Source organism: Dromiciops gliroides, chromosome 4, assembly GCF_019393635.1.
Source record: "Dromiciops gliroides isolate mDroGli1 chromosome 4, mDroGli1.pri, whole genome shotgun sequence".
Taxonomy (NCBI): Eukaryota; Metazoa; Chordata; class Mammalia; order Microbiotheria; family Microbiotheriidae; genus Dromiciops; species Dromiciops gliroides.
In genome coordinates, this window is record NC_057864.1 from 38952392 (window position 1) to 39013339 (window position 60948).

Below are 60948 nucleotides of genomic sequence, written 5' to 3' on the forward strand. Positions count from 1 at the left end.
TCAGGACAGACATACCCAAAGGAGTAAGGGGAGATAACATTCTATAGCAGGAAAGTCAATTAGGCTCTGAGCTAGGAAACAGAGATAAACCCAAAGGTCAGAACCATCATTTATTTTTTAAAAATCCCCCTCTACTCTCAGGAATATGATAAGCACCCCAACCCAAAAGGGAACTTTCTAGTTTTCAAGTGGACACCCCATCTATCCTCTATAAAAGCTTTTGCCTTTCCTCTGTTCTAGGAGGAGAATGTTTCTAAGCCCTCCTCTCCAAAGGGGTAAAGTCTTTGACTTCATGCTGGGTCACTTTCCTTAGCACCAAATAAAAGACCATTTTAATTCTAATTGGACTGTGTGCTGCAGTGTAATTCTTTATTGAGGAATACCTAAGGACCACCACAAATCCCCATGACACTAAATCTCCACTTTCAGGCCCTTTATCTCAATTTAGGACACAGCTTCAAAAAAAATCTTTATTTTAAAATCCGTTTTCCCCTTTTAATCACAGCTCTCTGGCCATCTTTTTCTCATCTCTCTTAGGTAACACCCTCCCCTCCACCCCCATAGAACTCTCAGATCACCCCAACTCCCTTCTCAGAAGCTCATTCTTTTACATCACAAAAACCCTAGTAGAAATTGTTTATTAGTCCAACCACTTGTCGACTGCCTCACAAACTGCCCTGAGCTCCCAGAAACCCCAAATGGTGTCAAGGCTGGGTCCTCCTAGCTAATTCCTAGGGTGCACCCACCCTCTTCCTTCAGGCCTGCCCATTCTTCCTCATTCACCCCTTCCCTTCCCTCTCTTCCCTCATTTTATTCCCCAGACTAGATCCCTTCTTTTCATATTAAGCCGAAAGGCCCTCCCTCCTCAAACTGTGCTGTGCCCCACCCCAGTCCTCCAAGCACTCTAATACTACCCTTCCTTCCAAGTCAACCCCCACCCCAAGAGACCCTACCAACTTCCTCCCCCTTCCACTAGCCAACCCAAGACTCTGGTCAATGCCTACCCTGCCCCAGTCTGTTTGCCTCATAGCCAAAGCCCAGTCTTTCCTGATCTCAGACAACAGGAAGCTGTTTACTAAATGTTTCCTCTGTTCTGGCCCATGTGCTAAACCCTGGGCAGAAACAAAGGCAGAAACGAAGTCCCGAACCTCAAGGAGCTCATGCAAATAACCATGTACAAACGCGCTACAGATAGCACAAACTGGAGAAAACCAACCCAGGGAAGGTACTGACATTAACGGACTGGGAGGGTTTCGGGGAAATGGTGGAAGGAAACCAGAAGGTAGAGATGAAGAGGAGCATCCCTGGCATGGGGTGGGGGAAGGGGGGGCAGCCAGAGAATATGCCCAGAGTCCGGAGACGGAGCGTTTTCTGCAACTGGCAGCCAGGAGGCCACGGACGAAGGGTCTGCGGAGGAGTGGCTAAAGGTGGAGGGCTGAGGGCAGAGGGAAGGAAGGGCTCTGAGTGCCTAATAAGGACTTTATATTTGATCCCAGAGGCGATAGTAGGGGAGGCGGGGATGACGTGGTCAGACCCTCCCTTGAGATCACTTTGGCAGCTGAGAAGGGGCAGGGGGATCATCCAAGAGGCTGCTGTGACCTGCACCACATGAAATGCTAAGCACAGTAGGACCTGGCACACATTGGGTGCTTAATAAATATGCCCGTCCCTTTTCTCTGCACCGCGGTGTCACATAAGATCTGCAAAGACATTTACAAATATCTCATTCTGTTCCCGTCTTTTACGGATGAGGAAAGAGAGGCAGAGGTTCAGTGACCTGCCCGGTATCACACAGCTCAGGGGTATCTGAGGATAGAGCTGAACTCAGGTCTTCCTGACTAGAGCCAGCGCTCTCTTCACTGCACCACCCAGCCTCCTCGCGGGGCGGAGAGAGAAGGGGGCGTATTTGGGGGAACGTGGCAGGGATGAGATGGACAGGCCTCGGCGGCAGCTGGGAACAAGGAGAGGGAGGGAGATAAGGGAGACTCCTACGTCAAGAGCCAGAGGGACTGGGAGCAGGCGGAGACGGTGGAGGGGGAAACTTCCGTGAGGAGAACCGTACAGCAACCCTTCTGCAGGAGCCAAGGCCCGCCTCTGTTTAAGTCTTACTCAAATTGGAGCCTCATACCTTCCAAGCACCTTCCCCCTCCTCAGACACCGCCTCGGTCCCGTCGCCTTCAGATTGGTCCCCTCTGCTCAGGCCACACCCCTTCCGCCGCAGTACCTGCCTCCTCCACTCAGACCTCGTCCTCCCCTGGGTCCCGCCCCTTCCGCAGACCGTGCCCCGCCCTGTCGGTCTCTCCCTCTCTTCTAGTCCCTCCCCAACCTTCCCAGTCTTTCCCCTCATTAGGCCCCGCCCCTCCGCGGACTAGCCTCCCCCTCCCTCGCTAAAGCCCCGCCCCTTCTCCAGACCAGCTCCCTCCCTTCATCCTTTTCACGTGAGCATCCCCGGACTTGCTCCGACGTCCTTCCCCGAACCCTGCAGGGCCTGCGGATACCCAGACCGCGCCCCCTCCCTTCATTCTCCTCACACGAGGCCCTGCCCCCCTCGGACCGCGCCCCCTCCCTTCATTCTCCTCACACGAGGCCCCGCCCCCTCCCCAGACCGCGCCCCCTCCCTTCATTCTCCTCACACGAGGCCCTGCCCCCCTCGGACCGCGCCTCCTCCCTTCATTCTCCCCACACGAGGCCCCGCCCCTCCTCAGAAATTCGAGGTTGGGCAGCTTAGGAGGCGTTGGAGTCGTTGGTGGCCGCAGCAGTGAGTCCCCCCCATGGGGCATGACGAGCGACCCAAGGGGAGGGGTCAAAGAAGGCCTCCGCCTGGGGTTCAGAGATGCCCCCCTCCCAGACAGGCTGGGGGCGCTCCTCCGCCCACCTCTGGCTGAGCTGCGGTGCTGCTAACCCGGGTCCTGCGAGACCCCTGACCCCCTTCTACTGCGACCTCCAGAAAAGGGTCTCTCCTTTTTAAGCGGAGGGAGTCTCGAGGATTTGACCTCCCTGCACCTCAGTTTACTCGTCTGTAAAATGGGAGGGGTGGGGGATGGATGTGACACTAGCCGGGCTCCGAGGGCTCTCACGACTCCCCAGATCCTCTTTCCCCTGAGCCTGGGTCTTGCTGACCCTCGAGTCCAAGCCCCGCCGCGCCCCAGGCTGGGAAGCTGCGGCTGGAGGCACACCCTCTGCGTGACCCCCGGAGCTGCCCGCTGTTCCCCGGACGCCACCGGTGCCAGTCCAGGCTCTGCTGATTTAGTCCAAGGTCAACGTAGCTGGAGTCCGGAGAGGCCCAGGACCTCGGGGAGGGGCCCTCAGGCCTCCCCCTCGGCCCGAGCGAGGCAGGGCTTGTGAGAGCGGCGCTGGTCGCTTACCACTAGCAGTAATGGCCGGGGTTTCTGCAGCGCAGAGCCCGGGAGGGGGGACCGGTCCTGGCCAGCTGGCCGCGCGTTAGCGGTCCCCGATTGTTTGGGGGCGCCCGTCTGTGAACGAGCCCCGCACTGGTCCGCCTGAGGCCCCTCTTTCCTTCCCGGAGCCCGTCACGGGGCGGCGGCTCAACCTGCCCGAAAATGGGAAAAAAGTGAGGCAGAGCTGCGCAAAGTCGTCAGCCTCTCTCTCCTCCAGGGTCATCCGAGTCCAGGGGCAAGACAAAAGTCAGGAGGACTGGGGATGGCCCAGGAGACAGCGGGTGACCTTTTCCAAATTAAGGTCTTTCCCAGGTCTCAGCTTTCCTGAGGCAAGGCCCCTTCAATGAGTAAGGGCGAGCTGAGAGTGAGGAGGGAGGAAGGGGAGAGGTCTGCCATTGGGTGACACACTAAGCTCTAGGTGGTGTAGGTCTGAGACGTCTACCTTACCTGAAGCAGGTTCACATGTTGATTTATGGTTTTCTAAGTCAGTATGCCCCTTGCAGGATCTGTTTCTATGTGAGTTTGACTCCACTGGGCAACTCTCTAAAGCAGACGTGCATACCTGCATTGTTAGAGGGAGTATTCTCCTGCTGGAGATCCCTCTACCAACAATATTCAACTTCCAATCCTATAAGAAGGGGACTAGAGGAGGATCCTAATAATTGCTTTTTGATTGAGTTTAATTTATTTAACTTATTTGACCAGGTATGATGCTAGACACTGGGCATAGGAAATTGAAGAATGATCTCTCCCATGATAGTCATCAACAGTATAGATTCTCCTAAGGGAATAAGAGGTGCACAGATAGGTCAATTCACAGTATATATGAAGGCAAATTTGAAGACTGAGAGGAACACGACAAGTGATTCAGATGTAAATATTACCTCTTTGGGGCACAGTATTTATACTTGGGATATATATATATATAGGGGGGCAGGGCAATGAGGGTTAAGTGACTTGCCCAGGGTCACACAGCTAGTGTCAGGTGTCTGAGGTCAAATTTAACTCAGGTCCTCCTGAATCTAGGGCCGGTACTTTATTCACTTTGCTTTCTAACTGCCCCTTGGGGCATAGTATTTAAACAAATCCAGGCAACACTGGTGGCACAGTGGACAGAGCATCAGACCTGGAGTCAAGAACACTCATTTTCCTGAGTTCAATTCTAGCCTCATACACTTTGTAGCTGTATGACACCAGACAAGTCATTTCACCCTGCTTGCCTCCTTTTCTTCATCTGTAAAATGAACTGGAGAAGGACATGACAAATCACTCCAGTATCTTTGCCAAGAAACCCCCAAATGGGGTCACGAAGAGTCAGATACAACTAAACAAAATTTAGCCAAATGAATGGTAATTTTATTGTGCCAAGCTCTTATGAGATTGAAGGAAGACTGCCCCATTTGGAGTCAGGCAGGCCCCACTATGTCACTGAGTAACCATTGCAAAGTAATTTAACCCCTCTGAGGCCCAGCTTGCTCATTTGTAATGTATTTGTTTGTTTGTTTGTTTGTTTGTTTTTTTACTAACTGACTTCTAAGGTCCATCCCAACTCTAAATCTGTGATCCTGTGTCTACCTACAATCTGGGCATAGTTTGACCTTTCTAATTTTTCTAAGTATTTTCTTATATCCATTCACTTTATATAATTCCCACTGCCTAGCATTTATACATTATACCTAATGACTGCTTCCTTCTCAGTCTCCTTTGCAGGAGGGCAGCTAGATGGCATAGTAGAGCTAGTAGAGCACTAGCCCTAAAGTTGGGAGATCTGAGTTCAAATCTCACCTCAGACATTTATAAGCTGTGTGACCCTGGGTAAGTCACTTAGCCCCAATTGTCTTGAACACCTGGGGCCATCTCCAGTCAACCTTATAACACATCTTGTCACTGAAGCCAGATGGCTGTGGAGGAGAGAATGAGGTTGGTGACTTTGCCCAGGCCTTCCTCACTTAAATCCACTTCATTGCAAGTCATGACACCTGTCATGGTCCTCTTTGAGAATGAAGGGCAATCTCTGCAGGTTCATAAGTGCCCCATCCTCTAACTCTGGGGGTACTCCAAGCCACAGTTAGTTGTCTTCTCTCTCTGCAACCTCTCATCCATTGGTTTCATCAGCTTCCATGAGTAGACACATCCTTTCTGGGCAGATGACTCCTAGCTCTATATATTCCTACTTTCTTTCCAGTATTCTAGTCCCCATATGACCAACTACTTCCCTTTTGGTTGTTTCCTATCAGATGTCCCAGAGATATATTTAACATGTTCAAAAGAGCTCATTATCTAATGAGTTGCAAAGTCTCATCAGTTGTTCCTCCACACAATTTCTTACATCACTCTTGCATCACTTTGTGTCTTAAAGCACCAGGTGGTTTCCTGAAGCCAATTCAGTCAATTTTCAATTTTCTATTCAATTCTAAGGCCCTATTAATTATCTATACAGAGTATCTCCCAGTGTATATAACATTGGCTCTAACTGGCTGTCTTTCTAACTGCCTATCATAGTCTGAACAAATAGACCTTTATTCACTTGATTTTACCTGTGTATATATGAAAGGTGGAACTCTTGTATGTTTATGTGTTATGCAATATCAACTGGACTTTTTCCAGAACTGGTCTCTAACATATGTGTGGCTGGTACAAAATAGGCCAGAGACAGGTCTCGGGAGTTAGAGAGAAAGTTTATTTTCATTGAGGAAACAGGCTTGTAAGCAAGGTGGAGCTATAGACACATGTGCCAGGGTCCCACCCCTAGTGGGGGGAACTTGGGGTATCTTGGGGAGACCTCAATACTTATACTAGTGACTGCTCAGTGAATTATAGCCCTAATAATGAGGGGGCAGCAAGCATGTGACAATTTTGATTCACTGCAGGACATTCTGACTTTGTCCAGTGTTTGTCTTTGACCACAAAACACCTGGTGAATAATGTGACTAGCCCAGGGGGTGAGATCATCCAGAGGGTGATAGCAAAGGATTGTCTTCCTGCCAAGCTCAAGAAGTAGTTTGCTTGCTGGGCCTTAGCTCTGGAAACAAGGAGTCTAAATTTTACTTTGTCAGCAGCTAATTAGCTAATTGGGTCTACACTCAGGAAGACCGGAGTTCAAATCCAAACTCAAAGCAGTTGTATTGTGACCCTGGGCAAGTCACTTAAGTTCTGTTTGTCTCAGTTTCCTCAACTGAAAAATGAGGATGATAGTAACAACTTCCTCCCAGGGATATTGTGAGAATAAAATTAAATCATTTTTGTAAAGGTCATATAGCATGTTGCTTTGATAAATGTTTGTTCCCTTCTCCTTTCTCTGACCTTCCCCTTTGAAGTCTCCCCCGCCACATACACACACACACACACACACACACACAAACCCCCTCAATTTCTAATTCTTTGTGACCAGAAAAGAAGTGCTATACATATTGTTGTACATACTTTTCCTTTTCCTTTTCCTTTTTGTTTTTTATCTCTAGTGGTATTGCTGGGTCAAAGGGTATTCATGGTTTTATAGCCCTTTGGGGATAGTTCAAAATTTGGATCAGTTCACATCTCCACCAACAGTGCTTTAGTGTCCCAATTTTCTCATATCCCCTCCAAGATTTGTCATTTTCCTTTTCTGTCTTGTTATTCGATCTGATAGGTATGAGGTAGTACCTCAGAGTTGTTTTAATTTGCATTTCTCTAATCCATAGTGATTTAAAGCATTTTTTCATATGATTATAGTTAGCTTTGATAACTTCATCAGACAACTGCATGTTTATATCCTTTGACCATTTCTTAATTGGGGAATGGCTTATTTTTATAAATTTGACTTAGTTCTCTATATATTTGAGAAATGTGGCCTTTATCAAAGACACTTGCTATAAAAAAATTTCACAGTTCTGATTACTAATTGTATTTTCCTCCATCCTATTACTCCCCTGTTTATTCTACTCTTTCTCTCCTTTCACCTTTTCCATCCTCAAGTTCTTATAAGTTACAAGTATCAATTTTCCATGTAAGAATGTAAACAGTTTAACCTTATTGAATCCCTTATTATTTCTTTCCTGTTTACCTTTTTATGCTTCCTTTCTATTCAGTTGTGTTTTTTTCATCAGAATGTTTGAAAATCCTCTATTTTGTTGAATATCCCTTTTCCCCCTGAAGAATTATATTCAGTTTTGCTGAGTAGGTGGTGGTTGGTTGGAATCCTAGCTCCTTTGCCCTCTGTAGTATCATGTTCCAAGTTCTGTGCTCCATTAATGTAAAAGATGCTAAATCTTGTGTTAACCTGACCATGGCTCCATGATACTTGAATTGTTTCTTTCTGTTTGCTTGCAATATTTTCTCCTTGGGGGGCAGCTAGGTGGTGAAGTGGATAAAGCACCAGCCCTGGAATCAGAAGGACCTGAGTTCAAATCCAGCCTCAGACACTTGGCACTTACTAGCTGTGTGACCCTAGGCAAGTCACTTAACCCCAATTGCCTCACACACACACATATATATGTGTGTGTGTGTGTGTGTGTATTTTCTCCTTAACCCGGGAGCTCTGCAATTTGGCTATAATATTCCCAGGAGTTTTCATTTGGGGCTGTCTTTCAGGAGGTAATTAGTAGATTCTATTTCTATTTTACCCTCTAATTCTAGAATAGCAGGGCAGTTTTCTTTGATAATTTCTTGAAAAATGATGTCTAGACTCCTTTTGAATTATGGCTTTCAGGTAATACAATAATTCTTAAATTATCTTTCCTCAATCTATTTTCTAGGTCAGTTGTTTTTTCAGTGAGATATTTCACATTCCTATTTTTTCTTTCTTTTGGTTTTCATTGCTTCTTTTTTTTTTTTAGAATAGAATTTTATTTTCCAAAATATATGTAAAAACAAATTTTAACATCAATTAAAAAAAAAATTGTTCCAACTTCTCTTCCTCCTCTATTCCCACCCCCACCCACTAGAACTCAAGCATTTCAAAATAAATTATACATGAGTAGTCATGGAAAACATTCCCACATTAGCTAGGTTGTGAGGAAAAAACAGTCAAAAAACTCCCAAAACTTCAGACTGAGGAATTGTCAAAGAGAAAAAACATTTTTTTAAAAAATGTGTTTCCAGGGGCAGCTAGGTGGTGCAGCGGACAGAGCACCGGCCCTGGAACCAGGAGCACCCAAGCCCAAATCCAGCCCCACACACCCAACACCCACCAGCCACATGACCCTGGGCAAGCCACCCAACCCCAATTGCCTCACCAAAAAAGAAAAAAAAAAAGAGAAAAGAAAAAAAAATGTGTTTCCAACTATTTCAGATACTATCACTTCTTTCTCTGTAGATGGGTTGCCATTTTCATAGTCCTTCAGGGTTATATTGGACCATTGCCTTGCTGAAAATAACCACATGCTTCCCAGCAGATCATTTTACACTATTGCTGTTATTTTGTATACAGTGCATTTCACTCTGCTTCAGTTCATGTAGGTCTTTCCAGGTTTTTCTAATAGTATCCTGTTCATCATACCCTAAATAATGTACCTTAAACTTGACAAATAATTTTCTTCGTATTAGCCCAGCAAAGTCATCATAACTATTTCCCTCCATCCTATTCCCTTCCCATGATATTTACTCTATTTTCCATCTTCTTTTAAACTATTCCTCCTCAAAAGTATTTTACTTCTGACTGTCCCCTCCCCTACTCTACCCTCCCTTTTTTTCCACCCTTCCTTCCTTATCCTCTTCCCCTCATACTTTCCTGTAAGGTTAAATAGATTACTCCTCCCAACTGGGTGTGAATGTTATTCCCTCCATGAGCCAACTCTGATGAGTTTAAGGTCTTTGAGCTAATTCTATGTTCCAAATTTTCTTCCTCCCTCTCTCCTCAACCCTCCCTATGAAATCAAGCAATTCAGTATTTCATACTTGTGCCGTTATGCAGAACATCTTCACCTTCCTTGAAAGTATTTTGCTTTTTACTACTCTCTCCCAGAATCTGCCCTTCCCTCCTTCCCCTCCCCCCCCTTATCTCCCTCCCCTCCCTCAGGGCAAAATATATTACTATACCCACTTGAGTATGTATGTTAGTCCTTCTTTGAGTCAATTCTGATGATATTAAGGTTCAATCACTCCTGAATTCCTTCCCCCTCTTCCTCTCCCCTCCATAAGCTTTTTTCTTGTTTCCTTCAAATGAACAACCTCTCCCCAGACCATCTCTCCCCTTCTGCCTCCCCCAGTCTATTTCTCCTACACCTCAACCCTATTTTAAGGATGTCATTATGGGTTAGTTAGGTGGCACAGTGGACAATGCACCAGCCCTGGACCCAGGAGGCCCCAAGCCCAAATCCGACCCCATACATAAGACACCCCACAAAGAACAAAACATAACTTCCCTTCGTATTCAGTTCAGACCTGTGTCCTCTGTATTATCTTCCCATATAGGAATGTTAACAGTTTGATCTTTTAATATCCCTCATGAAGTCTTTTTCCTGTTTATCTTTTTATGCTTCTCCAGGGTGTTGTATTTGAAAGTCAAATTTTCTATTCAGTTCAGGTCTTTTCATAACAAATGCCTGAAAGTCTTCTTTCTCCTTGAAGTTCCATGTTTGCCTCTGAAAGAGGATGCTTAGTTTTGCTGGGTACGTGATTTTTGGCTGTAGTCCCAGTTCCTTTGCCCTCTGGAATATCATATTCCATGCCCTCCGGTCCTTTAATGTAGAAGCTGCTAGATCTTGCTTTATCCTTATTGGAGCTCCACAGTATTTAAATTCCTTTTTTCTAGCTGCTTGCAATATTTTCTCCTTGACCTGGGAGTTCTGGAATTTGGCTATAATATTCCTGGAGGTTTTCCTTTTGGGATCTCTTTCAGGAGGTGATCGGTGGATTTTTTCAATTTCTATTTTAGCTTCTGCTTCAAGAATATCAGGGCAATTTTCCCTCACAATCTCTTGGAGGATGGTGTCTAAACTCTTGTTTTGGTCATGGTTTTCAGGTAGTCCAATGATTTTCAAATTATCTCTCCTAGATTTATTTTCTAGGTCAGCTGTTTTTCCAAGGAGATATTTCACATTGCCTTCTATTTTTTCATTCAATTGGATTTGCTTTACTATGTCTTGGTTTCTCATAAGCTCACTAGCTTCCATTTGTTCAATCCTAATTCTTAGGCAATTATTTTCAGCAGACAGTTTTTTAATCTCCTTTTCCATTTGGCTTTTCAAACTGTTGACTTTTTTCTCATGACTCTCCTGCATTGCTCTCATTTCTCTTTCCATTCCTTCCTCTCTTTCTCTACATCTTCGTTCTATCTCTCCTACTTTCTCTTCAAAGTCCCTTTTGAGAGCTTCCATGGCCTGAGACCAGTTCATATTTTTCTTGGAAGCTTTGGATGTTGGAGCTTTGACCCTATTATTATCTTCTTCTTCTGAGGATGTATTGTGGTCTACCTTTCCCCCAAAGAAGTTTTCGATGGTCTTCTGCTTTCTCTGCCTACTCATCCTGGCTTACTGTTTCTTGGCTTTTTACTCCTTAAAGTGTAGCGCTGCTTCCCGGACACACCGTTCGTGCTACAGCGTGGCCCAGGGGGTGATTGGGCTTCTTCTCAGCCTGCCTGGCTTGTGAGTAATCACAGCCACTTTCTCTTTGACCCGGAAACAGAAGTCTGATTGAACTCTGATTCTCTATGATCGGAAGCTTGGCGTGCTTTTACCCCTCCCCCACTGGGCCACCACCACTCGATTCAGCCCACTGGTTCAGACCCAGGTCGCTTTGCCCCAACTCCAGTAGACACTGCCTCCACTTCACCCCGGCCTACCTCCGAACCCCCTCACCAGTCTGTGATCGGAGCCTCAGAAGCTGCTGGTGCTGAAGACTTTGACGTGTTGGAAGCACTGTCCCTGGCTGGGTCCGGACCGCGCGCTGAGCTGTTCAGCCTGATCAGTAGGTGATCAGAATTGCCCTCTTTTGCGGAGAAACAGTCTCACTCTGTTCTTATGTGCATTAGGCTGTTCTGGGTTTTGATTTTTACCGCATTATTTGGGCGTGAATGGACGGGTTTATCTGGAGCTTGTGGGAGTCACAGCCTCTCCTCCGCCATCTTGGCTCCGCCCCCTATCGGTTTTCATTGCTTCTTGATGTCTCATAGAGTCATTAACTTCTACATGCCCAGTTGTAATTTTTAAGAAATTATTTTCTTCATTGTGCTTTTGTACCTCCTTTTCCATTTGGCCAATTCTGCTTTTTAAGTTCTTCTCTTCAGTGAATTTTTGTGCCTCTTTTATCATTTGGCCTATTATGTTTTTTAAGGTATTATTTTCTTCAGTATTTTCCTGTGCCTTCTTTACCAAACTTGACTTTTTCATGATTTCCTTGGATCACACATTTCTTTTCCCAGTTTTTCCTCTACCACTCTTGCTTGATTTTTAAAATCTTTTTTGAGTTCTTCCATAGCCTGAGACCAATTCACATTTTTCTTGGAGGCTTTGGATGTAGCAGTTTTGGCTTTGTTGTCTTCTGAGTTTGTGTTTTGATCTTCCCTATCACAATAGTAACTTTCTATGATCAGGATCGTTTTTGTTGCTTGCTCATTTTTCCACCTTATTTCTTTTTTTAAATAATAAACTTTTTTTTTTTTTTTTTTTGCGGGGCAATGGGAGTTAAGTGACTTGCCCGGGGTCACACAGCTAGTAAGTGTCAAGTGTCTGAGGCCGGATTTGAACTCATGTACTCCTGAATCCAGGGCTGGTGCTTTATCCACTGTGCCACCTAGCCACCCCCAACATTTTTATTTAAAGTTTTGAGTTCCAAATTCTATTCCTCTTCCTCTCTCTTTCCTCCCCTCTCCCTTGGTTGGTAAGCAATCAAATATTGGTTATACATATGTGACTATGTAGAACATTACCATATTAGTCCTTTTGTACTTGAATAAAAGGAAAAAATGAAAGAAATAAAGTGAAAAAATAGCATGCTTTAGTCTGTGTTCAGTCAGTATCAGTTCTTTCTTTGGAGGTAGACTAATCATTAGTCCTTTGGAATTGTCTTGGATCATTTTATTGCTAAAAGCAGTTAAGTCATTCACAGTTCTTCATCAAACAACATTGCTGTCACTGTATGCAGTGTTCTCCTGGTTCTGCTCACTTCACTGTACATCAGTGCATATGTCTTTCTAGGCCTTTCTGAAATCATCCTGCTTATCATTTCTTATAGCACAATAATATTCCATTACAATCACTTTGTTTAGCCATTCCCCAATTGATGGGCATTCCTTTAATTTCCAATTCTTAGCCACCACAAAAAGAACTGCTATAAATATTTTTGTACAAACAGGTCTTTTTCTCTTTTGGGGGATGTCTTTGGGATATAAACCCAGCAGTAGTATTTGTTAGATCAAAGGGTATGCACAGTTTTATAACCCTTTGGACATAGTTCCAAATTGCTCTCCAGAATGTTTAGATCATTTCACAACTCCATCAGCAGTAGATTAACACATCCCAGTTTTCTCATATACCCTCCAACATCCAACATTTTTCTTTTTTCTTATATTTGTCACTCTAATAGGTATAAGGGGGTACCTCAGAGTTGTTTTCATTTGCATTTCTCTGATCAATAGTGAGTTAGAACATTTTATCACATAACTATAGATAGCTTTGATTTCTTTGTTTGAAAACTGCTTGTGTCATCAGTTGGGGAATGACTTGTACTTTTATAAATTTGACTCAGTTCTCTATGATTTTGAGAAATGAGGCCTTTATCAGTGATACTTGTTGCAAAAATTCTTTCCCAGTTTTATGCTTTTCTCATAATTTTAGTTACATTGGACTTCTTTGTGCAAAAGCTTTTTAATTTTATATAGTCAAAATGATCTGTTTTATATTTTGTAATGCTCTCTATGTCCTCTTTTGTCCTCAATTCTTCTCCTGTCCATAAATCTGACAGATAAACTATTCCATGCTCTCTTAATTTGCTTATGGTATCACACTTTATGTGTAAATCATGTACCCATTTTGACTTTATGTTAGTATACAGTGTGAAATGTTGGTCTATACCTAGTTTCTGCCATACTGTTTTCCAGTTTTCCCAGCAGTTTTTGTCAAATAATGTGTTTTTGTTCCAAAAGCTTGGATCTTTGGGTTTATCACATACTAGATAACTATAATCATTTACTATAGTAAAATTCATACCTATTCTATTCCACTGATACACTACTCTATTTCTGTTTTGTGTTTTTGTTTTGTTTTGTTTTTGCAGGATGATGGGGGTTAAGTGACTTGCCCAGGGTCACACAGCTAGTGAGTATGTCAAGTGTCTGAGGCCAGATTTGAACTCAGGTCCTCCTGAATCCAGGGCCTGTGCTTTATACACCATGCCACCTAGTTGCCCCCTACTACTCTATTTCTTAGTCACTATGAGATTGTTTTGATAATTACTGCTTTATAATAGAATTTGAGTTCTGGTACTGCTATACTACCTTTCATATTTTTCCATTGATTCCCTTGATGTCCTTTAGCTTTTGTTCTTTCAGATGAATTTTGTTAATGAGGCTTGAAAGATAGGTTGGAGTAAGGTTGTAAAAGGTTTTAAAAACACAAATAGTTTTATGTTATCCTAGAGGCAATAGGGAACCACTGGAGTCTGTTGAGGAAGGGAATGACAACATTAGATTTGTGCTTAAGGAAAATCACTTTGACAGCTGTGTGGCAGGATGGACTGGAGTGGGGAGAGATTTGAGACAGTAAGACCAAGTAGAAGGCTACTGTTGTAGTCCAAGGTGATGAGGGCCTGTGAACTAAGATAGAATTGAATGTAAATCATTTTTCAAAGTATCTCAAGAGTAGAAATTAGCTTACTGGTAATTAATCCAACTCATACATGAATAAGAATCTTTGCAAAAACTTTTATTTTGTAAATGGTAAATCATTCTAGTATCTTTTCCAAGAAAACCCCAAATGGGCTCACAAGAGTTCAGACACAACTGAAATGACTGAACAACAACAAATAACAGCACTAGTATTTTGAGTTTATTTTGGAGTGCCCAATTATTTTTTCTGTCATTCATGTTTCAGTCCTGGAAATCCATGGAATATAATTCTCAGATGCACCAGGCCATCTGATTGAGAGTTCAACGTTGTCAGATTTATACTTGATGGAAAGTCTTTTTTGTGAGCACATAGCCAGGAATTCAAGTTTCCTTCTTCTAAGTGGACAAAGAAATTATGCAACTTTATATTGCTCTTGTTTCTAGCGATTATAATCATGCCTGATCATGCTCACCTCACAACTAGAAAGCAAGTTCAACACTCATTTATATTTTGTAGCCAGGCTATCCTTTGAAATGACCTGATTTTTGTGGGTTTGTTTAAAGGAGACCACCAACTTTTTCCATATATGTTTCTGAATAGCCATTGGTTTGTAATACTTATGGACTGCATTTGAAACAAGGACTGATGTATAAATGCCTCTTTGCATTGAGTAGTGCCTTGATTAAAATATCCTGGGTTTTACCCAGGTTAGAAAAAAGAAATTTTATTTTTGATAATTTAATATTGTCAGATATTTAGTATTGCCTTTTTGAGCTATGGATTAAAAATACTCATATGGGGACAGCTAGGTGGCACAGTGGATAAAGCACCAGCCCTGGATTCAGGAAGACCTGAGTTCAAATCCAACCTCAGACACTTGATACTTACTAGCTGTGTGACCCTGGGCAAGTCATTTAATCCTCATTGCCTCCCCCCCCAAAAAAAAACCCCCTCATATATATGTTTGTGGCTTTAAGGTAAAAGAAATTTACCAGGATAATTCCAGCATAGAGAGATTATACATGGAGACTCAGTTTCCAAAATGTCAAACCTGTTGTATAAAATATAAGGTTATAGTCTGTTATCCATCACAAAGGTAGCTCTTTCTCATATTGGTGACATTACTTTTTCTCTTTTTCCTTCTTTCTGAATTATCCTGCAGAAATGTTTTTAATTCGGAGGTGTCTCTGCTCCCTCGGCAATAAGGGTGAACTACAGAAGATCACTTGTACTTCACGATGCTTTCCTTTTTCTACTTCCGCTGTATGTATCATTGATCACTTAGAAATTACATAGTTTGTGCATATTCCAGCTTAGCAAGAAAAGATGCAGCCATGTGCAGACGATGCATGTGAATATTCTGTTGGGGTGTTTTAAATATATAAAAACAGTGAGAGCACATCAATGCAGGACTTCATTATAGGAAAACAATAAGAGAAGGCAGTTTTGCTATGTGAACCATGGAACAGCCACTGTATTGAAGAGTAAATTCTATTTTTCTTTTGCATTTGAATTGAATTTTTGATGACAAATGTTGCACTGACAGCTTATCCATTCAGCAGATAACTGAGTGCTCTTTATGCACAAAGCACTACAGTGGTGTCTGTGAGGAATATGAAAATGAATGCCTCAGGGAGGCATTCCTGACTCTAATATTCACCAGCCCTGGGACTTTTGTGAAGTCCCTCGAACTCCTTAGGCTTCAATTTCTTTATAAGATGAGGGGTTGGGTAGATCGCCTCTGAGCTCCTTTCTGACTGTGGACCAGTGGTGTCAAACTTAAATAGAAACAGGAGCCATTAAATGGTTCTCAAGGATCCTTGCAGGGCGCATATCAATTTTGAAAACCACATACGAACATTATCTTCTATTATATTTGTATTGAATCTTTTAGTGTTTCCCAATTACATTTTTAATCTTGTTCAGGCTGAACTCTAGAGTGTGGCAAGATGCATTGGGCTATGTCTTTGACCCCTCTGCTGTAGACCTAGGATTCTATAAGACCTGGTCCCTGCCTGTTGCAGCTTAAATTCAGGTAGAAGAGATAAAACAGGCACAGAAATTCTGATAATGCCAGGTAGAGTGCAATACACATCATAAAAGAGCTAGAAACAAAATGCTGTCAAAATTCAGAGTCAAGCTTGACCACTTCTGTCTGAGATGATCAAGGAAGACTTCATTGAAGGGGGCTCCCTGGGGCTGGGCCTTGATAAATGGGTAGAATTTTGGGAAGCCAAGATTGTGAGGAAGACTCTCCAGGTTGGGGGAGCAACCTGAGCAAAGGTAGCAGGATTATGTACCTAGAGTTGGAAGGGACCTCAGAGGTCCCGTTGTGGAGCCCCTTCATTTTACAGATGAAGAAAATGGAACACAGAGATAAAGGACCTGCCTGCTGCCCCGCAGGGAGCACCTGGTAGAGCCGCTGAGATGTGACCCAAGGGCCTCTGGCTCCATGTCCCACACACTGCAGCATGAAAGTGTTGGGTATGTGAAAGTAATTTAATGGTGAGCTGTCTGCCCTAGCTTATTGGAGTATGGATAAGGTGAAAAGCCAGGTTGGAACCAGATCATGGGAGGATTTGAATCCCCAGGCGGAAGAGTCTGGAAACCACCAAGTAATGATGAACTTTTTTTTTTTTTTTGGATTGTAACTGTTTGATCTCTTTGGTATAGGGAACTCCCAATTTGGAAACTCCCTCCACTAATACAAATCAGCAGCCTTTCTGCCTCCTTCTTTCCCCAGGCAGAAAACTTGCTCCTGCAAAATTGTGAGACTCCAGAAAGGAGATGTCTTACCAGACAACTGACCAATTAGACCTTAATTTAGTTACAGATTTGGGAATTAGTTGCATAAAGGAATAGTCAAAGTTTTAGACCCAGAGGATATGACTAAAGGAAAGCATGAACAGAACATTAGGGGAGACAAAGGAAGACCTCTGCCCCTAAATGACACTGTGTCACAAGAGCCAGAGGAGATAACAGGGTCAGTAGCCACAGATAGTTCAAAGGGTCTGAGTGCTGTTTTCCTGCATCTCCATCACCAAATATGTAGTTACTCAAACTCTAAAATATATTCTGGCAGAAGAGTTAATAAATGACATAGAAAAGTCAGCTTTTGGGAGCAGCTAGGTGGCGCAGTGGATGGAGCACTGGCCCTGGATTCAGGAGTACCTGAGTTCAAATCCAGCCTCAGACACTTGACACTTGCTAGCTGTGTGACCCTGGGCAAGTCACTTAACCCACATTGCCCCGCAAAAAAAAAAAGTCAGCTTTTGTAGTCCCTGTACAGACAGCTCTCATACCTCAAAAGAGGAAACATCTGTATGTGCTCTACCTCCTGGAGACAGGAAGGCAGACCCAGAGTCCATCCCTGAAGACCACTAAGGATGTGCACATCTGGCCAGAAGCTGCCACCCAAAGGCTCCCAACCACAAAGGGGCCATTATACGTCATCAACACACTTTTAAACAGTTGTATTGAGGCCATCATTGGCATTTGCTCGGTACAGTTTAGGGATGTGTCCTGAATATGTGTGGATGCTTCCATGTTTTATATGTATGTGGTCATGTGTAAGTGTAAATATGCATGTTTGTACATATATCTGTGTGTGTACACACATTTATATTTAACACATACATGTTGTGTGGGCACTACTGTCACTTAATTTAGCCTGTCATACATATACTATATTTGATGATAACCCAAGTGAAGAGCTATTTTTAGCTGCTGTTAAATAAACCTCAGGAACGATAAGGAGTAGTGGATAGAAAGCCATCCTTGGAGTCAGAAAAACCTGGATTCGAATCCTTCTGATGGGAGTCAAACTTTGTGCCTTTGGGCAAGTTGGTTGACCAGACTCTACTCCAGGCAACCCCCCCAAAACGATAGAAGCTGCTGAAAACTATTGATTCACATCAAGAGAGTTTCTTCATTGTGATTTCCCTCACCAACAAAAGGACAGGTCCAGTTTTTAAAAATCACAAAAGGAAAACCAATGCCACAATTCATATATAATAAAAATAATTGAGTCCAAACATAGAATTTTAAGTCAAATGAGATTTTTACCTATGGCACATTTTAACTGGCTTTTAAGAGGTGGGAAAGAGCTTTTAAAGACCATCTGTTCTAACCTATGCTTCTTCACCTTGTTTGTGTCCTGGCCCCCTGGCAGTAGTCTGGGAAAGCCTTTGGACCCCTCTCAGAATGTGCTTAAATGTATAAAATTTAAAAAATAAACATTATTGTCGAGGAAACCAATTATATTATATTTCAATATATCTATGTATCTATCTATACATACATGTTTATTAAACAACTTCACAAACCCTAGGTTAAGCATCCTTGATCTAGTTAAACCCCTTCATCTAAGGTCACTTTTGTTATTTTACCTTATGTTCCTTAAAGTCTTTGGAATTTTTAATTTCTAATGGGATTGCAAAAAAGGTCTTTGTAAAAATGCTTTCAGTTATCTTTCATGCTATGGCCTTTTAGTTTAAATAATAAGTAATGCCTAGAATTACATCTTTATACGGGTGGGGATTTAATAGCAAATGTAATTCTGAAGGAAAAATAGTCTTCAGAAGAACATTTATGGGGCAGCTAGGTGGCGCAGTGGATAGAGCACCGACCCTGGATTCAGGAGGACCCAGGTTCAAATCCAGCCTCGGATACTTAACAATTACTAGCTGTGTGACCCTGGGCAAGTCACTTAACCCCAATTGCCTCACCAAAAAAAAAAAAAAAAACCAAAACAAAACCAGAAGAGCATTTTAGAAGAGCATGATTTATTTCACAAGACTTTGTATTTAGTAGGCACTTAGTGAATTTGTTGCACTAAAATATGGGTTTCCAAGCCTGGAAAGACTTACATGAACTGAAACAAAGTGACATGAGCAGAACCACGAGAACATTCTATACAGTCACATTAATACTGTATGACAATCAACTGAATGACAGCTCTTCTCAGCAGAGCAATGATTCAAAACAATTCTGAAAGACTATGATGAAAATCTCCATCTGCAAGGAAAGAACTGATGGAGTCAGGATGTAGATCAGAGCATACTTTTTCTTTATTTTTCTTGGTTATTATTGGGGGGAAGGAGTTGTGTTTTCTTTCAAAACATAACTAGTATGGAAATGTTATGCATGACTTGCACATGAATTGCTTGCCTTCTCAATGAAGAGAGAAATGGGAGCAGGAAAAGAATTTGGAACTCGAATTTTAAAACATGTTAAACTGTTTTTACATGTAAGTTGTGAAAATATTTAATTACAAAAATTTAATTGGGAAGTATTTAACAAAATAAATTTAAAATACAATAAAACAAATCAAAACAAAAAAGAAATACTGGATTCCCAGGCTCTATTCCTCATCCTATTCTAATCACCATTTTGAATCCTTTGTCTAGCAGTCATGAGAATAGAGATAGGTGGATTTTTTTCCATAAAGGATTCCCATTTTTGGAATTAAGCTAATATTATTGAAGTAACTAGTTCAAGATTGGCTTAAGATCTATTTTTTTCAGCTGTCATTTGATTTAAAGTTATAATAATCATTGTTGCTTTCTTTTTAGCTCTCTACTATTTTAACTGCTTGGATTTTTCCTTTGTGTTGTTATCCAAAGACTATTTTATGATAAAGGATTTAATTCTTTAATGGAATGAATGATTTCAATAACAAGGCTATAGTAATATCTAATTTATTCAGCATTGTCACTGAATGGAGTTTTCCAATATAAATGAATTTTCCAGATCACTAAAGTTTCCCCCTTCCTCCCCCTCTTAAAAGTCTGTGATTATATTGATTCAGGCTAGAAGCAGTCACACAGATGGTAATTTGCAGGGTCAGGATTTGAATCTAAGTTCTCTAACTCCAAATAAGGAACTGGTCCCCAGGAACAATATGCAAAGTATTCTGAAATTTAGCCCTACCTACAATATTTAGGATCAAATATTTAATTTTAAGAAAATTTAGAGATCATCCAGTCAAAACCTTCATTCTGCAGATGAGGAAATTGGCAACTTACCCAAAGTCACAGAGTTCAGCAGAACCATATTTTAAGATACTTAATAAATGTTTGTTGTCATTGGAGGCCAACAGAATCATGGAAGATGAAGCAATCCAATTAGGGCAACAGTCAAGAAGCATTTATCAAATACTTTCTATGTGCCAGGGACTGTGCTAAATGCTGAGGGTACAAAGAAAGGCCTTACACACAGGAGTGTTCTGGTAAATATTTATCAATGGCAGGGGGCTCTGCAGGAAAAGACAAAACATATACACTCCGTTATTAAAACTTTCTAAAATTTAGACAATCAACAAACAATAAATCAAGCCCTGATTGCAAGTTTCTGAGGTTTAAATGCTCACACAACATTTAACAGTCATCTCTGTCTACGACACAACCCTGCTTACACAGTTCCATCATTCATGAAGGACGTCTCTTATAGCACAATCTAGCACTTGGTGTTTATAATAGGGACACTGAGTCATGAAGAAAGGGTTAATTTGTATTTGGCATACTCTGTTTACTAAGGCTGGGAAGTCTGTCCTATGGTAGAGAGCTTCATCTAAAATAACCAGAATTTAAAGTTTAATACTTAAAAGGGATAATCTTTAGTTAAGTAGAAAATTCACTTGTGTAAGTGACATTTATACAATGTTTTAAGGGTTGCAAAGTGATTTGTGTATATTATCTCATTTGATCCTCACAAAACCCTGTGTGGGAAGTGGTTTTATTATCCCCATTTTATGGATGAGGAAGCTGAGACTGAGAGGCTGTGACTTGCCCACAGCCACACAGCAGTATGAATGAAGCCAAGTACACTTGACTTCAAGCCCAAAGCTCTAGCCACCCCTCCACCTAGCAACCTTGTCTGGGTAAAGCCGAGCTTCCATATTGGGATGATTCATTCAGTTTAGAAGCTGTATTGGCTCACTTAACCCTTATTGCCCCATAATAATAATAATAATAATAATAATAATAATAATAATAATAATAATAATAATAATAAAGCTGTATTGGTACACTAAAAGGAAACTGAATAATTGAGGCAACTACTGAAATAATGGAAGCAAAGACAAAGTAAATTCACTATCCAGATGTTTCATACAAATTTTTTTTTTAATTGTGTCCATTTCCTGCTTCACTTTGCATGTATAAATGTCATATCCATTGACTTTTTCATAACTTATTTAAAAAATAACCATGGTCGGGGCAGCTAGGTGGCGCAGTGGATAGAGCACTGGCCCTGGAGTCAGGAGTACCTGAGTTCAAATCAGGCCTCAGACACTTAACACTTACTAGCTGTGTGACCCTGGGCAAGTCACTTAACCCTTATTCCCCCCCCCCAAAAAAAAATTAAGGGCTAAAAAAAACCCTCCAGAGGCCTCTAAAGAGTTCTGGATTGAATTATAGAGGCATGGCAGATTATAGTATCTGTAGAAACTAGGCCCTTTTAAAAAATTTTGTTTTACTTGTGATAGACTTGGCTCTTCTCAGTAGTGCAATAATCCAAGACAATTCCAAATGATTCATTATAGAAAATGTTCTCCACATCCAGAAAAAAGAACTGTGGATTCTGAATGCAGATTGAACCATACTGTTTCTACTTTTTTGTTGGTTATTTTTTTTTTTTGAAGTTTTCCCCTTGTGTTCTGATTCTTCTTTCACGACATGACTAATGCAGAAATATGTTTAATGTGATTGTACATATATAACCTATATCATATTGCTTTCTGTCTTGGGGAGGGGGGAGGGGAGGGGGAGGGAGATGGGAGGGAGGGAGAAAAATTTGGAACTAAAAATCATATGAAAACAAATGTTGAAAACTATCTTTACATGTAAATGGAAAATAATAAAATACTTTTATGAAAAAAATTGTTTTAATTACAAGAATTTGAACCTAAGTAACTATCTGATGGTTATCTGATTTATCTGATAGATACCTATTAGAAAGAGAAAATGTTAATTTTTTTATTATAAAAGGGACCCATTGTGTGCTTACATCTTTTAGAAAATGTCTGAAAAGTTCAAAAATGCAAGACGAATTGAAGGACTTGGTCGTAATGTGTGGTGAGTATCTAACAATCTACAAAATTTTACCATTTATTTGCCCATCTTTTTTCAAGGTTTTTATCTTATTTGGAGTTTGTTACATATCTGTGTGTGTGTTCTAACTTATGAAATATAAGGAAAGCAGAAATACTTAAAGACTAAAAAGATGCTGCATAAGAAGTTTGGCTTTAGCTTAGGTCAGTTTCCATAGCATTAATGAGTTAAAATGAAAGCTAATATGACTTAAAATGTTTATATATATATATATATAAACATTTTTATTTACTGACCAACAAGAGTAGTTCTAAAACCATAGCTTCTGGAAGAACCACTTGTTTTTGCCTGTCTCGTACCTCTTTTCAAACTTGACTTTGGACTCGCTTCTTGCCTTAAGTTTCAGTGCAGGGTCATGGAACACATCCTTATTGACAATTTTTTTGTCCATTGGGGTAGCCACAGAGTATCTGGTGGGCATGAGGTTGTAGTTATAAACTTTCACGAAGGACTTGATTTTCGATCTCTTGACAATCTTTTCGCCCATTGCTGCGGTCACCTTTCGAGGGTAGCAGTTGATGCCTGTCACCAAGGCACGGCTGTAAAGCCTGTCGAATGTCCCATCATCAATGTTCTTGATGATGACAGCTGTGCGCCCAGAGTACTGCCCGGCCAGGACCAGCACCACTTTCCCGGGTTTCATGAACTTGCCCATTTCGACACGAAGTAGGACACTCCTACAGCCAAAAGGAAGACGGCACACTTCTGCTGACCCTTCATGCCGGTCGGATGAGGTCACTCAAAATGTTTATGTTTTTTATACTAAGGAGGTCATATCTGCCTGATGATTTAAAGGATATAAAGTGGACTCAAAGAGAATTCAAGAAGCACTGCTTTTTGTTGTCTTTTAAAAAATTCTTCAGGAAATTTTTACCTGCAACTGAACACTAAAGTGTTTTCATTGCAGGCATAAACTTGTGCTCTTAGCTTGATGATATGTTGACTTTCCTATACAAAGATGGCACTGCTGCCCATCATCAGCATATACTTTGGGTTGTTTTTTCCTTTCGTAATACATTTGAGTATATCTAACCACCCTTATTAGCCAGTCTTTTTTGCAACAAAAGTTAGAGATTTTTAAGACTCTTAGTCAGTGGCACAATTTACCTATGGAGGTATCTTGCACTTAACCTTGTTTTTATGAGTATATGTGGTAACCAATTGAGCTAGTTATGGATAGCTATAACATGAATTGTTCAGAAGAAGAGAGTATTAGTAAAGTTCAGTACAACTGTCTACTTTGTGAGCTAATAAATGCTCTCCCCCTCTTTCTCTTCTCTGTCTCCCCCTTTTCTCCCTTCTCTACCCTCTCCTCTTTTTCCTTCTCTTCGCCTCTCCTTTTGAATTACAAATCAATTAAAACGTGTTTTTGGTTTAGTACTCATAACATGAAACATTGCCTAAACTTTATAATTTTGACTAATACTTTATTTTCCATCTTAGGGTTGAATTTGCTAAGCTGTCTGCACACCCCTCTATTGTGAATCTTGGCCAAGGCCAACCAGATATACCCCCTCCTATATATGTTAAAGAAGAGTTAGCAAAGGTATCAGCGATTGATATAATGAATCAGTATACACGAGGCTTTGTAAGTATATAAAAATATTTTAAGAAAGCTCTCAAACAAAAGAATTTAATTGCAATGTTAGGGTCTAGGAACGAGGAACATAAACATTCCCTTTATAAAATGTCCATGTTATAGCAAGATATTCTGCTAAGTATATGGGGCACTGGATCTGATTGATAGTTTTATTGTCTTTTACAGTTTTTAAATTATTTTTTTCCTCTTTTATCATAGTGATAGCTTGTTGGAAAGGTTGCATATGTCAGCCACTGTTGTCCATATTTCTTTAGTGACAGACAGCTCAGGTATAGTGGAGATTGTATAATGGAAAGAATACTTAGTGTTGGAGTAAGATCACCTGAGCTCAAACTCAGACCCAGCACTTAACTTTCCTTGTCTCTGAGGCAGGAGTAATAATCCTCAAGCTGCTGTATAGCTGTTAGGGAAGAGCCTTCTGAACCTTATGTCTGCTTAAACGTGAGTATTCAGGGGCCGGAGAGCTCCACTTGGAGTTAGGAGACCCAAATTCAAATTCTACCTCAGACATATACTGTTGTTGTTTAGTCATTCAGCTGTGTCTGACTCTTCAGCACCCCATGGACCGCAGCATGCCAGTACTATCTGTGGAGTTTTCTTGTCAAGGATACTGGCGTGGTTTGCCCTTTTCTTCTCCAGTGAATTAAGGCAAACAGAGGTTAAGTGACTTGCTCAGAATCACACATCTAGTAAGTGTCTAAGGCTAGATTTGAACTCAGGTCTTCCTGACTCCAGGCTCAGAGCTCTATCCACTGAGCCACCTGGCTGCCTCCCAGGGGATAATAGAAAAATCATTTAACCTCTAAGAGACTCAGTTTTATCATATGTAAAATAGGGCTAATGATCACTGCCCTCAATACCTCATAGCCAGAGAGTTGACGGATATGTGTCATCATCACATTGGAGAAAGGGAAAAAAACGATTTCCCTTTTAAGGCCAAGCTTGGCTCAAGAATAACATCCTCTGGTAACAGCAGCTTGGCAAAAGTTGACTTTTTTATTCATTTTGAATGTGAATACAAAAAGAAAAAAAGTATTTCCTTGTACACAACTCAACACAAGAAGAGTATTCAGTATGAAACCATGAATCTCCATGTCATGGTTTACTTTTTTTGAAAAACTATGTAATAAGAACTACGCATCATTTTCAAAACTACCCTGATTTTCTGTGCTTCCTTCTGAGTTTTGTGCTCTTCTGTGAACTTTTTATTTAATTTTTTTTCTCCCTCCCCACTCTGCACTAGAGAAGGTCACTATTTGACACAGATATGTGTGTATATGTGTATGTATGTGTGTATATGTGTATGTGTATGTGTATATGTATATATATGTGTGTGTGTATAACTACATATGTGTATATGTATAACCATACTATATGCATACTTCTATTGATCAGTTCTTTCTTTGGAGATGAATAACATGTTCCTTTGTAGTTAATTTGAGTATTTGTAATACTCAAAATAACTTAGCTGTTCACAGTTCTTCAAATAATATTGTTGTTACTGTATACAGCGTTCTTTTGGTTCAGTTATTTCATTTTTCTTTATTTCATACAAGTTTTTCTATGTTTTTCTAAAATCAACCTCATAATTTCTTATAGCATATATTCTTATAGTATAAAATATGCTATATTCTATCACTATCATATACCACAATTTGTTTAGCCATTCCCTAATTGATGGGCATCCCCTCAATTTCCAGTTCTTTGCCACCACAAAGAGAGGTGCTATAAATATTTTAAAAGAAATAGGTTCTTTTCCTTTTTTCCCTGCTGGGAAACAGACCTAATAGTGGTATATTATTGGGTATACAGTTTTATACCTTTTTGGACATAATTCCAGATTGCTCTCCAGAATGGTTGGATCAATTCAATTCCATCAACAGTATATTAGTGTTCCAATTTTTCCATATCCCTTCCAACATTTATCATTCTCCCTTTCTATCATTTTAGCCAATCTGATATGTGTGAGATATCCCAAAGTTGTTTTAATTTGCATTTCTCTAATATTCTCGATAATTTAGAGCATTTTTTCATATAACTGTATATAGTTTTGATTTCTTCATCAAAAAACTCTCTGTTCATATAATTTGACCATTTATCAATTGTGGAATGACACATTCTTATAAATTTGACAAAGTTCTCTATGTATTTGAAACATGAAACTTTCATCTGAGAAATTGTCTATAAAAAGTTTTCCCAGTTTTCTGCTTTCCTTCTAGTCTTGGCTACCTTGGCTTTATTTGCACAAAACCTTTTTAATTTAATTTAACTGAAATTATCCATTTTTGTACCTCATGATACTTTTTATCTCATGTTTATTCATAAATTATTCTCCTATCCATAAGTCTAATAGGTGTATGTTCCATGTTCTTCTAATTTTCTTACGATATCTCCCTTTATATCTAGGTCATGTATCCATTTTTACCTTAGTTTAGTAAGTGGTGTAAGATATGTTCTATGCTAGACTGCTTTTGAGTTTTTCTGACAATTTTTACCACATAGTGAATTCTTATGCCAAAAGCTTAAATCTTTAAATTTATCAAACACAAGATTACTATAATCACTTACTATTAGGTATTATATGTCTACTCTGTTCTACTCATCTATTTCTTAGCTCATACTAGATCATTTTGATAATTACTGCCTTATAATATAGTTTAAGATCTGGTACTGCTAAACCTCCTTCCTTTACGTCTTTTCCCTCTAATTGCTTTGATATTCTTGACCTTTTGTTCTTCCAAATGAATGTTATTATTTTTCTAGCTCAATAAAATATTTTTAGTAATTTAATTGGGATGGTATTCAATAAGTAGGTTAGCTTAGGTTAGAATTGTCATTTTTATTATACTGGCTCTATCCACCCATGAACAATTAATATTTCTCCAATTATCTAAACCTGACTTTATTTGTATAAAAATGTTTATAATTATGTTCATGTAGTCCTTAGATTTGTCTTTGCAGGTATGATTCCAGATATTTTATATTGCCTACAATTAGTTTAAATGGGATATCTCTTCTTGCAGGGTTTTGTTAGTGATATATAGAAACGCTGATGACTTATGTGGGTTTATTTTATATCCTGCTGCTTTGCTAAACTTATTGTTTTAGCTAACTTTTTAGTTGAATCTCTAGGATACCAACTATATCATCATATCATCTGTAAAAAGAGATAGTTTATTACCTTATTGCCCATTCTGATTCCTTCCATTTTTCTTCTCTTATTTCTATTTCTAGCATTTCTAATACAATATTGAATAATATTGGTGATAATGGACATCCTTGTTTCACTCCTGATTTTATTGGGAAGGCTTCTAGCTTATTATCCCCATAACAAATGATGCTTGCTGATGGTTTTAGATAGATGCTTCTTAACATTTTAAGGAAAAATCCATTTATACATCTGCTTTCAAGTGTTTTAGTAGGAATAAGTGTTGTATTTTCTCTACACCTTTTTCTGCATCTCTGATATAATCATGTGATTTTTTTGGTCATTGATAAAGTCAATTATGTTAATAGTTTTCCTTATGTTATACCATTCTTGCATTCCGAGTATAAATTCGCAGGTCACAACATATAATCTTTGTGATATATTGTTATACTCTCCTAGCTTGTATTTTATTCAGGATTTTTGTATCCATATTCCTTAATGAAATTGGCCTATAATTTTCTTTCTCTGTTTTTGCTCTTCCTGGTTTAGATATCAACACCATATTAGTTTCATAAAAGGAGTTTGATAGGACTTCTAAAGTTGACTTTCTATGCCACAAACTAATGCTGTTTCTAGAGAGGTGTGACTCTTGATATATGTAATTACAGTCACATTCAATGCAATTTTATGACTAATAGAATAATACTTATACATATGAGAATTTTACAAAATTCTTAGAAATATTGTAGAATGCCTTTCCAGGCTTATACAATTTCTTTTTTTGTGGGGCAATGAGGGTTAAGTGACTTGTCCAGGGTCACACAGCTAGTAAGTGTCAAGTGTCTGAGGCTGGATTTGAACTCAGGTCCTCCTGAATCCAAGGCCAGTGCTTTATCCACTGCACCACCTAGCTGCCCCAGGCTTATACAATTTTAAGATAAAGTACAACTACATTTTAATGATAAAATATCTACCTCCTAATGATAAAATAACTACTGCTTTAGGAACTGGACATAGGTACGTAGAAATATAGTTTTCTTAATTATATATTTTTGATGATTTTACAGTGTTTTAAAAGTCATCTTGACAGAAGTTCAAACATTTAAAATATGAAAAATGTTTATCTTTTAGAGTTTCAACATAAAGTAAAATTTAAAATTTCTTTTCTTTGATCTGGACAGGGTCATCCATCACTGGTGCAAGCTTTATCTTGTCTATATGGAAAGATTTATGGCAGACAGATTGATCCAAATAATGAAACAATAGTAACAGTGGGAGCATATGGATCTCTTTTTAATGCCATACAAGGGTTAGTTAATGAAAAAGAAGAAGTAAGTTTACTGGTGTTTCTGTTTTATTAAATCTGTTAATGTAGCATAACTATCAAGTTAATAACTGCTTTCTTTGCCAAGGTAGAAGGTGGCAGAGGCGGAGTGAGGGAGGGTTGGAAGGGGCAAAGTTACAGAGAAGCAAAACGATCCTGGTCCTCAGGCTACATCTACAATGCTTCTCCACTGCCCTATCATCTTGCTTTCTCCTTGGGAATCATGTTCACTCTCTTCCACATTCCAATCATGAGCCCCATTCCACCAAGTCTAATTCTGTGATACTCTGTTAGGATCTCTAGTTCCGTGTTGTGTTCACTTGTATGCAGAGTTTGTCTCTTTGACTTAATGGTCTTTGCTACTGATATTCATTCTTCTTCTCATGACCCATCCCCCGCCCATCCCTCGTCCCAAATCCTCCCTCTTGAGAAGGTCAGCTCTGTGAGTACAGGAAATGTTTCTTCTCTGTTCTCTAGCACAGTGACTGGTGCATAGTTGGTACTTAATGATGAATAAATGCTTGCTCATTTGGACTGGCATAAGGACATAAGTGCCTACAACTTCTGTGCTGACATGCAGGATAATTTGAAAAAGGGAAAAGAGAGCAACTTCTTGGAAGAGGCAGCACCAGGCCTGGGCCTGGAAGAAAAAGGAGGGGGATGGGCATGGATCTGGGAGAAGGGGAGCAGATGGAGACCAATAGTGCCTGGGGGGCTGCCCCAGAGTGCAGCTGAAATGCTTCCTGTGTGGCCCTTTTCAGGTGATCATCATCGAGCCTTTCTTTGACTGCTATGAGCCCATGATAAAGATGGCAGGAGCGATCCCTGTCTCTATCCCCTTACGCTTGGTGAGTATGCTGGCGGGGGGGGGGGGGGGGGGGGGGGGGGGGGGGGAACTGTTGGGGAGGGAACCAAAATGCCATTCCTAAGGATTGTGTGGTTATTCTGGACAATAATAGCGTGAAAATGATACTTCTGAGTTTGTCAACATCTCCTAAGGAATTATTGGATCTTTTTCATAGCACTAGAAGGCAATAACAACAGCTCATATTTAAAAACACTTTGTAGTTTATAAAGATCTTTTCTCCCAATAACCTTGTATGATTTATCAAAATTTCTACCCAGCTAACTAATGCATTAAGGCAAAGCACAAAATCAATTCTCTCATCCCAGAACTGGAGCTAAAAGGTGCCTATTAGCCTACTTAAGGTGGAGTCCTACAGCGGCATATATTCTAAAGCAGATTGTGGGGTGTCAACAAACTGTTCTCCCCTCTGACCAAATACAAATGTCTACATCAAGTGCTCTAGGAGGCTCAAGCCAGACAGAGCCCAATATTTTCCTTGTTCATTTTAGGTTACTTTTGCCTTACCTTTCTGTAACTCTTTCTTCATTTATTATTGTTTTATTGTTATTTTCTCAGTGACAATAATTAAGTTAAATCATATCTTTTTTTCATTCTTTCTATCCTAGAAACCTACTAAGGAAAATGGATGGACCAGTGCCTCGTGGATATTAGATCTTGAAGAACTAGAAAGTAAATTTAGTTCAAAAACCAAACTTCTTATAATAAATACTCCACACAATCCCACTGGCAAGGTAAGTTTATCTTCTTTGCCCTACTTACTAAAATTTATTATTTTCATATGTATTAAAGAACAAATTCTTTTATATATTTTTGTATTTTAGATATTTTCCAAAGAAGAGCTTCAAGGAGTTGCCGATCTTTGTATTAAATATGATATCATTTGCATCAGTGATGAGGTGTATGAATGGCTAGTATATACTGGATATAAACATATTAAAATAGGTACTAATTATTATGTGGATCCATAATCTTAAAGTAAGTCTGGGCCTATGCGGAACAACCAACTAACCTGTTTCTTAGACCCAAATATCTGTTGTTTGCCATGGACACCTAAAAAATACAAGAGAGTGGAAGTAGGTAGGGTGATTGTTCCTTTTTATCAATTCAATGATCACAAGTATTTACCTTTGCATGCACCATAGAGGACCAGCATGGTGGAGTGGATAGAGAGCTGGTGGTGTAGTCTGGAAGGCCTGGGCTCAGGTCCCACTTATGACACATAACTGACTGAGATTCTAGGAAAGTTAGTTACACTTGCAGTGCCCTAGATACCTTTCTTTGACTATAAATTGCAGCATGTTTTCTGGTAGTACAAGTTTCTTCACTCAATACCAGTGAAATCACAAATTTTTTTAAAAAGATTCACATTACAACATATCCTCATTATCATAAGAATGTGCAATATTCAGTTTCTGAAATAAAAAGCTCTGTCTTTTCATTCATGTTTCTGAAATAAAGCATTTTGAAGATAACATTTAAATTCACCTTCATTATTAACTAATTCTCATATTATTTAAGTGAACAATTAGGTTGTTAAATACATATATATACACACACACATATATACATATGTACACATAGCATGTATGCATGTCTATCTGCATGCCTAGAATGTGCCAGGCACTGTACACTGGGGATACAAAGACAAGCATAAGACAGTCTTCTGTGTGATGAAGGAGACAGGCTACAAACAACTATGAACAAACAAGAGTTACAGGATAATTTGAAGATCATCAGCAGAGGAGAGGCACTCCCATTCAGGGGACTGGGAAAGCCTTGTAGAAGGAAGCCAGGAGGCAGACATGAGGAGCAAGAGAATTCCAGGAATCAGGGACAACCCCTATCAAAGTTTAGCCAAAACAAAGATATAATCACTCCTCTACCCATGCCCCCTTTACTCTTCCCCAAAGCATGATCCCACCACACTGCTGTGTCAGTCTCTGGGCTCACATCTCAGCTCAGCTCCTACCCCAAGACTAGCTTCCTAGGATTCTGGTTTCTCAGGAGTTCCTTTCTGGACAAGTTGTAACATCAGTCCTAGGCTCAAAAGTCCCTCCCTATGCCTTGAGCTTCTGTGTCTGGGAGTCCATTCCCTGCCCCTAGAAATGAACAAACCAAGGCCAAAACCCAAGCCTGTTTTGCCAGGATACCTGGTCTCAAAGTAATCGAATAGGAAGTTGGCCCTTAGGCCACAGAAATCCAGTTGTATTCACTATTTTTTATCAGCTTGTCAATATACTATAAGCTGTTCCATGGTTCCTCAGTATAAAATTTGCTGCTACTCTGCCCAGGGCTGTACTGTCTCCACTGAGCAAATCAAACCAATTCTCACAATGCCAGAAAGGCCACTAGGCAGGGTTTGCAGAGAAGAATACTTCTTGTGGTCTTTCCACAGTGGTAGGTGCTTCCAAGATGAGTGAGATAGTCCTTACCGGCAAGGGACAACAAGGATGCACCTGCCTATCCAATGAGATGGATTAGATGTACTCTAAAAGATGTCGGTGTCCTAGAGGTCCAAAGGAGGAGAAGGAACAGATGTTATTGGTTGGGGGGAGTCAGCAGAGACATCATTAATGATGTGATATTTGAGTTGAGCTTTCAAGAATAGATATTTTGACAGCTATTGGAAAAGGACCCTCTCTAGGTTAAGGGATTTGTCTGAGAAATGACCCAGAGGTGAAAGAACAGAAAGCAATGAGAAGTCCAGTTTAACTGAAACATTGAATACATGAAAGAGAAGAGTAGCCACTAAGCCTAGAAAGAAAAAGTGGTTTATACTATAATACAAGCTAATATTTCTTACCTAATCTTATCTTAGCATCCAATATACGAAGTAGATGTGGCATAGGATTTGAGTGACTAATGCACCAACTTGTCCAAGGTTACAAAGCATGGCTTGAAATTTAGGTCTCCTCATTCTTATCCTTATGCTCTGACCATCAAACATGCTGCTATGCACATGCATATTACCCTCCTTCAAAGCCAAAGTCAAGGTCTCAGAAATATAGAAATATGGTTCCTATTTCTGAGACCTTGACTTTGGCTTTGAAGGAGGGTAATGAGGGTCTCTGGGGAGAAGGGACATGCCATTGCTGTCTACCAGCTTGAAGGTAGACAACTGGTACTGTCAGCACAGACATGACAGAGAAGAGTAAGAGTAAAAGCTGAGTGGTTCAAACTGACTCAGCAAAGATGTTACACAGGCCCCTACTTCAAACTAATGGGCCAAATAACATTTTTGTGCATCTTAGGATTTTAGAAGACTTTCATTCTGGGTTTTAGATAAACTATAATCTAGGGGGCAGCTAGGTGGCACTAGGTGGATAAAGCACTGGCCCTGGATTCAGGAGTACCTGAGTTCAAATCCAGTCTCAGACACTTGACACTTACTAGCTGTGTGATCCTGGACAAGTCACCTAACCCCCATTGCCCTGCCCCCCCAAAAAATCTAAACCATGTGGGCTGCAGTGCAAAATTCTTCTGACCTCCATGAGGTCTTCTGACCTTGGGAGACCCAGGACTACAAGAGCTGACCTGCCAGCACAGAGAAGCCCCCATTAGAGCTCTAACACTTTGAGATTGAACATATTTTCTGCAAGTTGAATGACTTTTTGACCTGTATTTACTAAAGGAAGTACTTTCCTGAATGAGTAGTTTGTAAAGTGACATGGGGATTTTATCATAAGCAACTGCTTAAGGTATAGGCAGGCTTGAATCTTTTCCAGTAGCAAGTTAGAGAAATGTAGTAATTTGAAATCACTTTCATTTTAAGATTTTCGATTAAAGAGGGAAAAAGAGTAGCTAATGAACCAAAAGCATTTTATGCCCAACATAAAATATATCTACATGATAATGGCTCTGCTCAAAGCTCCAGAGTTTGAGTTAACTTCATTTAGGGATGTTCTTCCAACAGGTCATTTTAAATGACTGTGAAATTTATTGTTTAAACCTACAAACTATAAACCCTTCAGAGTAAAAATGTAACTAATAAAATAGCTTTGCCAAAGAGAAGCAAGACATCTTTTTAAACTCAGCTTTTTAGTTTTTATCACAGTCCATAAAAATAAAACAAGGGAAAAAACAAGCCCACTATTTCACTATTTAGAGAGGGCCATTCTCTCACATTAAACTTTACCTATTCCATCAAAGGCAGTGACATTTGTTTCAGGAAAGATGCACAATGGCTATTACATCAATTTGTAGAGTGTAGTGGTGGTTCTTTAACATAATATAATAAGGGTTTCCAACCATACATCAAGAAATTACTATCATTTTTATGTTGTCACATAGGCAGTTTTCCCTAGAGTTGGGCTCTCTATCATGTCTCTAACTCTTATCTGGCTTATAAAAGTATAACCTACCTATGAATAACAGAGCTGCCTTGGCTGATTTAAAGAACATGAACACAGATTGAAACTGATGATTCTTGTAGAATCCCAGCAACACCAGTGATTTGTTATTATCTGTAACCTTGTTTGAGCGTTTTCTCTAATCCTAAAACCCACAAAACTGAGACAATGAAACTCCAGGAAAATACAGCGGTCAGTGCTGGGATCATACTTGAAGAGATAAAGGACAGTTAGAGTAATTGATCAATTACACACACAGAGAAAGTGACATGAAATCACACTTAGAGATTTTATTAATTACTTTTGGGGAGATTTACTTTGTAGGGAGTTTTGTTTGAGTATTTATTGGGAAGAATTTGTCAAATCCAAAATGTTTCAAGCTCTGTTGTGTTTTTTATTTTTTTTAGAAATAAGCATAGGAATTTACTATTTTCCATAAATATTTATTTATGGAAACTTCCTATACTTTATCTCCTCCTCAGCTAATGCATCCTCACTTACAACTTCTCCCTCCATCTCTTAGGTTGAGAGGATGGAAATATGCGTAGGGCTCTGCTTCTAAAAGAATAGTGCTATTTACTCTTTGGTGATCCCATTATTGATTCATAGAGTAAGTTTCCAGCCTTTAAAAGTTGTTAAATTTTAACATTTCACTAAAAGGAAAAATATACCTCTTCCCTCATTATTTGTGATTATTGATATAAAGTTCTTTGTGAAGCCCCCTAGTGATCAGTTGACTTGGGGAAAATGGCATTTAATTATAATGAATTTAGTATGACTATAATCATTAGGCATCACAGATTACTTAATTTCTTTCTAAATGCTATACTTAAATTTGACCTTTTAATTAATAATGCTTGCTTTTTATAAATAATTTAGTTTTGTTCAACAAACATTTAAGTCCTTATTTTGTGCCGAGTACCATGTTAGATGGTATTTTCACCAAGAGTGACACAACATTTAGATAAGGCATATTTTCTGCTCTTTTATAATTTACAATCCAATAGTATGTAATTACCTATAATATGTAAATGCACTAGAGAGGTCCAAAGTGATAAAATAGATAATTTTCAACTGTTAGGTTTGCTTCATGTAGACACACTGTTCATCTCTTTTGTCAATACTGTGGCTGATATTTTTTAGACAGTAATCGATGGTTAGTTTTGTTAATGTTAATACGTTTCTCTTATTTTGAAATGATGTAAGATTTTACGTCATTGTTGCCCAATACTATACACCAGATGTTTGGAAAACCCTAGTCCTGAATTTTCTGACACTTTTCCTGTTTTTGCTGTTACATATTCTTCCTTTTAAAGGATGTTGTATAATATTTCCCCTATTTAATTTAAGCTTTCTTTGTGTGATCACATAGAGAAATAGATTCTGTGCCATAGTACTCCTTTGGCGGCTAACTGGGAGACTAAAAATGTTTTGAAATTTTTATTTACACCACACATCCATTGCCAAATCATAATGCAGGTCCTTAAATTTCAACAGACATTTGCTCAGCTCCTTTTTTTGGGCAAGGTACTGGAGACAATCTTCAAAGATTAAAAAAGGCATAGCATCTTTACTCACAGAACTTATAAACTAGTAGGAAGTATAACATAAGGAAATAACTAATATTCCCCCTCTCCCTGTGTTGTGGTATCACAGAACTTAGGGCACCACTCAGTCCAGCCCATACCTGTTACAAGAGTCTGCTTTACAACCTACCTGGAAAGAAGTCGGCCTGCTTCTGCTCAAGACCATTACCAAGCAATAGGAACTCATTATGTACAGGCAGAGCACAGTCCATTTGGGGGTCTTTCTAATTGTGAGGAAATTGTTCCTTATCCTAATATTAAAATTGGCCTTCTTGCAACATCTACCATCGCATTTGGTTCTGTCCTCAGATGTTACACTGAACAAATTATAAGCAAAGTCAGTCACATGGCAGGTATCACATGGAAGAAAGAAGAAAGGGAACTAATGAAAATGGCTAACAGAATGGTAAACATTGAATATCTAGGCTTACTCATTCTATTCTTATATACAGTCATGATTTACATTAATGCAAATTTTGTTGGCCATTAATTTACACAGTTCTCACTGCAGAAATGTAATTCATCGAAAAACTTTATATGGCCACCAATTACAAAAGTTCAAAGTTCATATTCCTTCACAGCCTCACATTTAAAAAAAAGTCAATCATCTCTCCTTAACCTATCTTTCAGGCTACTTGCTACCTACTAAACAAATCTAGAAATATCTTACCCTTCTATCTCTAATATGTATCCAACCTATCCTTCAAGAGTAATCAGTAAAGTAAGCTATGGCAGCCAAAAATACTGATGTGAACTGAACCTGCATTAAGAGGCATAGTGTTCACAAACAGAGGTACTAATTCCATTGTACTCATCCCTAATCAGACCATGGGCACCACATGCTGAAAAGGAAATGAAAGTTTGAGAGTATTCATGGGAGGGTCACCATGGTGGTGAAAGACCTTGAGATCATACCATATGAAAATAATATGAAGGAATTGGAGATGTTTAACCTAAAAAAGAGAGGACTTGGGGTGGGGGTAAGGGGAAGATGATAAGTGTCTTCAAGTCTTTTTATTGGTTGACATAAGGAAGAGACTTTAAACTTGTTCTTCTTGGTCCAAAGATCAGAACTAAAAGTGAGGGGCGATTGTAAAAAGGCAAATTGGGTTTAGATGTGAGAAAGAACTCTCCGGTGATGAGAGCTATCCAAAAGTGAAACAAGCTGCCTTGGCAGGTAGTAGTTCCCCCTTTCCAGAAGTCTTCAGTCAAAGGCTAGACAACAACTTGTCACAGAGAGAATTCAGATATTGGTAGCACCTGATAGCCTCTAAGTCCCCTTTCAACTTCTGAGGTTATGTAATTTCATAAAGTCCAATGCTACTTCAACATGATGGCCTTTCAAAACTCTTTGTATAGCTTCACTTAACTGGGAAAAAATGCACCAAAGTCCATGAAAAGTATGTTCTCTTGGTATAGAATTTTGGTATCTTAAAGATATTTTAGTCAATATTTTGGCCACAGTTATGTAATCCAAAATGACTTTTAGTTTGAATGACATGATTTAGTATCAGAACAGAATATAAAGAATGAATTTATATTCTCTATTACATACAGATTAACAACTTGATTTCCCCCTTCCCCCCCCCCCCCCACTGTACAGCAACTTTACCGGGTATGTGGGAAAGAACAATAACTGTAGGAAGTGCTGGAAAGACATTCAGTGTGACTGGCTGGAAGGTAAGATGAATTAAAGAACTTTGAAGATGAAATAGACATGAGTTTTCATTTTCTGTGGTTTTAAGTTTCTGTGTTTAATTTGAAGACATTATTTTCAAAAATTTTTTTTGTGGGGGGCAATAAGGGTTAAGTGTGATTTGCCCAAGGTCACATAGCTAGTAAGTGTCAAGTGTCTGAGGCAGGATTTGAACTCAGGTGGTCCTAAATCTAAGGCCGGTTCTCTATCTACTGTGCCACCTAGCTACCCCAAAGACATTCTTTAATTTACAGAATATATAGTTCTTTTCTCCTAATACTCAGATATGTTGATCTTTATTCTGCCATTAATTTGCTAACTGTGTGGCAACCTTTCTAGGCTTCTGTTTCTCCATCTTGAAAATAAGGAGGTTGAATCCCTTAATTACTTTCCAATTCTAAAATTCAATAATGTAACCCTGTTATCAATTTTCACAATATCTTTAGAAAATAAGAAGAATCGGGGACAGCTAAGAGGACCTGAGTTCAAATCCAGACTCAGACACTTGACACTTACTAGTTGTGTGACCCTGGGCAAGTCACTTAACCCTCATTGCCCCACACAAAAAAAAATTAGAAGAATTGGGCAAGTTTTTTTAAAAAATAAAATAAATAGTAGAAAGTATATCATGAAGATTTCATAAGTCTAAAAGGAAAAAATGCTGATTATTATAATACAAAGACTGATGACTGCACAACTGCTTCACTTAAATCTTAGTCTTAGTGGCACCACCTTCTTGTGCCTATTGGGGTATATGGGTGTTCAGGGAAAACTAGTACTTCTGATGTGAGGACTGCTTTCCATCATCTGCCATCCAGCTCTCAACTGTGGCTGTAGCATATGCAGTGGCTGCACTTCAATAAACTGTTTTGGCAAACAGGCTAAACTGGGTTGAGGTTAATCAACAGACTGCAAACCCATAAGTGAGTTAGAGGGATGTCTAACCCAAACATGTGAAGACTTCCCCCGGTGGAATGGGCAGATGAGAACTGGTTGTTCCAGCAAGCCATGAAGGCTGTGAAAATAGGCATTGTGGAGTTTTCAGAGCTTGGTTAGACACTAAAGATGCCAGAGTCATCCGCTATATCCTTAGTCATCACCTGTTGTCTTGACTTCTGTCTTGCCACTGGACTCCAATGACTCTGGGAGAGAGAGTGAGACCTATGATTTTGCACAACTCTGCCTCACTTAAATTCAATTAATGTGAGTCAAAAGACATCACCAATACCATTTTACCGTTTTTACCTACCTCAAAGTCCTATGGCAACAGACAAGTGAAGAAGCAACAGGTGTGGATACACTGGGAGTTTCAATAACCACCCTGCACACAGATATCTCGGGCCATAGGGTCATCTTTGCACTGGACTGAAGCAGCCATGGGATTCAGCCCCCTCCTCCCCAGTGTGTCTGAGCAGCCTTTTTTAAGGACCACACTGCTCACCTCCTAATATGAAGAAGGGACTAGAAAAGGTGCCCTAGAATTTTCTATTTAATCTAACCTCATCCTGGCCCATTGACTATGGCAGGTGGTTTCAACCTGTAGTCAAAACACAAACAAAAATGCATGAAAACTTTTGCAAAGATGATTCCACTCACCATTGGTAGATGGAATGTACACACATTTATGGACAACATGAAATCCAGGAGACCTGAAAGAAAAATAGCTCTTGTTGTAAGAGAACTCAACAGGTACCACATCCATATAGTAGCCCTGAGCAAAACAGGGCTGGCAAATGAAAGCTTACTGATGTCAGAGCTGGATACATGTTTTCTGGACTGGCCACAACATGGTGAAGCTGGCTTGGGTTTTGCAATCAAAACTAATCCAATCAGGGGAAGCTAGGTGGTACAGTGGATAAAGCACTGGCCCTGGATTCAGGAGGACCTGAGTTCAAATCCTGCCTCAGACAATTGACACTTAGTAGCTGCGTGACCTTGGGCAAGTCACTTAACCCTCACTGCCCTGCAAAAACAAAAAACAAAACCACAAAAAACTAATCTAATCAACAAGCTTGTATGTGAACAATAGGCTCATGACAATGCAATTGCCACTTGCCAGAAAACACCATGCCACCATCATCAGAGCATATGCTCCCACGATGATAACCTTGATGAGATCAATGAAGTCTTGTGAAGATATGGAGACCCTCATTATCAGTGGGCCAAAAGAGGACAAGTTTTTAACACCAGAGTAGGCACAGGGAGTCATTGGGAAGAATGGAATCAGAAACAGAAAGAGCAACTGTCACTTACTGCTGAAGACACGTGTGTATCATGATCTTCTCATGACCAACACTATCTTCTGTTCACTTAAACACAATAAAACCTCACAGACACGTCATCACAGCAAACATTGGCATTTAATAAACTATGTCACCATAAGGAGAAGAGGCAGACAGGAGGCAGGAGTGATGAAGGCTATGTGTGGTACAGAACGCTGGACCGATCATCAACATTTCCTTTTCAAGCTGTACATCCACATTCAACCAAGGCAAGATGACTGCCAAAGGGCTTAAAGTCAAGAGATTAGAGCACTTCTCCACCATGACCGATTTGTTGCTAATTTGGAGGGAAAGCTGAGCCAACACAGTCAGCACGGTTGGCAACAATGGAGCAGAAAAGGAGCGGGAAGCTTTCAGGATTTGGTGGACAGCGTGGTATTTACTCATCTGTGCCCAAACACTCACAAATATCAAGATTGGTTTGACGAAAGTGATGGGGAAATTCAGAAGCTGCTAAACAAAAAAATGAGAGTTTCACAACATTTACCAGAAATATAGTTCATGCATCTCTAAGAAGGTAGCATTCAAGTCCATCAAAAGCAGAGTGCAAGTGAAGCTTAGAGAGATACAGGATTCTTGGCTCAGTGAGAAGGCAGATGACATGCAGTTTTACACTGATAGTAACAATCCAAAGCACTTTTATGATGCCCTGAAGGCTATTTATGGGCAGAAGACTTATAGTGCATCTCAACTACTCAATGTTGATGAAGCCCACATTCATCGATGATAAGGAAATGATCCTGGAGAAATGGGCTGGACACTCCCATAGTGTTCTCAATGGACCATCATCAATAAATGCTAAAGCCATTGGCCATATGCTTCAAGTTGAAATCAATCTCTCTCTAGCTGAATTTCCAACTGAAGAAGAGGTTTCGAGTATCATTGGGCTCCTCTTGTGTGGTGAAGTGCCTGGGTCTGATTGTATTCTAACTGAGATTTAGAAAGCTAGGGGTCCGCTGTTCATACAAAAGCTGACTGAAATCTTCCCGGTTATATGGCAAGAGAAGGTTATCACCCAGGAGTTCAAGAATCCCCCACGTTCATCTATCTAAAGGAAAAGAAAATGGGTTGTCCTGTGACAAGCACAGGATGTTTCTCTCTTAGTCATTGCCAGCAAGATTCTTGCCAAAGTCCTCCTTAATAGGCTGATCCTTCACCGGGAAGATGGTCATCTACCTGACAGCCAGTGTGGCTTCAGAAAGAGCTGAGGAATGGTTGATATGGTGTTTGCTGCCCAACAAGTACAGGAGAAATGTCAGGAGCAGAACAGAGGTCTGTACACAAAGTTCATTGATCTGACTAAGGCCTTTGATACTGTCAGTTGTAAGGGCTTGTGGAAAATCATGTAAAATTTAGTTGCCCAGAGAAGTTTGTCAGTATTGTACATCAGTTTCATGACAGCACGCTTTCATAGGTTCTGGATAACGGATTTTGCTCTCGTGCTTTCCAGTCACCAATGGAAGAAAGAAGGGTTGTGTGCTTGCTCCTGTGCTTTTTAGCATGATTTTTTCAGTGAAGTTGTTAGACACCTTCAACAAAGGCTAAAACAGCATCAAGGTCAGCTACTGCACTGAAGGTAAATTATTTAACTTGACAAGGCTACAAGCCAAGACAAAAGTGGAGGAAGACTTGGTGCAAGACTTTTTGTTTGCAGATAATTATGCACTTAGTGTAGCCTCTGTGGCTGAGATGCAACAGAGTATGGATCAATTCTCTGCTGCTTATGCTAATTTTAGCTTGATAATTAACACCAAGAAAACAAAGATTCTCCGCCAGCCAGCACCATACCATCCATACATCTGCCATTAGTTACAGAAAATGGAGAAAATTTTAATGCTGTGTATCAGTTCACTTACCTTGGCAGTAGATTTTCCAGGATGGACACATAGATGATGAGGTTGATGCATGCATTGCCAGAGCTAGCTCAGCATTTGGATGACTGAAGAAAAATGTGGGAGAGAAGAGGTATTAGGCTGCCGAACCAAACTGAAGGTCTACAGAGCTGTTGTGTTGACCCATTGTATGCTTGTGCATTCCAAGGAACTGAATCATTTCCATTTGAATTCTTGGGAAGATTCCAAAGATCATCCGGCAAGGTCCTTTCTTGACCTGAACTGCCAAACATTCAGACTCTACTACACAGAGCTTAACTCAGATGGGCTGGCCACATGGCTTAAATGCCAAACTTAGTCTTTTAAGACATAAGAGAATTCACACAAGGCAAGTGCTCACATAGAGGTCAGAAGAAGTGAGGCAAGAACATTCTCAAGGTCTTTCTGAAGAACTTTGGAATTACTTGTGAGACATGAGACTCACTGGTGTAGGATGGTCCAGCATGGTATGCCCACATCAAAGAAGGTGCTGTGCTCTATGAGGGAAGCAGAATTGCCGTAGCTCGAAAGAAATACGAGATGCACAAATTTAGAGATGTTGCCACTCCAATGTTCATAAGGACTATCTGTGCCTGACCCGTGGCAGAGCCTTCCGGATTCATACTCGTCTGATCAGCCACAGTTGGACAGACTGTATCTTGACCTCAAAATAGTGATATCATTTTGGTCCTCCTCGAGCATGGAAAACAACAACAACCAACCAGGTGCCTGGTCTTTTGATACACCTCCCTCCATGGAACCAGAGAAAGTGTTAATTCTGAGCAGTCTGCAACAGGAAGTCAGGAAACTTTTCTAAGCCTCATTTTCTTTATCTTAAAAATAGAATAGTAACTGTAATCACCTCTTCACAAGGTTCTTATGAGGATCAAAGGAGATAGTGGGTATAAAACACTTTGCAAACCTTAGAGCACTTAAAAATACCAGCTTTTTTTTTTTAAGTGAGGCAATTGGGGTTAAGTGACTTGCCCAAGGTCACACAGCTAGTAAGTGTTAAGTGTCTGAGGCCAGATTTGAACTCAGGTACTCCTGACTCCAGGGCCAGTGCTCTATCCACTGCGCCACCTAGTTGCCCCTAAAAATACCGGCTTTTATTGCAATTATTGTTCATCTTCCAGTTTCATCTGTAAATATTCTTGTGAAGAGCTGCCTTCATTGAGACTGAAATGTTATAACCTTTCTTCAGGCACGATTTTTCTTCCAAGTTTCTTTGTTTATGAAACAATACTACTTATCATTTCCATGATGAGCCTCCATAAATCTTTACAAAGGAGCTTTTAATTGAACTATTGCTGACTTGGCTACCACAGCAGTATGCTTGGCAAAAAAAAAAAACAAAAACAAAAGATAAAATACTTGTGTTGAAATTTAAACATAGTTTAATCTGCCTGTCTCCTACAAAAATATAATAAACAGATCAGAGAAATTAATTTTATAATGTCTCCTACGAAAAATAAAAAACAGATCAGAGACATGTCTCCTACAGAACAAAACCAGATCAAAGAACGTAATGTCTCCTGCAGGATAAACTAGATAGATCAGAGGCAGAAAAAAACACCATAATACCAATTTATTTTGTCCCAAGAAGAAATATAACATTATTATGTTGGAGACTCCTTTCCAAAGAAGCTCAGAGACTCCCTCTTTTCTGAGGGTATATAAGGTTTTTTGGTCCACTGGTTAGAGTGTTATCAGTTTCAATAGTATGATAAGTTCAACCCAGAAGCAAAAGCAGTCTTAACAATTTCAGTTATAACAAGTATGGAGGAAATACAGAAGCATCATGATAAGATTACAGGATTCCAAAGAAGGGTTTGGAAAGGATGAGGATGCCCAGATGTCCCCATAAGATAGGGACTTAGTATCCTGAGGAAAGAAGTCATCAGATAGGGACTTTTATCAGCTAGCTAACTGGATTCATTTTGGAGTTCAGTTGAAGGACATTTTGTTCCTATTAACCCAAGGTTTCATAAAAAATACTTTGGGATAATAAGGCACCTCTATCAAATCCAGGTGATCCATACATTCATATCAACATCTGATAGCAATCTGAAATACAAATTCAAATACTTGAAGCAATTTCTGGGCTCTTTTGTCCTCTTTCATTGCAACTTTATAAACATTATACTTCTTTATGTACATTATACTTCTATACTGTATTTTCAGTTATGTCTGACTCTTTATGACCCCACTTGGAGTTTTCTTGGCTGGAATGTTTTGACATTTCTTTCTCCAGCTCATTTTACAGATGAGAAAACTGAGACAAACAGGGTTAAGTGAGTTGCCCACGATCACAGAGCTAGTAAGAGTCTGAGGCCAGATTTGGACTCAGGAAGATGTCTTCCTGAATCCAGACCAAGTACTCTATGCACTGTGCTACCTATCTACCCCTGTTACACTTTTATAGAAAACTATAATTAAATATGTCTTTTCCTTTATCCCTTTCCCATTTTTGACATTAACAGTTTATCTGAAGAGCTCATATTAGAGCTGTTGCATTTGTATATGCTGTTTTCTCATCTTCATCATATGGCTACCTTTGCTTGGATGTCACCAAATATTAATATATAGATTGAGCCAATTAAGAGGTTCTTATCTAGTTCTTCATAGAATTTCTCTACTTCTCAGTCTTTGAAATATATTTTGATACCTAATCTGTAATTATCTTCACATTTCTCTTTTCATACCTACTATAAACTCTAAAAGGAGAGATAACCAAATGTCCTATGATGTTTCTTGTTGACTTTGGGCACAGGTTGAAGCCTGTTCTGCAAACTTCTTTATTTGCCTCTCCAAGAAGAAACAAGTGCCAGCCTTTCCTTTAGCTGCCACTTCCATTGAGAGGAATAGCATCGGTGTCAACATGGTTCATTTCTACCTTATTAAATTGGACAAGGACCTTACTCTTAGGTCACCAGCCATGAAATTAATGTTCATATATGGCTGAACAGCTGACATTCATGGTTCCCTTTGCTCCTTTTCCACTACTCAAGCCCCTATCACAATGGGAGCAGAAAGGCGCTCACCACAAAGCTGGGGGCCCGTTTTGCATTTTTATTTGTTTCAAAGAATTCATAGCCTAATTGCCAATGATGCTCTATTAGTGATGAACCTCCCATGGCTTAGGGCTGCTGTCTTTGAATAACAGACAGTCTATCTCTGTATTGGTGTTTCTTAATCTGGTATCTACAGATGGCACCTCTTGCTTCTGGCTGGGTGCAATGCCCTTTTCCATATCTGCTGCCCCTGGGCCTTTGATATTCTGGCCTGACTGCCTGCTGATATAGTTCCTGAGGCTTCCAAGGTCCCCACCCTGGGGCTTTCTCAAAGGTTCCTGTCCTTCTGCCCTCTTGCTGCCTCCCGAGACAAAGCGTTGTTGGCTACATGTGTTCCTGGCCTGTCTTTGGTTGCCCTTTAAGGCTACCATGCTGACACTAGCTTTGCTGGTGCGGCCTCTTTCTCTGTTGTCCACAGTGTAGTACTGAGGTGTAAAAGCTCACTTCACTGTAGTTTCTATCGGTCTAGTGGATCTTAAAGGTTTTGCAGGAGCAGGACTATAGGAGCTGGGTCTTCATCCTCCTGGGCCATCTTGGCCCAGAGTTTGTAAAGACCTAAGGTCAGTGAAGCTAATGATAGTCTTTTATTTAAAAAGACAGTGGTAAAATGAGTCCCAGCTCCAGTGTTTGTACCTTTACTATGTGTCTGTAAATTTTTAAACTCCATAGAACTTTAAAATTTTCTACTCTCTTGAATGTGTTACTAACAGTTAGATTATTTATATCTGCTCTTGTTCCTTTCTTAGCTTGGTTGGTCTGTTGGTCCTAACACTCTCATAAGACAAATGCAAACTGTACAACAAAATGTCATTTATACTTGCGCAACTCCTTTACAGGTAAGTGCATGCAGTACCTGGGAATTTATGATAGTTTTTGTTTGAAGGTGGCACTTGATGTGATGCACGTTTTAAATAGTTGTATTCTTATCTCTATGCCCAGAAGTAACACTTTGCCCCACCTTATGCCTAACTTACTTATAATATATTTGGAGAATGTAGGGAACATTGTCAATTGCTATAACAATGTTTTCATAGTAAATCCTTGATATTTATATACAAAAAATACTTTCCTTAAAATTGTTTGTATATCCAAAGTATTAGCTTTTGATTGTTAGCTATTTTATGTGAATTATATTTTCACTGAAAAATGAATTTTTTCCTAAGAAGAAAAAAAACACCACTAAAAATTCCTCAGTGGAAATTTTTCTATTTTAAAATGCTGATTTTAAGCAAAAGTTTAAAATATTTTTCTAAGGCCTGTTCATTACACTTACATTGGATTCCTTTTCAACGTCTTTTTTATAGATAACTTGGATGAAACCATTAATAAGAGCAGCAACAACAATAATACTTGCCATTTTGTAGCACTTTTAAGATTTACCAATACTTTTATATAATCTCATTTGACCATGAGGTCATGGATGGCATGCTTCTCAAATTCAAAGAACATAGGAAATTAGGTAAGGAAGGTCTTCTATGAGATGACAGAATCAATATTTCAAATAATTATAGCAGGCCAGATAGAAACTAAGAAAATGAAAGTTCTGTGTTTAGACTCAAAAGCTCAGGATGGGAAAGATGTCATTTTCAATGAGTTCCCACAATATGAATATAAGGGAACCGTGTTGTATGGTCAACTTTTAAAAAGTAAAGCAATTTTAGGCTGCTTATACAAATACAGGGCTTAGAAGATGTTAAGTGGTAATCTAATCATATTTTTAAAAAGAATAATTTTTATTTTAAAACTAGTAATACTCAATAAATACAACCAAAGCATGTAGAATAAAAGCCCAAATCACTCAGGAACCTATGTAATTCAACCTACAATATGAACAAAAAAAATCTCCTCACCATCTTGGTAACTTCCTAACAAGTGGCCATTACCTCCACTTCAGAGTGTCCTATTATGGGAGAGCCAATACTTCCCCCGTCAGCTCATTCCACTTTGAGAAAGCTCTGATTGATAGAAGTTTTTCCTGATATCACATCTAAAGTTTCCTCTTTACAGATGTCACCCTAGAGGCAGCTTGGCATTACATATAAAGAACTGACCTCAGAGTCAGGAAAACTTGGGTTCAAATCTCTGTTGTGATACACATTGGCTGTGTGACTCTGGGCAAGCTGCTAACCCTCTCAGTGCCCCAGTCAAGTCTCTAAGCCTGAATCTTAGAGCAGGTGCTAATCTGTTGCGAGTTCTACCTTTCTGCCATCTTTCCCCTTCCTTCTATTCCCCTCACCCTCCTAGCCTCTTGCCTAGATTACAGTCGGAGACTCCTAATTGATCTTGCTGTCTCCCTTCTCCACCCTCTCCACTCCCCACGCAGACATTCCTTGAACATAGGTCTGGCAGTGTCATGCTCTTTGTCCGAGAATCTCCACATCTCTCTGTCACTTCAGGATAAAATACAAACTCTTCCATTTGGCATTCCAGGTCTTTTATAATCTGACTCCAGCCTATCTATCCAGAATTCACATCACATTGCAGGCAAACTGTCTTATTGGCTGTTCCTCATATCAGTGCCCATGGCCCACCTCTGTGCCTTTGTACAAGTGTCCTCCCTGCCTGCAATGCTCTTCCTCCTCACCTGCCTTGGTCCATTCAAGGCTCTGCTCAACTGCCCTTTTCTACATGAGGCCCATCTGTGTCCCCCATGGGGATGTTGGGTGCTATAAGTGTTCTCACTTTTTTCTTTTTATCCATCATCATCATCATGATGCTCTCCCAGGATAAGCATTGCCAGGCTTCAGCTTTTATGCTGACACCTCATCAGGGCCCTCCCTTGATCCTGCCCATCTTGCTCGCCGGAGAGCAGAGCACAGAGCTCCTCCCATGACTCTTCTTCACAGAGGGCCCCAAACCCTTCTCTTCACTTGCCGCCAGCTGCTCTGCTGGTCTCTACTCCAACATTACCATCCTCCTCCCACACCAAGCACCTCCCTCTTCAGCTTCCTCTTGTGCATTGTCTTCCGGCATGAGTGGGAGCTCCCGGAGGGCAAGGCTGTCTCTTTTTCTTAGTTGTATCCCCAGTACTTAACACACTGCCTGGAACATACAGTAGGTGCTTAATAAATGTTTATCACAGTATATCATTTGTATCCCCAGGGTTTAGCTTAGCACCTGGCACACAGTGAGCACTTAATAAATCTTGCTGATTTGATCCCTGTTCTTCCCAGTTGTTAGAATCCCCTTAAACATGGTATTTACTTTGTGCATGTTTTTTGACATTCTGTACAAGAAGTGTTATTACTTAGAGGTTCAAGTCCTCACTGGACCACACACTGATCATGTGCCCTGGGGCAACTCTCTAAGTCTGTCGGCTGAAAGGCGAGTGCCAGTCAGCATTGGTGGAGAGTCCCCTCATCACAAGCTCCCTCTACCAGTAAAATCACAGGTCAATTTCAGAAAGAAAAAGCATGTCTTTACAAAAGGTATCATGTATGTTTATCCATGAAACATACAGTTGTGTTCTTCTTTGCATGTGTACATCAGTTTTTAAGTTAACATATCTGTGCACATGTTGGTTCCCCGAATAGAGCATATACTTCTCAGAGCCAGAGCCCATCAAAATGCCAGCATATAGCTGCAACTAGACAAATATTCTCTGCTGAGCCATGTCCAGACCTACTTATTTTACTATTGTCTGACCCACATCTCCACATAACCTACAGATCTCACAAGAATAGCATTAATGGTTTTATCCAATTCAACAAGCATTTATTAAACACTCACAGTGTACTGTGTATTCTGCTAAAGGCTTGAGGTGCAAAATCAAAATGAAAGACACTCCTGGCTCTCAAGGAACTTATAGTCTCCTGGGAGGATAAGATATGTATACCAGTAAGCAAATATATCATAATTTAAGAACGATAAGAGAGAAGGCTCCCTGTGGGAGGTAGTGCATCAACTGAGCTGGGAAGAGAACTGAGGGATCCCCCATGCCTCAGCCCTGATTTGGCTACCACTGGCAGGCCTTTTACTCACTTGTTTGCTCACTTGTTTCCTCTGACACTAGAACAGGAGACTAAGGCCTCTACATTGGAAACTCCAGACCTAGTGACCCCCTCCCAGGCATATATTGGGAAACTGTGGTCGCTGGTTGTTCTTTACTTGTCTTGTCTTAGAGTCCATTCCTGTAAGTCCTTATTCCAGACTCACTGTGCTAGGTGAAGGGTACCACATCACAAGGGCAGGACATGGCAACTGGTACTGCTCTACCCCTTGAGAGGGACCATAACCTCTGTCTGACCAGTCCTTCCCACTCACTGCTGCATGGATTTGAAATGTGTCTGTTCTCCTAGGGGCTCAATAGGTTCTTCCTGGCTCGCGCTCTCTCTCTCTTGCGCTCTCTCTCTCTTGCGCTCTCTCGCTCTCTCTCTCTCTCTCTCTCTCTCTCTCTCTCTCTCTCTCTCTCTCTCTCTCTCTCTCTCTCTCTCTCTCTCTCTGAATGGTCAGACTAGCCACAGCTGTCAGTTCTCCAGACACAGGATGCCTCACTCAATGATCCTTTTAGATGCTTATTTAGGGTCCTACAAAATTCTCTTCAGAGATGATACGGTTCTTTCAGGGTCTGACCTGACAGCTTAGAGTTCTCTCCTTAACCACACAGTTATTTCTGTAGTATGAGAACCATTTTAAGAAATACCAGCCTAGGAGCCTGGGCTGGCTTGGATTTTTGTAGGCTGGCTATAGGCAGCTGCAGAGGGAGAAAGAGTCTGACGTCTGTGTGTCTTATTGGTAACAGCTGCCACCCTCCTGTTACACAATCCCAACGTCCATCCTTCCTGAATGTGCTCACAGAAAGTTCTTCCCATGAACTTGGAAGAAGGGCCGAGGGGCATCTTCCACACTGGTATAGACCGTGTGTGCTGGTGTGTGCCTAAAGTCAGTGGTTCCCAACCTTTTCAGGTATAAGGTCCACTTTGTGAAGTCCCCCCCAACAGTAATTGTTCTGCTGGCATCCATTGACTAATAAAAGTTAATGACAAAAGATTCCTGTGAATTTCATAGCGCTTGGAAACATATTTAGGTTGTTCATTACAACAGCATCTGCATCCGCTAAACAAATAAAAATGAGCATTGTTCACAGTTTATTTTCTTGGAGCTAAACATTCAAATGACAGTCCTGGGGGGGGCGGGGTATGTGGATTCATACGCCCTGTTCACATGTACCACAGCCCTACTACCAGGGCCTTGGGCCCACAAGCTGGAAGCCACCACCCTCCGTCATTATTTCTCTGGTCCTTTCAATTAAACACACATGCATCAAGCACCTTCCGTGGGCCAAGGCCCATACCAGGTGCTAGGGTTAAAAAGGCAAAAGCAAAACAACTCCTGTCCTTGTCATCCCAGTCCATTAGTCAGAGTCACTGGGTAACGAATCTTATTAGAAAATAATTTGGCATCATTTTCATTCCAGAGGGAAATTTTTATGCAATAAGTTTTTAATGTATGATATCATGATTAAGAATAGGATAGCTTCACATGCATGACATCCATAGTAGGCAAAGTAAGACACCGATGAACTCATAACAAGGCAAAAAAAAAAAATTTGTAGGAGCCAAAGTCTGCAGATATGTTAATCTCAGCTAATACCAGGAGGGAAACTCTCCTATCTGTTTAGTTAAGTAATTGTTGCCCTGTTTATCAGAAATGATACTGACTCTTATTAAATTTATATTACAATAAGTAATGGGGAAAATCATATATTTCCTCCATGTTTTTGACCCTTTAAAATGCAGGAGGCTTTGGCTCGAGCTTTGTGGGTTGACATTAACCGTATGGATGATCCAGAATGCTACTTTTATTCTCTGCCTCGGGAACTGGAACCAAAACGGGATCGGATGACCCAGTTACTCCAAAGCATTGGACTGAAACCCATAGTCCCTGAAGGGGGATACTTCATCATTGCTGATGTTTCAGTGCTAAGTTAGTAAAGGTTTTGTACATTTGGGGTGCATGTAAACATAAATATGGAATGATGTTTTTATTATCTGCATTCTAACCAGGGAAAAGAACAATTTACCTATGAGATTGGGAAAGATTTGTTTTTCCTCAGAAAACGGACAAAATACCAATTCTGTCTTATGGTCATCTTTACTACAAGTGGTTCTAGCAAATCTGGATGAACTGACGTGTCATAAAAAAAGTCTTTTTATAGAAAAGAGGAAAAAACTAAAACATTTTGAGCTGAAGTTCTGAACCAGTGCTCTAAAAGTAAACTGAGTCTGGGAGTCCATGCCATGAGAAGAGCTAACTGGTCATAAGAGCAGATTGTAACCATCCAAATGTGTATTGCTCTTGCCACTAAGGGAGAAAAAATAAAATGTGTACAATTCTGAGCCATGTGGCTTCTAAATGAAGATGAGCTGCAGTGAACTAGGTGGGCTAGATTTTCCCATTGAATTCAGTTTGTCCTCTTGACATAGCCCACCTTACTCTTATCAAGGTTAGGAGAAGCAAAAATGCAGAGAGATGGCTTGAAGTGAATGTGCTAATGTTCAGAACATAATAAAAGCTTTAAAACAGAACAGATTTCCTGCAGAGAAGTGAGAAATCTGCCAAATAGAAGGTCATCTGTAATAGGCACCTCCCCTTCTTTTCCTCTTCCTCTCTCCTTAACTCTCCAGTCTGGCTTCTGACCTCATCATTCCATTAAAACGGCTCTTGTCAAAGTTACTAATGATCTCTAAATTGCCAAATCCAATAGCCTTTTCTCCACTCTCGTTCTTCTCTTTCTAACCTTTGGTACTGTTGATTACTCTCTTCTTCTTGATTCCCTTTTTAGGTTTCCCTAATCTCTCCTGACAGCTCCTCAGTCTCTCTTGTTGGGTCTTCATCCAGGTTACACTCAGAGGAGTCCCACAAGACTTTCTCCTGGACCCTCCATATATACTGCTAGTTGATCCCCGTGACACAACCCTTTCCCAACCGTAGTCCATCCTCCTCCACTCAGCTGTTACAGCAATCTTCATAAAGCACATGACCCAGTGACACCAGTCTCCTTGCTGTTCTGCACACAAGACACTAATCCATTTTCACTGGCTTTCTGCCCCCATGCCTGGAATGTTGTCTCTTCTTTACCTCCTGGCTTTCTTGGCTTCCTTCAAGCCCCAACTAAAATCCCTCCTCCTATATGAACCCCTTCATGATCCCTCTTTAAATCCCTCTTCTCTCTGATTTATCCTATATAACTTGTTTGTAATACTTGTCTCCCCTGTAAGTCTGTGAGCTTCTTAAGAGTTGGGAGCATTACCTCCCTTTGTATCCACAGCATTTAGCACAGTACCTGGTACACAGTAGGTGCCTAATAATTGTGTGTTGGCTAACTGGCTGACTGAAGTAGTGACAAATGACAAATGACCAATGACAAATATCTAACAATTTGGTTTGTGTAAGTTATGTATCATTTCTAAATTGTCCATATGATTTACAAATAGGTAATAAGCTTGAAATAATTTAATTTTTTCTAGGGTCATATTTAAATTTTAAATGTCATACGTAAATATATAGTCCTCAATGAAACCCAGGGACAAGTATAAAGTAGATGCTTTAACTCTTCTCTACCTAAAAAGTACTTTTAATGAATGTGGAAAAATCAATCATTCTATATTATTGATAAAAGTAAACTAATGATTGTAAGGCACTCAAAGACATCTGAGTATTCGAATTTACAAAAACTGAAGGTGACAAGAACAAGCTACCAAATGTCTGACTCAGACTGAACACCAGGGAAACATCTGGGTCAAGCCTTAAACTATGAAAAAGGCCTCGAGGCTGAGATGTCTGGGAATATTAGGATGAGAGAGAGTCAAGACAGTGTGAGGCTGCAGAGGTGAAGATCTGGCCTTTTCCCTTACAAAGAGGGATTTCCTTTGCAGTGACCAATGAGTCTTACATCCTGAGGTTCATTCTTGGGATAGGCAACCCATACCTATTCCTCCCCAGAGCTTCCACCAGAATGTTAAAGATCCTCATCCAGCAACTGCAATTGGTCTATAAACACAATCCATTTGATTAGTTGATAGAAATCACTGATTAGTAACTATACTTTAACAGTAGGTCAACCAGTTGTGCTAATGGGTACAATATTAGAGCATCAATAAAGGGATTCACCTTTAAAAAGTATAAATTCCAGATAAGGAATAGACTAGATAACCTCTGAGGGTCCATCAAATGTTTTGATTCCTCTTCCTATATAAGGTTTCCTGGGGCAGCTAGGTGGCACATTTGATAGATCATTAGCCCTAAAGTTTGAGAGGACCTGAGTTCAAATCTGACCTCAGACACTTACTAGCTATGTGACCCTGGGCAAATCACTTAACCCCAATTGCCTTAAAAAGCATCCAGCACCATCTCCAATTGTCCTGATAATATATATTGCCACTGGACCCAGATGGCTCTGGAGGAGAGAGTGAGGCCGGTGACTTTGTATAGCCTTCCCTCACTTAAATCCAATTTGTCATGGTCCTCTTTGAGAACAAAGGACAAACAACAACAATAACAATATGGTTTCCTAGTGATTCCCATAGTAGTGGGTTCTAATCTCCAGTTCTTGGTTTCCACTGAGAGAATCTCAAACTACCTTCCAATACATGGAGAAAAAAAGAAAATGATTATTAATAATAATCAAATGATAAGGAATAATTTTCATTAGATATACTAATAAACTCTTCTCATTTTAGATATAGATGTCTCTGAAGTGAAGGGAGATGAACCTTATGACTATAAATTTGTGAGATGGATGATTAAAAATAAGGTAATAGGTTATTATCAATTCTAATATATTATTTTAGAAAAGTACAGAAGGAAAGAACTAACACATTATGAAAATGTTACCTGGAGTTTCATTTTTGTACCATCACAGCTGGTTGCTTAACTGTTGCTTTTTAAAACTACCTCTTGAAAATTATAACTAATGTGCAGTAAAAGCAGAACTCTCTAAATTCCTCTCCAAACAACTCTAAAACAATGCCTCAGAATGAATTCTGGAGGAGCAGTATCAAAAACAAAACAAATGACAACAACAACAACAAAAAAAAAACAAAGTAAAAAAATTTTACACCACAAGATAACTTAGAAGGATGGCAGGAAATGTCTGTCTCACTGAGGTGAGAGTGGAGCACAGTCCAGTACAGGTCACACACAGCAAGTCAGTAGCAGGCCTTGAGGGTGACTGAATCAATAAGTACTGGAGCTTTCAGCTCACAGATGATAAGTGGGTTGGACAATGGTCAGAATGAGTTTGCAAAGGACCCTTTGCTGGCATTGGGTGCAGGACTCTGTTGCAGTCCCAGTGCAAGGAAGAGCACTAGCACACTAGAACATCCAGCCAAAGGGAAGTGGGGACCCTGATCACAGTTTGATGGTGGAAAATAGTGCTTCTGCATGCTGAAAGACCAGAGCACAGGCCAGGAGAAGAGTAAACACGGTTATCCTTAGATCATACCACCTTGGAAGAACTGAAAACTTACACTTCCACAGAACTAGATCTAAAAACAGCAGCACAAAAAAATCTGAAACTTGGGACAGTGCTCTCTTCACCCCAAAACCCCAACTTTAACATAAAGTCAAGAAACAGACTAAAAAAAGTGAGCAAACAACCAAAAGAAGAACCTGACTATAGCAAGTTAATACTGTGACAGGAGATCAAAGCACAAACTCAGAAGAAGACAACAAAGTCAAAATTGCATTTCCTAAGCCTCAAAGGAAAATGTTGATTAGTCTCAGAACCCCCCAAAATCCTGGAAGAGTTCAAAAATAATTTTAAAAATCAAATAAGAGGTAGAGGAAAATGGAGGATGAGAGGGATGCAAGAAAAACATAAAAAAAGAATCAACAACTTGGCGAAGGAGGCACAAATGAAAAAAAAAATGCTGAAGAAAAAAGAATAGTCCAAATGATAAAAGATGCACAAAAATCCACTGAACAGAAAAACTCTTTAAAAAGCAGAATTGGCCAAAAGATAAAAGATGTACATAAATTCACTGGAGAGAAGAACTCCTTTAAAATGCAGTATTGGCCAAATGGGAAAAGGTACAAAAGCTCACTGAAGAAAATAATTCCTTAAAAATTAGAATTGGGGGGTGGCTAGGTGGTGCAGTGGATAGAGCACTGGCCCTGGATTCAGGAGGACCTGAGTTCAAATCTGGTCTCAGACACTTAACACTTACTAGCTGTGTGACCCTGGGCAAGTCACTTAACCCCAACTGTCTCACAAAAACAAAACAAAAATTAGAATTGGGCACATAAAAGCTAATGACTCCTTAAGACATCAAGAAATAATAAGACAAAACAAAAAGAATGAAAAAATAGAAGAAAGTGTAAAACATTTCATTGGAAAAACAACTGAACTGGAAAACAGATTGAGAGAAGATAATTTAAGAAGTATTGTACTATCTGAAAGCCATGATAAATAAAAAGAATCTAGACATCATCTTTCAAGAAATTATTAAGGAAAACTTCCCTGATATTCTAGAATCAGAGGGTAAAATAGAAATTAAAAGAATCTACTGATCACCTGCTGAAAGAGATCCCAAAACGAAAACTCCCAGGAATATCATAGCCAAATTCCAGAGCTTCCAAGTCAATGAGAAAATACTTCCAGCAGTCAGAAAGAAACAATTCAAATATCATATAGCCATAGTCAGGATTCACACAAGAGTTAGCAGTTTCTACATTGAAGGAACTGAGGGCTTGGAATATGATATTCTGGAAGGCAGGAGAACTAGGATTACAACCAAGAATTATTTACCCAGCAAAACTGAATATAAATCCATAGGGAGAAAATGAATATTTAATGAAAAGGCAGACTTTCAAGCATTCCTGATGAAAAGACCAGAACTGAATAGAAAATTTGATTTTCAAATACAAGACTCAAGAGAAGCATAAAAAGGTAAACAGAAAAAACAAATCATAAGGGATTAAAAAATGTTTAACTGTTTACATTCCTACATGACACAGTAATAATACTTATGATTCCTAAGGACTTTATCATTATTAGGGCAGTTAGAAGTAGTATACATAGATGGCAGAGGTTTGAATTGACTATGATGAGCTGGCATCTAAAAAAATTAAATTGGGGCAGCTAGGTGGTACAGTGGATAGAACACTGGCCCTGGATTCAGGAGGACCTGAGTTCAAATCCAGCCTCAGACACATAACACTTACTAGCTGTGTGACCCTGGGCAAGTCACTTAACCCCAATTGCCTCACCAAAAAAAAAATTAAATTATGGGGTGAGAAAGAGGAATGCACTGGGAGAAAGGGGAAGGGAAAGGTAGAATGTGGTAAATTATCTCACATTAAAGAGGTGCAAAAGAGCTTTTAAAGTAGAGGAAAAGATTGGGGGAGAGTGGCAAACAATACTTGAACCTTATTCTCATTTGAATTGGCTCAAAGAGGGAATAACATACACACTCAGTTTGGTATAAAAATCTATCTTAACCTATGCGGAAATAGGAAGGAAATAGGAGGGGAAGGAGATTTGAAAAGGCATGAGTCTATTAAAAGGGAGGGCAGATTACTGAAGGAGATGATCAGAGGCAAAACAATTTTGAGGATGGAGAGAGAGAGAGAGAGAGAGAGAGAGAGATGGGAGAAATAGTATATAGGGAAATACACAGTAATTATAACTGGGAAAAGTTTTACAGCAAGTTTCTCTGATAAAAGCCCTATTTATCAAATATATAGAGAACGGATTCAAATTTATAAGAATAAAGTCATTCCCCACTTGAGAAATGTTCAAAGATTATGAATAGCCAGTTTTCAGAAGAAAAATTAATGTTATCTATAGTCATATTAAAAATTTATTAAATCACTATTGATTAGAGGAATGCAAATTAAAACAACTCTGAGGTACCACCTCATACTTATCAGATTGGCTAATATAAAAGGAAAATGACACATTGGAGGAAATGTGAGAAAACTGAAGTCACTAATAAACTGTTGGTAGAGTTGTGAACTGATCCAATCATTTTGAAGAACTATTTGGAACTATGCCCATAGGGCTACAAAACAGTGTAGACCCTTTGACCTAGCAAAACCACTGCTAGGTCTATATCCTAATGAGATCAAAAGAAAAAAAAGGAAAAGCATCTATTTATACAAAAATATTTACAACAACTCTTTTTGTGGTGGCAATGAACAGAGATTGAGTGTATGCCCATCAATTAAGGAATGCCTGAAAGAGTTGTGGTCTATGACTGTGACAGAATATTATTGTGCTATAAGAAATGATAAGCAGGATACTCTCAGAAAAAACTGGAAAGACTTACATGAAATGATGCAAAGTGAAGTGATTAGAACCAAGGGGACATCTCACTACAGTAACAGCAAAGTTGTACTTTGTGAATGATTTAGCTATTCTCAGCAATACAATGATCTAAGATAATTCCAAAGGACTCATGATGAAAAAATGCTGTCCACTTCCAAAGAAAGAACTGATGGAATCTGTAGATCCAAGCAGCTGTTTTTATTTGTGGGGTTTGTGTGCGTGCGTGTGTGTGTGTGTGTGTTCGGGGTGGTGTGTGTTTTCTTTGACAATATAATATGGAAATGTGTTTTGCATAATTGCACACATATAACCTACACCAAACTGCTTTCCTTCTCACTGTGGGGGAAGGAGAGTGAGATAATTTGGAAATCAAAGTTTAAAAAAAATCCAAATGTTAAAAATTGTTTTTATATATAATTGGGGGAAAATGACTTAAGACATAAGAAAATTATTATGAGTATCTAAAATAAATTTTTTTCTAATGTGAATAGTCACTAAAATAGTGTTAGATTTAAACTAATGGTAACATCTTAACTTTTAGTTTATTTTAAATTTTTATGTTTATTTCCTTCAGAAACTGACAGCCATTCCTGTTACAGCATTCTGTAGCACCAACAAAAAACAGTTTGAGAAATATGTACGGTTTTGCTTTATTAAAGTAAGTTTACATTCTACTGTAGTGAATCACACACTTTATACTGGGGAAGGGGGGAAGTGTATGTGTGTATACGAGAAAGAGAGAGAGAGAGAGAGAAGAGAGACAGAGACAGAGACAGAGACAGAGAGAGAGGGAGGGAGACAGAGAGAGACAGAGACAGAGACTTTATTAATCCTTACTATGTACCAGACACTTTGCAAAACTTTCAGAATACAAATACAAGCAAAAAGAAAGATAGTCCCACTCCTCAAGGACCTTACATTCTAATGGGGAAAGACAGCCATAAAAGAGGGGTGGGAATGGGGGGACAAAGTCAAGAAGCAGTTTGGGGAGTCATCCGTCGACTGTGTTTTGGAGTGATTATGGCTGGTGTGAGTGCTTTCTCCAGGAAAGGAGCAGCTTTGTGTCCTCGAGGGATGTTGTGTTCTCCTGGTGCTTGTAGCTCAAACCACATTACACACATTACCAGCTTTTAAGTTTTTGCTAATCCTACAAAACCTGCAACACCATCTCCCTTCCTTCCATCTGAGAAGTCTTAGTCTTCCTTCACGGTTACCTCAAATTCTCCCTCCTGCATGAAGACTGACTGAGTCATTTGACATTGATCAAGCCTCTTCTTCCCTAGCACTTAGTGCATTGTTAGTTATTTTATTAGGCTGTAAGTTTCTGACACATAGGGAATGGTGTCTTGGGTGGGGTTTTTTGTTTGTTTGTTTTTTATTTGTTTTGTTTGTTTGTTTGTTTTTACCTATCAGTTCCTCTACATATGGGGATAGTAAGTACTTGTTAAATAAACAATATAACTGTTATAGAACTTTGTAACCATTCTATTCTTAATTTACAGCAAGACAGTACCCTGGATGCTGCTGAAGAGATCATCAAGACCTGGGCAAAGGGGTGATCATTTTTGCCAATAAACCTATCTGTGTGGCTTTTGTAATTTAACAAAATAAAGTTGCTGCCACCTACTGGATGCTGAAAAACTTCTTTTAGTACAAATAACAATTTGGTGAATACTCTAGGTCACTGTCATACAAAGCAGGGAATTTAAAGGAAAATTAGTAGAAATATGCAAAAAAAAATTGACTGTCGGGTGCAAGAAAGAAATGGTAAGAACTGAAAATAGCTGCAATTCAGAATTCCAGGCAAATCTCGGAACAGAACCAACAAATGGAGCTTGTTAAATTATTCCCAAACTTCTTTAAACTCTGTATTTACTATATATCACTGCATATTTCTACCCCCAAGTATCAGACTTAAAATATTTTGGATACTTCATAATAAAGTTATGATAACTATGTGCACTATTTATGCTTCATAGGTCACACTGGTATAGTTTCGAGTCAGCAAACCCTTGGGCTGTGCAGTCCTCATTCTTATTTTCTCCCTTGCCACTTTATTTGTGAAATACGGGAGAGGAAAATGAACTATTTCCTAGTTCCTAAGAGCACTGATATTTGAAGGGGGACTAACACCACATTCTAACAAAACATAGTCATTTTCCTTTCATAGAGAGTCACTTTACAGACCTAGTTATTTAAAGAGGCTTATTCCCATCCTTGCATTAGCCAACAAAAATTTAGCACCTGGAACAGTACTCTGTACATAGTAGGGACTTAATTCTTGATAAATTAATTCTGAGAAACTTCAAGTACAACCTTAGTGTGACTTTTAACTTATTTTTTTTTGTTTGTTTTTTTTTTTGTTTTGCAGGCAATGGGGGTTAAGTGACTTGCCCAGGGTCACACAGCTAGTAAGTGTCAAGTGTCTGAGGCCGGATTTGAACTCAGGTACTCCTGAATCCAATGCCGGTGCTTTAACCACTGCGCCACCTAGCTGCCCCTAACTTATTTTTTTTAATTGCATGCACCTATTTTCCACAGCTTTCTCTCAGAGCAAATGAATCTGTAGAATTTTACAAAAAAAAATGCAAGATGGATTTTAAAATTCATTTTAACAAAATTTTGGGATTTCATTTGTAAACTTTTGAGGGGAAAAGCTCAAATGGTGCTAGCCTTTACTCCTTGAAATGGGTTTTGAAAGATGTGACTTTGGGAAGGTAGGTAGGAAAGAAGAGCTAAAATCAATTTTTAAGTAAATTCTATGTCTATTGTATAGCAATTCAGGTTTATTCCCTGAGGGAGAGGAATTAGTTACAAGAGTTCAGCAGTTCCAAAATGATGGCAGCTTAGAAAAACAAAACAAAGAGTATACTTTGACTTCTTAGCTATGAAATTTTGCCATCAAAACTAGGTTAGATATCATAAAGACAATAGCACCACATCTAGTTTGGAAGAAGCAGCAGCAGCTGTATAGTATGATGAGGTTAATATTGATTAGGAAAGCCAATTATTTCTACAATTTATTCTAAGTGATCCCAAGATTGCTGTTTATCAGCAGGTGAACTTCCTGTCTAATTGGGATGATTGGGTAATTAGATGTATCCTCTCTCAGCATCAATGAAATGAAGCCCTGATACCTTAGTGTGTTGTTTTTGTCTCCCTCCTGAATTATCTGACTAAAGTAAAAGGGAACCTTCACCTGATCTGGTAATAATTCCTGGGTTTATATATTCTGGTAATTTTGGATGTAGCTAATTGTTTTAATCAGAAGTATGATGGAGGGGGGCGGAGATAAAGAATGTTGGAAGAAAAAGAATCACTAGATGTGTTTTATCTTCCCATAGTCTTAATGCTTCAGAACTAACCATTTGAACTTTTTAGTAGTTCTATCAGTAACAAAAATTAGCTTAAAGACAGCTCAGATATCTAAATATTTTCTTTTTAAAAAACTTTTATTTCAGCTGCCAAAATTGTTCATATTAGCATTTTTAAGACCAAACTAAAACCTTTTTTGAAGTTTTGAAAGAAATGACACCAACTGATAAAGAGATTATATAGTATATCCTGTCACACAAAAGAGTGCTTCTTTAACTGACAAGTTACCCAAATCCTTTGCCTTTTCTGCAGGGACTCTGTGTTACCTAAACGCTAGCACATAGCATAGGAGGTATCTAATGTTCGTTGAATCTTTTTGGGGGGGGGTTGAGGCAATTGGGGTTAAGTGACTTGCCCAGGGTCACACAGCCAGTGTGATGTTTAAAATCTAAATTGTGGTCACCTTAAATCAGAAGCTTCAGCTCCAGTCTAGCCTAGAGTTCCAGCCTGGTTGGGTTCTTCCTGAAGTCCTCCTCCACGAGCCTGCTTTAATCAGGAACACCCTCTCGCAAGCTGTTTGTGGAAGCTTTTTTATACATCTGGAACAGAGGCGGTCCTTACACCCTGCTTCAAGGTGATTGGTTGGCATCATCCAAATCCATTGTCTTTGAAGGTGTTCTCAAGTTGAGTTCACAGTCTAGTTTCTGAGAACAATACCTTCTTAAGGGATAGCCAGGTGTGATTACAATCCAGTTAACTTGAAGTAGGCTTAATCAGCAGTCAATCACTCTCACTTGATTCAATCAGTATAGATTAATCTACAGGTGGGTCTTTGAGTATCTGCTAAAATCCCATTATTTCATCACATTAGTAAGTGTCAAGTGTCTGAGGCTGGATTTGAACTCAGGTCCTCCTGACTCCAGGATCAATGCTTTATCCACAGTGCCACCTAGCTGCCCCAGTTGAATCTTTTTTTTTTTTTTTTTTTTTTTTAGTGTGGCAATTGGGGTTAAGTGACTTGCCCAGGGTCACACAGCTAGCAAGTGTTAAGTGTCTGAGGCCGGATTTGAACTCAGGTACTCCTGACTCCAGGGCCGGTGCTCTATCCACTGTGCCACCTAGCTGCCCCCCAGTTGAATCTTAATTATTGAAATTCAAGCTATCAAGTAATGCCTTTAAAAATAATAGGCTACCTGGTAGCAACTTAGAAGAAAGAAGGGGGAGAGATATATTGACTAAAATGAGTTATTTTTATTTTTGCTGTCTACATTTCTCCTCTATCTCACTACTGTTAAGAGTTGGCTATAGGGGGC

At 39.7% G+C, this 60948-nt stretch overlaps 2 protein-coding genes across 2 annotated transcripts; one reads left to right on the forward strand and one right to left on the reverse strand.

Moving 5' to 3' along the window:
* The first annotated feature begins 2690 nt into the window (after positions 1-2690).
* KYAT3 (kynurenine aminotransferase 3) lies at positions 2691-57951 on the forward strand. The gene is made up of 14 exons (XM_044005098.1): positions 2691-2758; positions 15303-15403; positions 22157-22215; positions 23695-23839; positions 28181-28330; positions 29085-29171; positions 29797-29922; positions 30013-30133; positions 36730-36806; positions 44796-44885; positions 49788-49974; positions 52731-52804; positions 56895-56978; positions 57823-57951. Exons 2-14 carry the CDS (start codon positions 15305-15307, stop codon positions 57877-57879), a joined length of 1356 nt encoding a protein of 451 aa, XP_043861033.1. The 5' UTR covers positions 2691-2758; positions 15303-15304; the 3' UTR covers positions 57880-57951.
* LOC122756042 (60S ribosomal protein L27-like) lies at positions 22502-22906 on the reverse strand. Its single transcript, XM_044005099.1, has one exon. The coding sequence runs from the start codon at positions 22904-22906 to the stop codon at positions 22502-22504; it is 405 nt and encodes a 134-aa protein (XP_043861034.1).
* Positions 57952-60948: the final 2997 nt, after the last annotated feature.

What these genes read in the sequence shown, in the direction of transcription:
- KYAT3 (XM_044005098.1), top strand. Translation starts at nt 15,305, where the DNA reads ATGTTTTTAATTCGGAGGTGTCTCTGCTCCCTCGGCAATAAGGGTGAA. An exon ending in TTCCTTTTTCTACTTCCGCT is followed by an intron (nt 15,404 to 22,156) that starts GTATGTATCATT and finishes TACATCTTTTAG; the next exon opens with AAAATGTCTGAAAAGTTCAA. An exon ending in GGACTTGGTCGTAATGTGTG is followed by an intron (nt 22,216 to 23,694) that starts GTGAGTATCTAA and finishes TTTCCATCTTAG; the next exon opens with GGTTGAATTTGCTAAGCTGT.
- LOC122756042 (XM_044005099.1), bottom strand. Translation starts at nt 22,906, where the DNA reads ATGGGCAAGTTCATGAAACCCGGGAAAGTGGTGCTGGTCCTGGCCGGG.